The sequence below is a fragment of the Xenopus laevis genome, chromosome 3L, assembly GCF_017654675.1.
Source record: "Xenopus laevis strain J_2021 chromosome 3L, Xenopus_laevis_v10.1, whole genome shotgun sequence".
NCBI lineage: Eukaryota > Metazoa > Chordata > Amphibia > Anura > Pipidae > Xenopus > Xenopus laevis.
The window spans coordinates 63,158,953-63,219,900 of NC_054375.1; the positions used below are offsets into that span (position 1 = coordinate 63,158,953).

At 36.6% G+C, this 60,948-nt stretch overlaps 1 protein-coding gene across 4 annotated transcripts; it reads left to right on the plus strand.

Annotated features, from left to right (window-relative positions):
* Positions 1–7,211: 7,211 nt before the first annotated feature.
* On the plus strand, positions 7,212–45,831 carry socs2.L (suppressor of cytokine signaling 2 L homeolog). Of its 4 annotated transcripts, none has more exons than XM_041586302.1 (4): positions 7,212–7,884; positions 10,863–11,184; positions 30,423–30,524; positions 42,157–45,831. In XM_041586302.1, exons 2-4 carry the CDS (start codon positions 11,037–11,039, stop codon positions 42,612–42,614), a joined length of 708 nt encoding a protein of 235 aa, XP_041442236.1. In that variant the 5' UTR covers positions 7,212–7,884; positions 10,863–11,036; the 3' UTR covers positions 42,615–45,831. The 4 variants fall into 4 exon arrangements, with proteins under 4 accessions (XP_041442236.1, XP_018107882.1, XP_041442237.1 ...); XM_041586303.1 differs by lacking the exon at positions 7,212–7,884 and adding an exon at positions 7,896–8,601; XM_041586304.1 differs by lacking the exon at positions 7,212–7,884 and adding an exon at positions 8,610–9,996.
* The last annotated feature ends 15,117 nt before the right edge of the window (positions 45,832–60,948 follow it).

The following is a 60,948-nucleotide window of genomic DNA, read 5'->3' on the forward strand; positions in this document are numbered from 1 at the left end:
CTTTTGTTTGCCATGTTTAATTCAACAGCTAATAACTGGGTGGTTGTATAGCAAGTTATATAAAAACTCTACAGTAAAAGCTCTTTTCAGATGTACCAGAAAGGTTTCCTGTTTGCTTTGGGTAATACACTGAGGATTACCTATCACAATATTGCTTTCTCTTAGGATGCATACACTGACTCTGATATTAGGTCTCAAATATGTATGATTTTTGTTATTTCTTGCACTAAACAAGATAAAATCTGAAATTGAAGGTAAACAAGTCTACTTCCTGTTCTTAAGAGCAGAGTCAAAACAAATCACCAGTCCACTGAGAAGCCCACAGTATTAACAAACTACTCCCACTGCTGCCTTTCTGATAATGAGAAGCTTATTATATGGGCTTTTCAGTGGACTAAGGATTTGAATTGATTGTGCACATATGGACCTAAAATAGAATGTAACTTTACTTTGTTTTCATCTCATACCTGGATCAGTGACTTTTATAGTGTGTGTGGCATAGTGGCATTGTGCAGAATTACATTAAAATCTTAAAATGTATAAAAAATCTCAATAAACAGTGATTTCAGAAGAAAAAAATCTTAAAATTGACATCTGTGTATCATACCTCACAACATTTGAAAATCAGTAAGAGAGACAAAGGTTCTGACCACACCCATTTTATGGCCACACACCCTAAATACCATGTCCATATTACAAAATTTGGCAGGTTATGGAAACTTTGAGCACATTTCTGGGGGTTTTAGGGCCATGTTTTATGCTTTTTACAGTTATGTAATAAAGGTGAATTACCCTTTAAGCTGTAAGTCTCTGTTCTCCCAAGAGACCTGCTTATCTTAAACAGTTACAAGTGTATCTTTGCTCATCTTAAATTGTTACAAATATATGTAAGTGCACCTGTGAGTATTCTGGTCTCTCTGGCAAAAAGCCTCTTGTTTAATTAAGCTTTTGAAACATGTATCTTTTTCTGGTGTCAGTGCAGAAAATCAAACAGAAACATTTCAGTAACAATCCAGGACTGCAGGCTGAGCTGTCAAAATTGGGACTGTCCCACGAAAAATGGGACAGTTAGGCAGTATGGTGTATTTGAAGTTTTGCTTTGAAGTTTAAGTGCATCCCTTCTGAAAGATGTATACGTGGCCCGAGGATCATTGTAAGATTGACTCTGAATATAGATGTATGTTGTTTTTAATATGAAAAAGGACAATGTCATCAAATTCAAAGATAAAATATCTTTAATTATAAAAACTGACACCAAACCCCCACTGGTTTTAATTGTACATTACTAGTATTTTATAGTTTGGGTTATTTGTGTTTTTACCAGCAATTTCTTTATTTTCCACTACATTTATATTTGAAAATGCATTTTATTTAATTGTGGAACAACAGCTCCATAGACATTTATACATTTGCCAGTATATACACTTATTATATAATACATTACCTAATGTGTATATATATATATATATATATATATATATATATATATATATATATATATATATATATATATATATATATATATATATATATATATACACAAACATCATAACTCATGGTTTGTACCACAGAGGTGTTTCTGCTATGAACTATACCCATATATCGAATTTGAAAAAAATTTGAGAATTCGAACATAGAAATTTATCATGTACTGTCTCTTTAAAAATTCGACTTTGACCATCGCCATATAAAACCTGACAAATTGCTGTTTTAGCCTATGGGGGACCTCCTAGAACCTATTTGAAGTCAATTGTGGACTTTGAAAAATCAAAGGGTTTTTTTTTGGGAAAACTTTGAATCTAATTCGATTGAATGCGCTTTTCCTTTGATTCGAGGCTGAATACGGATCAAAAACTGACATATTCGACGCATAATTTCGGTTGGTCTTTTTGAATTTGAATTTCGAAGTTTTTTCAATTCAAAATTCGACCCTTGATAAATATGCCCCTAAATAGGTGTAGTGTACAATACACTAGAAATGACTTAAAACTAAGTGGAAGTGATGTAATACTAACTGGGTGTGACAAAGAGGAAATTATGTAACACTTAAAGAGAGTGTCATAACACTAACTGGTAATGATGTAACACTAACTCAAATTGAAGAAACACTAAGGGATAAAGAGCTAAATGGAAATGACATAACGCTACTGTAAGTGGTAGTGGTATACAGTAAGCTAGCAGTGGCCTAGCTGTAACTGGATGTGGTGTAGAGTGAACTAGGAGAGACGTAACAGTATACTAACTGGATTTAAAGTCATCTAACATTAATAGTATGTGGTATAAAATAAACTAGAATATTCCAAATATAACCTGGAAGTGATGTAAGAGTGTTACATGTGTTGTAATGATTAATTAAAGTGCCATAGAATTAACCTGAAGGAACACAGAGCCAACTGTAAGTGACACGGAGCCAGTTTGAAATAATGTAACGCTAACTGAAAATGATATAACACTAACAGAAAAGGATGTAACACAAATAGAATGTAATGAAACACTGACTGTAAATGCTGTAGAGAGTAATTTAACCCAACTGGAAGTGATGTGGAGCTAACTGGCAGTGACATAACACTAACTGGAAGTGATTCCCCCTAACTGGAACTTACATAGAACCAGGTGTATGTTATATATTGCCATGTGTGGTGTATGCAAACAATACCAGTTATTACTCAGTATAATATCTTTACACATCCTGCCCTTAAATCAGCTCTTGTCTCAATGAAAAGTAATTAAATGTAAGTTAGTTCCCTTTTACTCCATTAATAATACTTGCAAATGTTATTTGTGCTCAGCTGTCTGATACCTTGATGGCAATTTCTCCTCTCTTCCTTACATCTAGCACTCTATACTTCTTGAAATAACTTTTATATTTTCCATCCAAAAGAAATTATCTTTTGAGAAACAAATCTCATTGTATGGTGCTCTATATTCAATATATTTTCCTCCTATTATCCACTTCTAGGATGTAGTAATTTTGCATAGCTTACCTTCAGAGTGATAAAAGTCCCTATAATACTTTTATATTTTCAGACACATTTTGGTTGCCTTGCCTTGTGCTTTATTTTTGTGTATGCAGGGGGTTAAAAGTCAACCGTTATTCAGCAGACAGTATTGGCTTGATGACATGAAGAAGCTATCTTTAGTGAGCACATGAGCTAGCAGCACAGACACGGGAAGACGGCAGGCTTTCAGCAAGTAGTGCAGTAAAACCAAATTAGATCAGAACTAGAAACATTCAAGGATATAGTATTATGGTAGTATTATAGTTTAGTATTTATGCCAGTGAATTGGCCTATATAACAAGATAAACAAGGAAGACTTGCTACAAAATTTGATATGTATGGTCCAAGTGGTAGGTATGGATTTCGCCACAAAAAATTGCCCATAGACTTCAACATATTGCACTCTGTAAAAGTTGCTGCAAAAAAAAAGTCTTGTTTTTCCTAGCAAATTGATTGATATTTCCCCATTTTTAAGAAACTTTACAATTACACCTTAATGTTATCATTACTTATTAAGGGAGAATACTTGAAATCCAAGATACAGTTTATATAGAGTAATAAAATGTTGCACTGTACTGGGTGATTTTCACATTTTAGCCTGCTTCTCTGCATGAAAGTCGCCTTAAAGGGAATATGGGGATTAAAGAAATATAGGGACAACCCATCAGAAAGAAAATCATAGCAAGGTCAATGAAATAAATAGCTATATGATATGCTAAGAGCGAGTTCTTCTATCTATTGTTTGCAGTTACAAATACCAGAGGACAAACAGGAGTTTATCTTATTTTCAGGCTGCCGTGTAAGTTGTGATTTTGACTACAAAAAAAAAAGTTTATATGATAAAATCTCTGCAATTTAAAGAAGACCGGTTTTATTAAAACATCAATACCTGTTTTAGAGGTATGTAAAAATCTCAGCTGTCAAACATATATTTGCCTGCTCCGCCTATATGCCTCAGGTATAGAGGAGGGGCAGGTAATTACTATCACTTTCCATTCTGCATTTCCTAGATGTCTTTTCATTTTAGCCGGCGCAGTGAGGGAAGGCGTTTGGGGCGATTGGTCGCCGCAAAAACAAAGCGATTAGTCGCCAGGCGACCAAATCTCCCCAAAACGCCCAGTGTGGCCCTAAAGCAGCTCTGGGAGGGGTGTCACCGACCTTTTAAACTGTTCTAAATTGATACGTTTAGTTGATATATTTCTTATCTTTGTCCCTGCTGAGCAGAATCCCTGAGTTTCATTACAGGCAGATGTTAGAATTGATACAATAGTTGCTAATACTCACAGAGATGATGCTGAGAAATGTATCAACTAGATGTTGCAAAATTGTAACAGTTTAGAGTCTGCACCTGAATTACTGAGCTGCCAGACTCAAACACTAGAGACACGAACATTCAACTTTAAACTTAGATTTTGGAAAAACTGTAAAAAATAAACAATAGGAAGTAATTGAAAAAAGTCTTTATTTCTGGGGAACAATCTGAAAACAACTCAACTGAAAAAAGTGTTTGGAAGGTGAACAACCCCTTTAATAATAGTGTCTACAGCACATTGTTATTAAGATTGTGTACTGATATGAATGTCACTGTGGATAAATGTATAAATAAAAATATTTAAATGAATAGTGTCTACAAAATGGCACCTGCCTGCTTGCTGTGATTGTGAATTCCAAGACTGAAGGAAACAAAATCTAAATAATTAATATAGCATAAGTAGAGTTTATTCTGCTTGACAAAAACAATAGAAATAATTTGGAATTATTTCTTAGGGTATCAGGACCCCTTTAATGTCTGCAAATATGATCTGTCACCAAAATTTACATAAGGAACACATTTTTTAAAGATAGTGGAATAAATTAACCAGGGTGCTACTAAACTGGATTTTATAACTGCTTAAATGTTTTTAAATGTTGTGCAATTATTACAATGAATGTTAAAATGGCAAAGAGGTCCAAATCTCTGTGCCTGTCAGACCTTGGATTGGTTATCTGTGGATTCTGTGGAGTTATAAAATGCTGTAAGATATCATAGACAGTCCTTATTTACTGGGTCTGTGGGTGGCTGTTTGTGCCTCTGTATACTTTTTATGGTCTATTTGGAATCCCAGATCAAACCTACCAGCTATGGGCCCACATATGCAAATAAAATCAATAATGTTTGGTTGGTGCTACAAGGAGCATAGGCTGAAGCAGTGATCCCCAACCAGTAGCTTGTGAGCAACATGTTACTCTCCAACCCCTTGGATGTTGCTCCCAGTGGCTTCAAAGCAGGAGCTTATTTTTGAATTCCAGGCTTGGAGGCATGTTTGGTTGCTTAAAAACCAGGTGTATTGCCAAACGGAGTCTCGGTGTAGGTTGACAATCCACATAGGGGCAACCAAATAGCCAATCACAGCACTTATTTGGCACCCAAGAACATTTTTCTTGCTAGTGTTGCTCCCCAACTCCTTTTTCTTCTGAATGTTGCTCACGGGTGAAAAAGGTTGGGGATCCCTGGGCTAAAGCATGCTGTGTTTACCAATTCTAGTCTTTCTGGCCTATTAATATGACGTAAACGACCAGTGATTGCCAAAGCAAAGATTCACACATTTTGTAATGTGGATTAGGCTGCTGGCAGTAAACCAACAGGGCCTCATCATGGCTTATTTATTCGGTACTGTGCTTTACAATAATGCAGTGAGAATTTCCTTGTCAACACACGAGCCGCTATTACCTGTAGTTGGTTTAAGTGGCAATAATTCTCATTATAGCTTATATTACTTGGCCCTTACACAATGGCAGCAGTTACACCATTCCCTAGCCATCCTAAATACTTTGCTAATGTACATCAAATTTGGCTGACTTGGTCCTCCATGTTGCCCTGATTTTAGAACACAGTCATTCCTCACATTTTCAACTTTAGCAGGTTTTCCAGGTAAAAAATCATTGTGATAAAATGTAGGAAATAACCAGTGACTGCTTCTAGTTATAACCCATGGGAAATGCAGTCCCACAGTACTGTTGAATGTTAGGAGTTGTACCGTAGTTCTTTATCAAATGGAAGTGGACTCAATTGTAAGGAAATGATTGTACAAATATAATAGTTTTCTTTTTTTCAAAACTAATATTGTGTATTAATAATATTTACTTGACTGATATCTGTTTGTTACATTGTTTTTTTTTTACAGAAGAAAGATTGTCTTGAACCCTACTTCCATACTCAATAGTCTGCCCTGACTTGGTACTTATCTATGCTTTTATCCCAAGGTGCCCCCTTATGCTGTACTAATACTGTTTAACTGTTTATAAAGCCAAGGTGAGAAAATAATTGTTCCTTGTAGGAAAGGTTGTGTGCCAGTGAGCTATCTCCTCACACACACATATACATACACCCACACTTTTTTGCTGAAGTTTTCAACGTACTTTACCAAATAATAAAAAGAATAATTTTATGTTTGTTTTCCCTGTCCAGTCTTCTGCTGCATACCTTAATGAATAAAATAACTAAAAATAATCCCTTTGCTAAACCACTTAAAGAAAAAAATAATCCAAAACAACTGCAGTCAAAATATGCGTAAAGTACACACTTGGTAATACTGTGTACTGTGCTCAGCTACGTAAAAAGGGCGGAAACTTCCAGGAATTATTTGTATATAAATGCTTAACTCTCAGCCATTGCCTTGAATATAGGAAACATTTCTTTTTCTGCCAAACCATTGTAGCGATTTTATTTTTTTGTGCATAATGCTCATGAAAAGAAGTGTATATGAGACGGGGGATGATGTTGAAGAAGGAACCCACACAAGAGCAGAGAGGGGGGAGATGTATAGAAGCATTCAGTCTGTGGAGGTTTGTTTCTGCATGGAAAAACACCAAGAGCTGCTTTAGGCACCCAGCCAGCCAAGGTGCACAGAGAAGTTTATTACAGAGCAGGCAACTTCCTAGAAAGCCTGCAGTTGTTGGATAAAGTGCAGACAGGGCCTGTTTATTCCTGGCTCTATCTGATGGCTTGCTATGTGAGGCCACTAGAATGAAGTTTTAATCCAATAAAAGACATGCACTCTGAATTGTTTTGTTATGGCTTCTAGGCAAGAACAGAATGTGTAGGTCTCCTTGCCTGCTGCATGTGCCACTTGCCAGCTACAACAGCCATTTAGAAGTGGTGCAAATGTATAAAGGTTTCTGGGAGTTTTCATGAACAGCTGCATTTGTGTTCTTCTATGTCTATCAGGGGTCTTGAGATCTTTTCAAAAGCTTCTCCTGTAACTGGGGTGAAGCATTTTAAAGCAGGACAGGCCCATATTCGTGTAATATTATACACAAACCAAAACTATATGTTAATGGCAGATGTGGGGCTGGGAGTTGTAGTTAGTGTGTGACCTCGGCTATTGGCACAAAAACTGAATTCTGGGGCTGCAGAAATGGAGCTAAGGGACAGAATGATTAGATATGTTTCCCATAAACGCGGTCTTGTGGCAGCCACTGAACTGGCGCTTTTTATTATATGTGTCATTGGATCTTCAACGACATCCCTCACACTGGTAATACATCGATGAGGAATGAAACGGCAATATAAAGTCTGCACAGCGTAGTAAACAAAGATCCCCTGGCCAGTTAGAAATGTGACATGAAAACACTAGAACTAGTTCACAGTCCCTCTCTGGCAGAAGGCGGCAGGCAGCCCCGCCTCTGTGTGTGTGAGGAGAAGATGCACTTCCCAGAGATTTCCACTGGCGGCAGCAGAGAGCTGAGCGCGGAGACATTGGTCACGTGGGCCAATTCCTGGAAAGTTCCTGGAAAGCGGCCTTTGCATTTACCAGATATGGGGAGGGAGAGACAGGCGAGCAGATCACAAGCGAGGGAGGGGGAGAGGAGACACTCAAAGATTCGCACAGGAGGAGGAAACACGGTAATGGGGGGAAAAGCAGTCTGCGCTAGTCATAGGCATCGTAACCATCGGTCTGATTTGTTTTTCCATTTGCAAAAGGCACTTGTGAACATACAGTGTGTGGCAGCTGTGGGATGTTGCCTTCATTCACCTTGCTCGCTGCGTGTGTCCAGTGCAGTGAGTGTCTGTGTGTGTGTGTCAGTGTGTGTGTGTGTGTGTCAGTGTGTGTCCCTGCTTTCTATTCCTATACTGAGCAAACATCTGAAGATGAGCGCGCACACAAACACACACACTCAGACGCACCCACTAAATCCAGACTGGGTCTTTGAAAAAACGCAGACAGGAGAGAGTTGGGGGGCACTGCAGGCGCCACGGTGTCTCAACACCTCCACAGCACACAACACATCACAGCACACAACACAGCGCACATCACATCACACAGCCGCTGTACAACCCAATATCAGGCTCCTAATAGGAGGCGGATTTTTGGGGGGAGATGAAGGGCTAAGGGGGCGCTAAGAAACAACAATATCTTAGGTGGTGGTGGGGGGGGGAGCAATCCAATGAGATTAGAGGGAGGGGGTTGATCCAGGAATTGAACCCCCCCTCCTCCAGCTACATATTCAATGTTTAAGTCACATCCTTGGGATCTTTTGTACATTATTAGAATAAAAGGAAGTCAATGCAGAGCTGTGGAACCTCCTCAACCAGGAGGAACGTATCACACGAGAGCACAAGGTAAAATATGTTTAGAATCTAGAAATCTCTCTTTATACATACATACATACATACATACACACACACACACATATCGTGGCAGCCAATGTGCACACCGAATTGGTAACGGCAGGGAAAACAATTAGACAGCTTTCCTAGACAGCCCAAAGGTGTTCTGGATATACACTGCGTGGTGCACTTGATTCAGTATTTTACAGTTCTTGCTGCACTAGACTCTCAATATACAGTACTTGTTGCACTAGACTCTCACTATACAGTTCTTTCTGCACTAGATTCTCAATATACAGTTCTTTCTGCACTAGACTCTCAATATACTGTTCTTTCTGCACTAGACTCTCAATATACAGTTCTTGTTGCACTAGACGCTCAATATACAGTTCTTTCTGCACTAGACTCTCAATATACAGTTCTTGTTGCACTAGACGCTCAAAATACAGTTCTTTCCGCACTAGGCGCTCAATATACAGTTCTTTCTGCACTAGACTCTCAATATACAGTTCTTTCTGCACTAGACTCTCAATATACAGTACGTGTTGCACTAGACTCAATATACAGTTCTTTCTGCACTAGACTCTCAATATACAGTTATTTCTGCACTAGACGCTCAATATACAGTACTTGTTGCAATAGGCGCTCAATATACAGTTCTTGCTGCACTAGGCGCCGAATATACAGTGTTGAAGTGCTAGATACACTCTTGCTGCACTAGTTACAATGTTTATACATGACTTGCTCCACTAGCTACATTATTTCACACTTCAGGATAAAGAGGGTGGGTTTTTAGTGCACTTTGGAGATAGTAACCACACACACACAGGTGGGAATCAGTTGTACCTGACTGATGACATGTGAGGGGGATGCCCATCCAGCGACCCTCCTGTTGTATTAGATCGCTGCTTCAAAGAGACAGCTGGAGGGTTGCAGGCAGAAGAGCACTTCATTGGTCACCACCTGCAAAACTGTAAAACATTCCAAACACCTGGTGGAGGAGCACCATTTAGTAGGGCTTGACCTGCTAAATCATTTACAGACAGATTTGTTTACAATGATTGAATTCCCACTCCAGAGTAGGGTCGATGTTTCTTTACTCGCTAATGTTGGCGTTGTACGATACAATCTCTAGTATGTCCGGACAGAGCGGACTGATCAGGGCGCTGCGATTATTAAATTCTCCCAACAACAAACTGGGGCGCTTTCTAGAAACTCTGTGTGCGAGTCGGCGACTTTTCTCTCTCTTGCTTTTTTGGGAGAATTGAAGATCGGGGCGTGTGGGGAGCGAGAATGAAAAAGTCTAGCTTGATCCTCCTTTATTTCTTTCTTTGTGTTGCTTCTGAGCCCCCTCAATTGGCTGAACTTTCCAAAACGGCGGCGATAATACGCGGCACCGACGCGAAGGTAAACTGAATGCGATGTTATAAATAATGATTCCTGTATGTAAATAATTCGGTATTGTTGGCGGTTTATTCGATCTGTGTGCACTTGAGCACAGCCAATGAGCAAGTGTCCTTACAGCAAGGTGAGCAGCTGTTTGTGGTGCAGATGTGGTGTATTACATAAAGGTCACTGTAACCTACACATTTGTTATCTCCTCCGTTTCCAAATCCATGTTTCCGTTTGAAACAAAACGCTGGGGCTGGTTGGGAGCCTTAATAACGTTTTGGACTCATTCAGAGGAAGCTAGCGACCTTCCAGCCATTGGAAAACTATTCAATTGAACTGAACAAAGCGCCATAGATTATTTGAGTTGCCCCCAAAGCAGTACAACCTGAACATTGTTGCACATTTGCCTTAATATGACAACACAGGTTATGCTGTTAATATTGTTTATTGGTGTTATTACGCCGCCAGGCTGTGTCTAGACTGCAGAGGAACGATTAGACACAGGTTTGCTGTTGCTATATCTACAGCCCGCATAGTAACGCGTATTACTGCACAGGGTTATTTTTATTATCAGGCTGTCGAGCAATAGGGCTAAAGTTTGCTGTTGTTATTATTATTATTACTGTCATTATTGAGTAATAATGTACAGGTTAGGGCTCTGGTTTCATCAGACTGAAGTCGTAGAGTTGTCGCCCATTGTGCCATCGTCTCTATCATTTTCCTGCGATTCTTGGAAGGTAAAGTGCAGCTCTGGGAAGGTTATTTGTATAATCGGGTTCCTCACACCACGGATAATTAAATATAGGGCTAGTGAAATGGTGGCTATTTCCCAGCTCTCACACCTACTGTTCTCTAAAGCGTTTCTTTGCGTTTGGTTGCAGGTGAAGGCGGCGGGAGGATCCCAGATCAGAACCCGAACACACGCCAACTGAAAGAAACTGGACTTCCTGAAATGCACTCTGGCTGCTCATAGCGCTGCGCTTTGCACTGCGGCTGGAGGCCCTGTGTTTGCGTCTCAGAGAATAGTGGAGCTGCTGAGCGCAGCGGGCTGTCCAATGACCCTGAGATCGCCCGAAACGTCAGACAGCCCGAGTACCATAGAAAGCGGCTCCGGGGAGACCGGCTCACCGCCCGGGGGCATCAAGGAGGGTCGGGATCGGGAGGATCGCATCGCTGAGTCTATGGCAGAGCTCCGGAGATCAGGTAGGTCATATCTGAGCCTTCACTCTACTTGTAGTTACAGGCACACCAGCATTAACCGTTCTTGCGACACATAGCGTTGTTGTTTTATGTAGAATTTTGTGAGGAGCCCAGGTTATGCCTATGCCAGTCCTAAGTGCCAAGTTGTCTAGGTGCCTGTTTACACTAATTCTGAATGAGAAACATGAACTGGATTGATTTTTTTGAACTACGTAACGTTTACTATGTGAAAATAGGTCCTTGGGAAAAATATTCTCACATTTTGCCCCTCATTTGGATTGCACCAGTTTTACCCCCTGGTTACCAAATTGAAAGCAAAATGCCTTTAGAAGGAAATGGTATAATCACATAGCCTTTCATTACTGCTTGGAAAATCATTAAGCATCAGTAGACTGAAATCATCACATTCCCTGACATGATAAGCACTTATATTATTCAATTAACATCTAATTAATGCTACATAAAAGTCAGAGCAGTTATACAACTGTGAGACTACTGGTGCCAAGAAGGAAACTTTTTTTTTCTTTTTTAATGTTTTTATTTTCCTGCCCCTACAGTATTTGTGCCAGTGCAATCTGCATGCTGAGATTGAATACACAGTTTATAATTGTACTCCGTGCAAACAGGTGGTCAGTGCTTAGGCAGAGCTGAAAGCTCTCCAGTACTTATTTTCTTAGAAAGCATTCTTCTGATTATTGATATTTATAAGACACCAAGCAGATGTGAACTGCACACGTGGCCACAAAATCTGTATACTGGTTTAGGGCATAAAGTGTTGGAATTGGAAGTGTTCTCTAGGTTATACTGAGTTTTTATTTTAATGTAAGTGTTACAAGCCTTCCCTCCTGTATGCGCTTGTGTTGCTCACTGGCACAGCACCTGCTGTAAGTGAGGGTGGTCATGCTGGTGGTGGGTGGCGAGTAGACATATGTTTGGCATGGAGAAGCTCAGCAAGTTGGATTAAGTATGTGTATAGTTGGCGGTAGAACCCAGAATATTAGAGGAGTGGCTTATCACTGGCAAATACCTTTTATGCATTTATTATATTATGCACACAGTGATTGGGGCAAAGTTCTGGCCATCAATGTGATGTGCAAATAAAATAAACATAAAATAAAGTTAGTTATATTATACATTTGTGTTCAAGTGCCACAGTTCACAGATATCATCCGTTTTCACCCATTATTACCCAAAATGAAATGCAAGGTTCCTACTGCTAAAGTTGGTGCTTCTAATAAATATATATATATATATATATATATATATATATATATATACACATATATACACATATATACACACACACACACATATATATATATATATATATATATATATATATATATATATATATATATATGAAAGTGGAGATTTATTGGTGATCCAATGTTTCGGCTCCGCACAGAAGCCTTCGTCTTTCTCTGACGAAGGCTTCTGTGCAGAGCCGAAATGTTGGATCACCAATAAATCTCCACTTTCATTTGAATTATTGACTTGATGTATTTCCTTGGAGTGCTGTCAATCCCTGCATTTGGTCTACATACATCTCAGACTAGCACCCAGGTTTCTGCATACTAATGGTTGTGCATTCCATTCTGTTTGATATATATATATATATATATATATATATATATATATATATATATATATATATATATAAAAGCAATAGGGAGTCTAATAGGTGAACTACTCAGCACTGTTTTATGATTTTTGCACAATCCTGCAATTTTAATTTTAGCTGAGATGTAAACTGATGATTATACAAAGGTCAGAACACAAGTAATTGGCTCTTAACTGCAAGGCATTCTGACTCATTAAAAAATCTGTTACAGGTAGACAGAACACTTAACCTTTTCATGATTATAGCACTGAATAATCCTTACCAGGAGTTATTAGGGAAACCAAGGCTAAAGCTACATTTTGCCCCATGGCAGCATTCATAAGGATACATGTAAATGTTTGCCTTTGGAAACCTTTAGGATTTGAAATCCATGTGCTGTTTTTAAGGGGCAGAGTGATGATGGTTTTATTTAAGGGCTCTTACAGGTATTTTATGTGTGTGTTTGACTTACGTTTCAGATGCAGCTAAAGTGATGACCTAATTCATTCCAATTTATTCTAATATCTATGTTTTAGAGCAGCTGTCTTTACATTGTGGTTTTTAAATGCAACATGCTTCATTTTTATGCACCGAATGCACATTCATAATACAATAAATATAATGATGCACTTGCTAGCATTTAAAAAGATACATTTAAACACAATATATGTGCTTAGATGCACTCAGCACTTATTTTTGAATGTTCAAAAACTGCCCATGTGTAAAAACACTTTGCAGTTTTTCAAAACTGTATGATATTAAAGTTACCAGCTTTCAAGTGGATTGTGACCCCCCCTTTTTGCATAACAAAGTAATTGAAAGAAACGTCCCAATAAATGCTATTAAATAGTTTTTATAGTCTGACTATTTACAATGTCAGCATTTCTGGTTCTGACTCCTGACATAATGTAGCTGTAGCCTGATGATTAACATACATGACTGACTTTTGCTTTTTTACAAGGGTCAGACCCAGAGACCAGAAAGTTATAAACAGGCACTGCTTTCATGAGCAATTATATTTACACATGACTTTAAAACCATTGAACACTGTAATTAGTGGAAAGTTAAGGTTTTTAATTTCATTTTCTCTTATGCTAAAGAACTGTTTCTGGGTTGAGTTTCCCTTTAATGCTGGTAACTTGATTAACAAGCAGTCTTAAAATAGATCAGCAACAGCTGTATTTGTGACTGTGACAAAAAGGGGTTTGAAGCTGCTTGTGTATTAGCACAGTGCCGTTTTTGTGAGCTTGTAAACATGAACTTGGTACCACTGATTCTTGTTGTGGCAGTGAATTTCTCTTAGTTTTGTGGAGCATTTCCTTATGGTTGGTTTCTCCCATGGTTATTAGGAATGTGATGTCAATGTCATTTGACACATCTGTATTCCATGAAGTTGTTCTCAGATTAAATGTACGGTTTACCAGTGCTTGTATATCACTTTATTAAGTGTAGAATGGAACATCAACAACAAGGGGAAAAAAAATCATACTAAATACTGCATGTTTATTTATTTGTACAGTTGTGTTGCTATTATTGTCAGACGACAATTTTTATTTATGTGATTAAATATTTTATTTGAAAACATTATTTAAAGATCACTGCTGGAAAGCGTTGTGCATATTTCAGATGGCCTATACTGTAATCTGAGTGTACTGAAGAGAAATAGAGATGATACATACTGTGCTGTATATATGGAGTTCAAATAACATGCAAGGAAATAAATACAGTCTTAAAGTTTAAAATAATCCTCGACAGTTTTGTAAGCAAATCCAGATCCATGCAACAGAACACAAGATACTGTTTAACGAGGGACGGAGAATTGTGAATGGGATTTACTTTTGTGTACAGAATGTTACTGCTCGGGGGAATTACCTTGTGAGCATTTGCTTATTTAGTTTGCATTGAGGGGTGCTGTTTTCTATCTACACCCACTTCCCGGAACCTCAAGGGACAAGATCATCAAGAAATTTAGTTTGTATTTGGTGGTTGAAAACAATGAGGCATGTTTATAAAGGTGTGAGAAAAAATGGTGTTGAAATATGCTATACATCATGTTATACATCATAGCACACCGTGTAAAATTGCCCACATTTTACGTGAATATGTAGCCAAGTGCAAGGAATTGATTTGCTAAAATGCTTATTTTTTTAAAAACGTATGTATACAGTAATTTGAAAAAACAAAACATTTACATTGAGAACTGCAGTTTTTGATGCAGTTGATGTAAAAAGTTGCATAGTGGTAAGTATTAGTCAGGCTTCCAAAACCATCACGCCTTTATAAATATATTTTTAGCATATTCTGTATACTGTATCCATAGAATTTGTAGGGGCATGTTTATGAAATGGTAAAAACAGAGTTCCTTCTATTTTACCCTTTGAAAAATACACCCCATAAAAGCCTGTATAAGTGAATAGACAAATTTTCATCTGACAAACTGGTGAGCTCTAGTTTAACCGAAATATGTGTATAATATGTATAAATAAATATGCCCATAGTATTCATTCACATAAAAGCACATAATTGAAGCTTTACAAAGAACTATTTATTTGACACAAACTTTACACCTTTCTGGCATTGCATAGTTTACTCTATGTAAAGGAGAATATTTTATGTACATATTGAAAATGTCCCACTTGTTCCTGCCTAGTGAAGTGCAATCAAAATTTCAATGTTTTTATGTTTTTATTTGTAATATTCTAACATTTTGACCACAGTTGTCAAACTCCTACAAAAAAAAATCAATTTCTTACTTCAGTGTAGGATTTTGAGTCAGTAACAGTAACACCAAAAGTTGAAACTGTTTTAAAAATATAATGTACTGTTTCCCTGCATAAGTACAGTTGGTGTGTCTGCTTTAGAAACACTACTATACTTTATATAAACAAGCTTCTGTTTAGCCATGGGGGGCCACCATTCAAAGCACAGGTTTCATAACAGATAACAGATGCACTCTGCAGAATACCATTGTATTATATTACAGAGATGACTTAGCTGTTATCTGCTAAGTAATCTGTGCCTTTTCTCCTTTTTCAGTTTGAAGGGTTTACCCCGTGGCAACACAGCTGCCTATTTATATAAATTATGTAGTCTTTCTAATGCAAACACATACATTTTACCAATGCAGGGCAATAGTACATGATATTTTAATTACTTTAAAAAACTTTTATTTTTTGGTGTTACTGTTCCTTTAACAGAAAAAAATCAGTAGAGTGTAAGGAATAAACACAGCTGATTGAATATATCTAGTTACAGAAAATTATATGTGTATCAAAATCAGGCTGGAATAATTTTGGGACATTTTGGGATTATAGTATCCCTTACAGGTATGCCATCTCTGTCTCCCTAGCCTGTCGCCTGGCTCTTGGCTGACATGTGCCACCTCTTCTCCTGCACCAGAGCTGAAGCTCATATGAGTGCTGCACCAGTGGTGCAGGTGCCAGTGCAAAAGTGAAGTACAGCACATGTGTGTGTGTGTGCATTTATGTATACACAGAGACATGCACTAAATATTGTGCTTTTATTTGTGTTTTAATATTGTATTGCAGCTACTGTTTTGTAGGGCAGTGTTTTATTTTCAGGCAGTCTCTTAACACTTACAGTTACGTTGGATGGCTCTGTATCGAAGTACACACTGTTCCTCAAGGATTTTGGGCTAAAAAAAAGTGCAGCACACAGCATTTTACAGTAGATTGTTCCCAAGTCTGAGAAGTCTGTTTGGATTTCTAAATAAACAACTTGACTATTGTTAACACATGGGAAAATGCACATGCTTTTCTACATCTGCCCATAGTTAAATAAGCTGCCTCTGGTTTTAAACAGGCTCTCCATATCTTTTTGACCACTGGATGGTGCTGTTTCAGTATTTGTGGATAAATGCTCAGCCGAGGCAAGCAATACAACACCTAATTGCATATATGTAAAGAAGGAATGTGCACAAAATATGCTGTTTATAATGTTTAGACCGGCTATTCCTTCCCGGGCATTACTGCCCTAAACTCATTTCTATTATATTCACAGCATCTACAATGCCCTCACACTAAACTGGAAGATGAACAAAACTAAATATATAGGTTATATTTTCCTTTAAATCAGCATTGTCTATTGGCTATAGTATAATGGTTAATTGTCACGATAATGTTGCAGATGTGTTAACCACACAGGAAATGTTTAACAACCACATATACATCAATTGTCTAATTTTCTTTCATGTTCACATTATGCACAGTCGCCAGCTTATATTCACTTGTACAGATTAGCATTGAGCTACTGAGTGTCATCCACTAAAGCAAAGCCACATTTGTAGATCCCCCTAGTAAAATACAGTAGAAACAATGTACAAAACCAAATATTAATGTTCTCTAATCTAATGCAAGAAATACAAAATTTATTTGCTTGAAATAGATTCTGTGGGAGATGGCCTTACCATAACTAAAAGCTTTCTTGATAATGGGTTTCCGGATAAGAGACCCCATATTTATATCATAAAAACTAACCAGTGAAAAGTACACTGTAATTCTTCGTGCGTGCTCATTTGTTTTTCTGACTTCTAATTAGCAGCATTTTGGAATTACTTATGTTTGCAGGGATGTGTTTTGTGTTGGCAAACAATCCACTTTCATTTTCTAGGAACAGCAAAACTTAAGCACGGTGAGTTAAAGCACAGAAGTTACCCTCTTATGAACAGTGTCGTGTTGAAATTATGTTTTGTTACTGCAAAAGATTTATAGAATGTTACATTGTACACAAACACAAATATAGGAGAATCTGCACTGGCATGTAAAAGTCCCCCAGAAATCTGATAAACAAAGATCTAAAAATAAAAAAGGCCCTTGTCACAATGTAACCATCTAACATAGGAAATGTGAGAAGATCCTAACGACTTAATGAAAATGGATACATTTCTTGCAGAGGAACTATAAACAAGTATTGGGATCATCTTGGAATAAAATGAGCTAAATAGCTTGGGAATCAACAACATGTATCTTTAAAGGGTATGCAATATATTGTATAACCTCTGGATGTAATTTCCAAGGAGAGTCTTCTCCAGAAAGTTCTCTTACAAATTCATGGAAATCGCCAGGGTGGAAATGTTTTTTTCTAATAAAATGTAACAAAGCGAAAAATCACTAAATAGGCATTTCATTGGCAATGCCCTTGGCAACTGATGTTATTATTGTGAAGAACATTTTTTTTAATATTATTGAAATGCCTTAGTAACTTGTTGGCTCCATATAAATAAATTATAGTGTTGACAAAAAAAAAAGCTTGTTTAAAGAAAAGCAAGTGTTATGAATTCTTTAATAAACAGTCATATTTATTGTTTTCATCATAGCTACTTATTGCACTGTAATACATATTCCACATGTAGCTCGCTTTTTACAGTGATCTCCATCCAAAACAAGTCTGTAGTTCTGACTCTTGGAGTTTACCTCCAGGTCTTTTAATCAACTGGATTCTACTACTTTGTTTCAGGAGTCAAAACAACTAGTACATGATCCATCGTTTCGAAACCCATTATCCAGAAAGCTCCAAAACATGTGAAGGCCATCTCTCGTGAAGTCTTTTAATTAAGCAAATAATTCTTATTTTTTTATAATGGTTGTGTTGTTTTGTTGCTTAGTTGCCATTAAGTACAAGTTACCTTGTACTTGATGGTAGTAAAACTGGCATAAATGTGTTGGTGGCTAAGCAATTCAATTGGGTTTTTAATTTTAAGGGGTTGTCCACCTTTGAGTTTACTTTTAGTATGATGTAGAGAGTAATATTCTGAGGCAATTTGCAATTGGTTTTCATGTTTATTTTCATGTTTTATTATTTTGGTTATTTTGCTTTTATTCAGTAGCTCTCCGTTTGCAATTTCTGCAGTCTGGTTGCTAGGGTCCAAGTTACCTTAGCAACCATGCATTGATTTGAATTTGAGACTGGAATATGAATAGGAGAGGGCCTGAATAGAAAGATGAGTAATACAAATAGCAGTAACAATACATTTGTAGCCTTACAGAGTAGTTGTTTTTTTAAGATGAGGTCAGCGACCCCCATTTGAAAGCTGGAAAGAGTCAGAAAGAAAAGGCAAATAATTCAAAAACTGTAAATAATGAAGACCAATTGAAAAGTTGCTTAGAATTGGCCACTCTATAACATAACATAATAAGTTAACCTAAAGGTGAACCACCTCTTTAAATGTTTTTGTAGTTTTAAGACATGGTGATTTAAAAACACAAGTTAAAAAATGTAAAATAAACTAAAAGTAAAAATCTGTGTAATGGATCCCATACCCATAATGCATAAACTTCTCTGTAGAGATGAATATGGATGTGATCCAGCTAGCTGGATGTGACCAAAATTACAGAATTACAACAACCCTTGCCAGTAGGTGGTGCGTCTGAATGATGTTAGACCTATTTATCTTTGCTGGACTAGTTACTAAGTTACATAGGAATCACCTGCAAAATGGAGACTTACATTTGTTCTTAACTTACAAATTTATACTAAGTTTTTCTCAGTTTATCTTTACAGAGAGATACCATAAAACTTTTGCAACATATGACCCTCCCCCCTTTTACTTAGCACAGCCTTGCTGGGAACTGTGATGTTTCTTACTCTTGGGGGCAGATTTATCAAAAAAAAAAGCGGACAGAAAAAAAAAAAGGCGACAAAACCCGTGGAACTTTTTTCTAGCTTTTGCTAGCTTATTTATGAAAAAGAATTTGCTTGCTAGTGAGAATCACATTGTGCCGTTCATTTTCAATGAGGCACTGAGGCTGAAAATCTCATATGTTTTAATAAGCTGGAAAAATAAATAAAGTTGTTAGAGAACATTCCCATTGACTACTATACAACCTTGCCAGCTTGTACTTGCCGAGTTTTTTCTGGTGTCTTTTCGTGTTTTTTTTTCTTTAATAAATTCCGACTATTCAAGGTTTTGGAAAATACTTTTTTTCTTTGTTTTTGTTCGTCGTGGTTTTGTCGAATCAAGAAAAAAAAAAAACACAACTCGATTTTTGATAATTCAGCCCCTTTGTAACATGTAACAAGTAACAACATAAATCCATTTGGTTGTACAGGTATGGTATCTGTTATCTGGAAACCCATTATCCATTATCCATCTCTGTAATAATAAAATGGTACTTTGTACTTGATCCCAACTGAGCTATAATTAAACCTTACTGGTGGCAGAACAATAAAATTGCGTTTAATTATTGTTTAAATTATTTTTTAGTAGACTGAAAATATGGTGATCGAAATTACAGAAATACCCCTTATCCAGAAAACCCCAGGTCCTAAGCATTCTGGATAACAGGTCCCATGCCTTTAATGGTTTTTATTTTGAAATATTTGCAGCATTGCTGAATTGCTCCGCTATGTCCAATATTACACAGGAGTGTAAGGAAAAGAAAGGAATGCTGTTGTTTTGTTAAAAATCCAAAATAGTGTTTGCACAAAGGCTTAAAAGAACAGTAAAAAAAAAAACTTGGTAAATAGATAGGTTGTGCAAAATAAAGAATGTTTCTAATATTTATTGTAATGTATAAAGGCATGTCTAACATAATAGATCAAAACTTCCTGCTTTGCAGCTCTCTAACTCTTAGTTAAGGTCCCCATAGACGCAAAGATTTCTCTTGTCGAACGACCGATTTCAGCAAAGTCTGACCAATCCTACGAAATTATCGTGCGGTTAGTGGGATTCGAACGATCGTACATCTTACGATTTTTCGGCCGACAGTCAGATAATTGATCGGCCAGGTTAAAAAATCTATTTCGGCCCCAGTGCAATCTATCTATGTCTGCAGGGACAAGCAGGCAGCTACCCTTTGGAAGTGGCGAGAGCCATGAAACGCGTTGAGTGAACAGCCCAATATTCAGTGTGGGGCATGCTTTTTCCTACTATCATTTTAATATGCTGGAATAAAGGTTTATATTTTTAAATTTTTCTACTTCCTGGATTCCTTGGTGCTGCACCTACAAACTAATTTTTACTCATTGGAAGCAACCGTTGGGATCTTCGGTTTTGTGACATGTACAGGTGAATCCTAGTACCTGGTAAGTGCTCCCACTATTTTTTGCAAGTTTGTAGCTACCCTTTGTTTTCCTGGCAATATCGCCTTAAATGGTCTTTTTAGTTGATGGACAATTCGTACGATCGTTTTGAGATAATCGTGGTCTCACGATGACCATCGGATCTTTACATCTATGGCCAGCTTTAGTCAATGACTTTAAGGGGGGTTTGCTTTTGATTTTGATCCTCAGCATGCAGGTCACATTCAAAAGCAAATGATACCCATATTCCCCTTTTCAAGTCACTGATTTCTTACAGAATGGTGACCAATAAGAGAACTGCAAAGCAGTCAGTTTTATCCTGGTTATTATGTTAGACATCCGCTCACTCCAGCCTTTATACATTACATTTTTGGCTAACTAATTATATTAGGAACATTTTTTATTTTGTACAGCCTATTTACCCAGTTTTAATTTTACATTGAACAATTCCCTTAAGGGAATTCATCTTAAAATGTACGTTTAGTTGTAGGCAGTGGTAAATCTAACATAATGTACTCTATAATGTCATTGCTGTACAGAAGGGCACCATAACAACGACTAATGAATAGACAGACCTAGACAGTAGGCCTTAAGAGCTTTTACTGTGCAGTATTACAGTATAAAAGAAGTATGGGTAAACGTTACTGAAGATTTGTGTAGGCAGCTGTATAGGTACATTTTCTCTTTGTAGAAGGCTTCTTGCTTTCTTACTGTTTTTTATTTTAAAGTAATTTAGTTTGCTTCAGATTGCCTTTCATCTCTCTTCTACTTTTCTATATGAAAGTATTTCAATGCATGTATTTGTAATTCTATTTTATATCACTTTCTTTTTGTTTATTTGCAAAATTTTATAACTGCAGCTGTTTCCTGTCCTATGAAATTCTATAGGTTAGGGGCTAGCTATTTCTAAAAAGGCGATACATGAGCATGGAAGTTTTTGCTGTGTTTTAACCAATAAAAATTTAGCTTTTACCGATTGACTGCAGTTAAAACAGAAGAAATAAACATCTGTTTGGTTCTTTACTTATTAGAGTTTGACAGCTGTGTCCATGTTTATAGCTATATTTCAAAAATTGTTATGTTTTACATTAGACATGGCAAGATCATAAGGAGCTGATTCAGCCAAACCAAGGCCTCCATGATGTGGTTGTTACTGAGCCACTTCTTCTCTCAATGGTTACCCAGATTCTTTCAGATGCAAAAAAATAATTGCAGTCAGTGATAATTGGGAACCTTTGAATTTATTAAAAGATAGCTAGAGTTACCATTAAAATTGACATTGAAATTGTCCTAATCAGCAAAAGCAGTTCAAAATACAAGCTGCTTTTCAAAGTTCCTTTTTCAAAATCTAAGCATTGTCTCAAAATATAATATTGTTTTCAGGCACATATAAAACTATTTTGACAATTATGTCCATTTAAAATCGTGGCATAAATAATTGCACATTCCCCTACATGGCAAGGCACATTTGAAAGTGAAATGATTGGACATGTTTTTTTATTCTAGCAGTCACATTTTCCAAATGTGACACTCCCCACCACCAAAATGTTCTATTGTTTTTATTAAATTGAGTCTTTCTTTCACACTTACACTCCTGATAAATGGGCACGCCCAAAAACATTGTTTTTTCTTGTTTGACTTAATAAACACAAGGCTTGTCCCCTGTTTGCATTGCCTTGAGTGCTGGTGCCTAATTGCTTGCCAAATGTGACCATCCCCATCACCAAAACTTTCTATTGTTTTTATTAAATGGAGTCTTTATTTCACATTTCCATTGTAAATACAGATACATTTTACAGTAAAAGCTAAAAGGCCCACATACATAAAAACTGTTACCAAATAGAAAGAAATACTTCTCTGCTTTCTATTGGTTAGTCTATTGGTTAGTTAATTAATTTACTAAAATGCTCCTTTTAAAAGAATTGTTACCCATGTTTTCTATAGGCTTTGTCTGCTGTGGATTTTATCTGTATATAATATTGTACATGGAATAGCCATAGCCTCATAAACGTAATAATTTCTATAAAACCCAACCACAGAAAGCCTCTGTCTGCTTTTTGTTAGCAAGCCATTAGCAAAAGTTAAGCTAGGCTAGTTGCACTGCTGCATTCCAACTCTAACCAAAAGGTGAAGTTCATGTAAAGATATTATTACTGAAGAAAGGGAGGAACCGATCTTGTCCTTAGGAAATTCGAAGAAACACCAAGTAGTACTTGGTATTATGGGAACATTTTATGTAAGGTGATTTCTTTTCCCAGTACTGAGCCATTAAAAAACTTCCTGGAAATTTCATCCCACTCTCTTTTTACGTGACTAGTTTTTTTCAATGCTATACATGAATTTAAGCTAACCAGTTGCTGCATGAACATTAGTGTGGTGAATAAATGCTGTGACAAATGAGATGATGGCAGGCGTAGGCAAGGGAAAATACTGTACAGTGAGATGAGACATGGAGAAGGACATTTAGGTTTAGACATAAGCCAGGGGTTTTTGAGAATACAGAGTGTGGCTGTCGACTTGTAACTGAACTGCAACAGTCAGCAGTCTTTGCCAGATGTCCACAAATTACATGGAAAAAAAAATCATCAGAGATTCAAAAGATTTTCATAACAGGCAAGAAGCAAAGCAGGTTGTTCTGTCTGTAACTGCAGTTATTTATTAAAGGGGCAGTATACACTGTTATATACACCTTTGCATAAATAGGACTAGTGTTGTAAATGTATGCTGCCTATTCTTTTAATGAAAAATCCATATATCCCCATATATTTTTTTATAGAAATGAGAAAGCAATAATTAAAAAGTGTTTTTATTTTCCCATAAATCTCCTCATCCCTTATTATTTTTTTTTTGGTTTAAACAGATAATTTCTGTATTTAAAAAAAAATCTTATGTTCTGAAAGCTGCATACTTTTCCGGGTGTGAGAGAAGAAGCAGCTCATTGTACATAGAGTTTATTTGTTAATAGCTTTACTACCTTTTTTTCTCAAACAATGATTTTGTACAACCAGGAAGTTGGAAAAGAATTTGGAAAGGTTTCAGTTTCAGCCTTTGCCCCATTTAGTGCAAGAATTAACCACATGGATAGAATTAACCACATGGATATTTCTTGATTAAAACAATAGGCAAAAAAGTGTGTTCACTGAGTTAATGTTGGCACTTTATGTGGACTTTAATACAAGCATAAAAGCCTCGGTTCTCCAGCAGTTGGGCAAATGCTGGCTACAACAATACATAAGGGGGCCTTATGAAGCTGGGAGCAAATGTATTTGCCTTCCTCATCTGCCTAGTTATTGGTGGTCTTTTGTATATTCCTTGTTAGTCTTGAATCTCCCCTATATAAAAAAACACAGCTTGATCAGAGAGACCAATATACCAGTTGGGAGATAATGGGAGACATCATTACCAGAGATAGATAGTTAAGGCCAGTGTTTCCTCTAAGTTGCACTTGTGCTTGCACACACACATTTTAAGGCCAGTGCATTGCAACAACTTGTGTCTTAGTACTTATTCTGAGCCACTCACCACAGTACACACATAGAATGCTAAGGTTTGCACACCAACGTATGCACAATATGTATATGGGTTTTGCACAACAACCAAAAAATAATTAAAGAGAATTTTGGTTAGGAATAACATATGGGTATCTAGTTTAATATGGGTATGGTGATATAGCAATTAAATAATCCTAAAATATAAAATATATGCTCTGGCACAGAATAAATTAGAATCAAGATGCTAGGAAATATGCATTGATCAATGCATTATAATTGGAGCCATGGAATGCACTTGCAGACCCTGCTGTATTTTTGTAGTTTAGCTACCAGTGACATACTCAAAAAATCTTATGAATTTTTGTTTGTAAAATTGTGAACTGAATGCACTTATAGAACCAACATTGTGACAGGCCTTTGCTGTTCTGCTCATTTAAAATGACTATTGTATTCTGTATTTATAGTAGCTTTACTAGTGCTTCGCTGACACTCTAATGCTATGAGCTACCATTTTGTATTCTGTGTTTAGTTCACAGGTTATGGCTGTACCTTTCAAATGTTTACCAACTTTGTAAATAGTAATGAAGCAAGGGAATGGAGGACCTCCATGATCTTGCTTTATTTTAACGTTAAGAAAATATTGACAAATGTTTATCGAAATCATATTTTGTTTTAAAATGCAAAAGAAAATACAGATCTTATTTTTTTTCAAATTTGAATGGGCTTTAAGTGTAAGGCCACACAAGGAGATTCGGGAGGTTTTGTCACCTGGCGACTAATCGCCTCGTCTTTTGAGTGACTATCTCCCCGAACTGCCTCAGCGGTTTTTTCCCCATAGGCTAGAATGAAAAGTCGCCTGCGCTAATGCACATGCAGCGATGAGTTTTCTATAGTCGCCTGAAGATGCCTTACTGAGGCAACTTTGGACGACTATTGAAAACGCAATATGAATATATTGAAAATATGGAACACCACTCTTAAAATATACTAGAAAGGATTAAATATAAAAAAATATATTAGCATTGCTTTGTGATGAGAGCGTTTCTGCTGGGTTACTATTAGTTTAAAAACATTTCACTAATTTAACATTTTCCCTGATGTTACATGATTTTATTCTGGTCCTTCGAAAAATGTAAAATGAGGGTTCTACTGTGTTTGCACAGTACATCATAAAAAATGGCAGACTGTCTTCTGACCTTTCTGTACAGTATATATTGTCATACAGATTAATGTAAGCCTTATATGAACAAAGTGTTGAGTTATATTCTTGATGTATTTTTTTTTATTTGCTTCTATTTTTTCTTTCTCTTGTTTTTCTGGTTTTTAATTTTCTGTTGCCTATTTCCCTTTTCTATTTGCTATTTGTTGCTGTGCTGGCTTTCATTTCTTTATTCCAGCTGTTCTGCTGCTTCTTCATCTTTATTCTCTTAGCTATTTTTGATTCCCAATCTGTTTTTCAGTTGACTTTGTTCTTTACTTACAGTATTATTTGTCACCTTATGCTCAGTTTTCCACATCTGCTTTTTCATATCCCCTTATTGTGTACTTGCACATTATTTTTCCTATACGTTCTCGTGCTTTGTCAGCCAGTTGCTCTTTGGGCTAAGCTTAATCTTTGTCTGACCTTCTTTCTTTCTCTGTGTACAGTTGTATAAATATCTTCATATGTGTACAGTGCGAACATGCTAATTTTTAGGACGCTGCCATGTCTGCACACTTACATAAAAAGCAAAAGTGTTTTTTTATCTTTGTTCTCAGCCTCCCTAGCTTTAGATGTGTGCACACAAAAAAAAGGGACTTCAGCCTTAAGTGGACAAAGTAAAATTATTTGCTAATAATAATGCAGACATTTAAAACTACGTAATCAAGTCTACATGTATAGTCTGTTTCCAAAGAATAATAGTCTGTCAGTGGAAATATTCATGCAGAAGCAAATATAGAAGACAATATAGAAGAAAAGAACTTTCATTTGAAGTAGCGTAGGTGGTTCTTCACAGTGAGGACAGTGAGGTTGTGGAATGCACTGCCGGGTGACGTTGTGATGGCTGATTCAGTTAATGCCTTTAAGAATGGCTTAGATCAGTGATCCCCAACCAGTAGCTCGTGAGCAACAAGTTGCTCTCCAACCCCTTGGATGTTGCTCCATAGGGGCCTCAAAGCAGGTGCTTACTTTTTAATTCCAGGCTTGGAGGCAAGTTTTGGTTGCATAAAAATCAGGTGCACTGCCAAAGAGCCTGAGGGGCATGTTTACTAACATTGGAGATAAATATCTGGAGAGATTTCTGGAGATGTTGCCCATAGCAACCAATCAGATCTTTGCTTTTGTTTTCTAACTTGGCTGTGGCTGTTTAAATCTAATTGCTGATTGGTTGCCATGGGCAACATCTCCAGAAATCTCTCCAGATATTTATCTCCAATGTTAGTAAACATGCCCCTCAATGTAAATTGACAATCCACATATAGGCTACCAAATGTCCAATCACAGCACTTATATGGCAGCGCAAGAACATTTTTTAAACTTGTGTTGCTCCCCAACTCCTTTTACTCCTGAATGTTACTCACGGGTTCAAAAGGTTGGGGATCCCTGTAAGGCTTAGATGATTTCTTGGACAGACATAATATCAAAGTCTATTGTGATACTAAACTGTATAGTTAGCATAGATATGGGTATATAGAATTTGTGAAAGTATGAAAGGGTATATGTATGGATTCTGGGTTTTTATTTGGAGGGGTTGAACTTAATGGACTGTCTTTTTCAACCCAATTTAACTGTTATTATTGTAATTTAACTATATTATTATTATTATTAATAATAATGAATCCAAATAAACATTAAAGCAACGCCTCCTCCTGTATATCATATAATGAATCAGAAATTCCTCCCCCTGGATCTTATGTCCTAGGGATGACATGCCGCCCAAAAATACAGCAATGACTCTTCATGAAGCACCAGAAGTAAGGTTGCTTATATTAGGAATAATGAACAGCAACTGAAATTCAAGTGCTCTGTGTAAAATTGGGGCTGTGTTTTTGGGCTGCTGCAGAATGGCATCTCCCCTAGACATCAGGTCCTAAGGATGGCAGGAGGGTTTGCCATTATCATTTTAAAGACAAATAATGATGGAGTAATCTCTCAAACTTGGACTGAATTCATGTAGCAGTTTTGGACAGTTTAGGAATAAAGGCTGTTTTGGTCACTTTAAAATGCTATGTTAAATCTCCTGAAAAAAGTGCATGTAATGATTGCACAGAATCATTACAAAGACTGTTATTGATCAAATTTGAAACTAGGGTAAACATAGGTTTCTTCTCAATCTGTTTCTTAGAAAATGTTTTCAATTCTAAAGTTCTTTGTTTATATGAGCCTTTGTTCATGCTTGCTATGGCAACTAATTATTCTCAAATCTTATAAAAATAAACATAACAGCCAGGGTGGATTTCATCTCAAAGACATCCACTAGGAATCTTAGTCAGTCAGCACCAGGCAAATCATTTGGATGGTGTAACCATGTAATTGTGGTGGATTTGAATGCAAGCATCTTAATTATTTTGGCATCTAAATTGCTTTGCAGTATATACCATACTTTAATACACTTTGGGGCAGATTTATTAAAGGTCAAAGTGAATTTTCGAAGTAAATTGAAAAAACGTTGAAATTTGAAGGTCGAATTTTTTTGAAGTACTGTTTCTTTAAAACTTTGACTTCGACGATTCGCCACCTAAAGCCTGCCGAAGTGCTGTTTTAGCCTATGGGGAACCTCCTAGAACCTGTATGGAGGCAATTGGGGGAGTTTGGGAGATCGAAGGTCGAAGTTAAAAAAACATTGAATCAAAGTAGCACTACTTCGACCTCAAAAAACTTCGAGCACCATTCGATTGTTCTTTTTGAATTTGAAGGTCGAAGTTTTTTTTACCTTCGACCTTTGATAAATATACCCCTCAATGTAATTTTAAATAAATACGTTCAGTTTTTAATAAATGGCCCACCTTTCGTCAGTTGTGTTTGTCCTTGCCTGTTTGGTAAAGAATAATATGATTAAACAAACTAATATGCAGTACTCCCTTATCCCATGTCCCTGTGATGTCATTACCTGCCCTTTCAGGAAAGCATTTGACAGTTCATTTAAGTTTCCATGCTCAAATAAAGTAGATTTAGGCCAGGCAATGCTTCAATGCATCTTCTCTTGCATTACCAGGAAGAAAACAATTGTCATACACCATATGACTCACCAGTGGCAGCTCATGGGGTTTTTCCCCTGCTCCCTCCTCTTCCTCTTTTCTTGGAAACTTTTTTTTAGATAAGATAGAAACCAACTGTACAAGGTGAAATTATAATCACTAAAAGGCTGTTGCCACACATCTTTACAACAGCCTCATAAAATACAACAGCCTCAATACTCTCTAAACTGTGGGTTAAATTAAAGCACATTCAAAACCATTGGGCTCATTTACAAACGCAAGTGCAAAGCACATTTAATTCCTTTAAAATTTGGTTCATAACTTTTTTTTAACTCACTCTGCTATACTTATGCCTTTCACTAAAACTATGGAAACTCCTGCTATGCGGCATATGGTGCAAGGACACAGAGGAGCCCTGGAAATTATAGTGCTCCCTTACATATTGACCCTACTTTAAACTGACTTGCATTAAATGAATTGCATTCTAGTTCTCTTTCTGATTCCCCAAACATTGCCACTCTGGAAATTGCACTGACATTAACTGAAAAACATAAACATAACTTGTTCACCAATGCTAATTTTCATCCACAATCTTTATTGCAAAATAACCATTGTGGTTAAAAAATTTTTTTTTTTGTGCATTGTACTTGTATTCGTAAATCCCTTACATTTAAAAGACACATTTAAAAGAAAGGGCACACACTCAAGATATCTCCCTCTGGTGTCCCTCTTTATCTACATTTTGGAACCCAGGACGTAGATGCACATTGTTTCATAATTTGTGTGCCTTAATAATAGAAATTTGACAACCTCTGAAGAGAGACATTGAATTCCCAGCTCCTGAATTATAGATGGAGCAGACTTCAACTAGACATGGGGCTCAGATGACTGCATTTCAACAGGCTGTTGTTAAATATTTCGATTGAAATTAATGTTGTTCCATGATTCACTATGCAGGGTGTGTGATGTAATCGTTGTTTGGTACCGTTTTGAGGATGTTGGTAGTATTGTGTAGACATGGTTGAGCTCAACACACCTATTTTGAAGGTGAAGAATGCTGTCTTTTTTTTAGCCTCCTGCAAGAGTAGCAGTATATCTCAATATAATAAAAGACACCTCAGTAGTCCTACTTACAGTAACTATAGGTTTATAGAATACTCTCTACTTTACTGTTCTAACAATATGGAGTAAATATACGTTATTCTGCCCTGGGGAAACTAATTTACACAACTGTATTGAGCCTTATAAAAAAAAAAAACCATTCAGCTTCATTCATAGATAATAGTGAAACAGTGGTGCATTGTGGATAAGCTCTAGTAAATATACAATATTACTCTACGCTCTATCATTTTGTTAGTAGGGAAGAAACTATTTGCACCATATATTGAAAACAGCAGCTGCAACAAGCACACAGAGCTAGCAAACACCTATATAATAATTGTACCTCTTTATGTTCCTATTTGCAAAGAAAAGATAAAGACCTGGAAAAAAGTTGTGCCTATTAATATATTTATTTTTCCAGCTCATGCAAGGATTCTCTGGCACTGGGGGTTTGGGAGTAGGTGTGGGACAGACCATCATTTGAAAAATACCTGTGCATGTTTTATTGCTTTTTGCTCTTATTGCTCTTGCTGGAAAGTAGTCTTACATTTTGGTTTTATAATGTATAAATTAAAAAACAAGTATTCAAAATTCTATATTCTCGCATTGAGAAATTCTTTAGTTATTTTCAATTCATGTTTTCTACTCTTCTTAGCTTACAGGATCTGTCAGTGTCCAGAATAACTTCTTGGGCTATTGAATTTTATCTTTCTAGGAAATGTATTTCTTGGCATCAAATAAATGCCTGGCAAGGGAGTTATAAATAAACGAGCAGCGTAATCCACAGTCTACAGAACAATCTTCTTTCACTGGCTTCCTTCTCCCACCAGTTTCCTTGCAGCAGAGACAGCAGCATACCAAGCTAACTTCCTATATGGCACAGGGTGGTATTCCCAATCAGGATTCTCTTTCAAAAGACACAGTGATATGCAGTACGTTTTTACCCACAAACTTTCTACTTTTGAGTCTTAAAATATTCTTATCCAAGAACTATGGCTATTGAGAAGCAGCTAGGCAAACATAAAGAATTTGTCATACAGGTTTATAGTGTTAAAGTAGTTAACATTCTGCATATGTTTCAAAACAATTGTTTGTATACAGTACCTAGGGAACAAATATTTAATGAATTGCTGTACATATGGGTTAATAAAGACAAGATATTTCAACAAAGGCAATGGGAATATAACCTAACTCCTGCATTAATATTTCAATAAAAATTTAGAAACATATAAAAAATATATATTGTTGACGGTTGTTGTATAATATGCTCTAGCGTTCAAAGTTTGGAATCTCCCAGAAATTACCTTGCTTTTAAAAATGTCATGCTATACCTTGTGGTTAATGCTTGATTGATGCAAATTTTCATCATGCAGCATGACAGTGATCTAAAACATACTTCTAAGGTCTGCAAAGACTGGGAAAGAAAGATGAAACTAAAGGTTTCAGGCTTTGATGGATTAGCCGGCACAATCACTAGACTCCAACTTCACTTTAAAGTGGCCGTTCACTTTTAAATTAACTTTTAGTATGATGTAGAGAGAGATATTCTGAGATAATTTGCAATTGGTTTTGATTAGGGATGCACCGAATCCAGGATTCGGCTCGGTATGCTGCCTTTTTCAACAGGATTCGGATTCGGCTGAACCGAATCCGAATCTTAGTTTGCAAATGCAAATTATAGGAGGGGAGGGAAATCGCGTATGTTTTTGTCACAAAACAAGGAAGTAAAAAATGTTTTCCCCTTCCCACCCCTAATTTGCATATGCAAATTAGGATTCAGTTAGGTATTAGGCCAAATCTTTCAAGAAGGATTTGGGGGTTTGCCGAAGCAAAACAGTGGATTCGGTGCATCTCTAGTTTTTATTTATTATTATTTGTGGTTTTTGAGTTATTTAGCTTTTTATTCAGCAGCTCTACAGTTTGCAATCCGGTTGCTAGGATTCAAATTACCCTACCAACTAGGTATTCAGTTTGCAATCTGGTTGCTAGGATCCAAATTACCCTAGCAACTAGGTATTGATAGTAATAAGAGACTGGAATATGCATAGGAGAGGGTCTTGATAGAAAGATGAGTAATACAAATTAGCAATAAAAATAAGTTTGTAGCCTTGCAGAACATTTGTTTTTAGATGGGGTCAGTGACCCCCATTTCAAAGCTGGAAACATTTAGAACAAGAAGGTACATAATTAAAAAACTATAAACAAAAAAATGAAGGCCAATAGAAAAGTTGCTTAGAATTAGCCATTCTATAATATACTAAGGGGCACATTTACTAAGCTCGAGTAAAGGATTCGAAGTAAAAAAACTTAGAATTTCATAGTATTTTTTTGGGTACTTCGACCATCGAATAGGCTACTACGACCTTCGACTATGACTTCGCCTTCGATTCGAACTAAAAATCGGTTGACTATTCGACCATTCAATAGTCGAAGTACTGTCTCTTTAAAAAAATACTTTGACTACCTACTTCGGCAGTTTAAACCTACCAAGGTACAATGTAGAAGGTTTTTTTTGATCGAAGGAAAATCGTTCAATCGATCGATTGATATCCTTCGAATCGTTCGATTCGAAGGATTTCATCATTCGATCGAACGATTTTTCCTTCGATCATAGGATTTGCGGTAAATCCTTCAAATTCGATATTCGAATTCGTAGGATTTTACTTCGAGGGTTTATTAACCCTCGATATTCAACCCTTAGTAAATGTGCCCCTAAGAGTTAACTTAAACGTGAACCACCCCTTTGAGGCCATATAAAATGACATACAAACCAAACAAAGAAGAGCTATAGAAGATATGAAATAAAAACATGGTATAAAAGGATTGACTTTCATTTGATCTAAAAAGCGATCAATGTCTATCTTGGAGATTCCAAACTTGTAAACACTAGTGTATGTTCTTTAGATCCATTTTCCTGCTACAAATGGAAAAAAAGCCATCAGGTTCCCACGTGTTTCTACTGGACCTTCTTTAATGTATAGTATGCCAAATGACCACAACATATCCTAAATGAATGGCCATAAAAAATTACAATGGGTAGCTAAAGCACTAATTGACCTGATTATGTTTTTCTTTTCTTGGAAATTGTATGTCCTTATATCATAATGTAATTCAGCAGTAAGGGTTAAAAATAGCAAATTGACAAGCTCTAGCATTTTGGGAGCGTTAAGGTTGTAACTAAATTGTACTTGTGTGAATTAGGTTGGGTGCCTGATCCAGAAGGTGTTGGAGCACCCTGCAAAGACCATGAAAGTGACCCTTCCCCTTAATCGTTAATCTTTTTACATCTCCTGACCTTTGCTTCTTGGGTCACTGATTTATTTGGTTTAGAATTAGGTTTAGAAAATATAGCACCCTCCACATAAGAGTAGAAAGGATGTATTTTATATCCACATGTATCCACATGAAACAAAATCTGGTCTTGTAGCTATCAATTTGAAGCAGTGCAGAAAAATGATTAAACTAGGTGGCTCTAGAATAATTGAGTTTTGTTGCCAGAATGTCTTTATAAGTAATCTAATTTCTACCAATTCATCTTTCAGTCTGATACCATTTTTGTTTAATTCTTCTAAAGCTGAATTTATAGGCATGTTCTATTAAAATGAGGATACTGTGTTATGTCTCAGGGCCAGATTGTTCCAAGCTGGAATTAATCTGGCAATGAAGCAGGAAATAACATTGTGTTACATGCTGGTCTTACATAAGGGATTGCAAATCAAAAGAGAGCACGGTATGTGCGTTACCTGTCAGCTATCAGTCCTTTTCTATAAGTCAATAGGATGTTTTTCATGCAAAGTCCTTTACATTTGACCATTCTTTAAATGGTTGGTAAATCTAAATTACCCATTAGTGTGCACATTTTTGAGCGTACCTACAGGGCTATGGTAAATGGAGTATTTCAAATGCTTACATCTGTAGAATGATTTTATAAATTATCCTTTATTTATATTAGACTGATGTTTGCACAATGCTTTATCGAGATGTGGTGTAATTTATTAACGAAAACCAGCTTATTGAGGTAGAATTTAACTCTTATATCCCTCAGCACATGTGCCTAAAATTTACTTTATGACCATTTAACTCCCTTTGTAACTCTTGCTAAACTACCCACTGCCAACAATTTGTTTGCTGCTAATACACTGCTCTTGTCCAGCCTACACATCAATATTTTGTGTAGTAATTTATGGACAGTTATTTTCTCCTTTGTTTGTAAACAATTGGCAACCCATCTACAATTTTTGGTAGTCACTTACATTTATGCTCCCCAAGGGAGCATAAATATAATTGCTTGTGATACTTTAGTTCTGTAACACAATGGGAGTTGGAATTAGAACAGCTGCTTCTCACCACAGGTTTCTTCCCATGAATAGTGGATTTGTTACTGAACAAAAACAACAGCTCACATACACGGTCCATGTCTTCTGCTATATATATATATATATATATATATATATATATATATATATATATATATATATATATATATATATATATATATCCTGAAGACGGCTCCAGCGGTCGAGCCGAAACGTTGATCAATAAAAGTTTTTTTATTTTTGTATAAAGACCTGTTGGTGCGGTTTTTCTTTATGCTTATTACTATATATATATATATATATATATATATATATATATATATATATATATATATATATATAGTATCATATATATATCAAGGAAACACTTGTAAAAATAGGTACTTTGGTAAAAATGTAAGAGCATAATGTAAGAGCATAGAAGGGCTCCAGGTGCTCTCAGATTACTGGCATGGTTTTTACTGATGCCTTTGCCAACCATATTGATACATGAGCTTAATGAAAGATTTAAGATGGAGTCTCCAGTGAGAATCATGTGTGCTCTGTGTGTGTCTGGCTCCTGCACTTTAGCAGTTGCTGAAGGATTAAACCAATTAATGTTACTCACAGACGCAAAGCTATTTTTCTCTCCCTGATGGTTAAATTCTTTCTCACACATAACACTGAACTCTAACCTACAGTATATGATCACAATATGGTGAATTGTCATATTGGGGTGCTTACTACCATGGAGGTATGAGTAAGGCAGCAGCACCTAGTGCAACTATCCAGAATTGCAAAGAGTTCATATTAACAGTATGATTTTTAACATTTATTTATAAAGTGACAACTTGTTTTGCAGCACTGTACAATAAATAGAGGCTTGAAAAGAAAATACAGATCAAAAACCAATAACCGATAAAAGAAATAAAGAGGGCCCTGCCCATGTTGACAAAAATACATTTAATGAATGGGATTTTTATCACAACTTGCTGTGGGTAAATTTGCATGCCAGCGGCTGCAGTAAGTGGCCCCCATTACCTTAATCCCTAAAGTTTAGGGTGGCTATGAAAACATTTTGCTGTGGGGTTTTAACTTACAGGCACACCATTGAATGTAATGGATACAAAGGAAAATGTGAAGAGGAAGGCTAGCATCATTTTGTTTTGATGTTTGGTAAGAAAAATACAGACATGATTTTTACTGCAATATTCATTATGCATCTTTAATGAAGCTGGGGCCCACCTATAGGAGGAATGGCATAGAGCTGAGGCAGCATCTTGAAAAAAACGTATATTTTAAATAATTAAATTATTATAGTATATTACAAAAGTACTCAGTGGAGCACAATAAACATATTTTTATGTAAGCTATACCTGAACACTTATGTAATTATAGAGAAAACAGACTCCACAGCCACATGGGGGGCCCCAACTAGATCAGTGTTGTGTCAGTCAATGAAACCTCTGGAGCCAATATTCGTCATTGCAGCTTCTTCCCAGTTTAAGATGGGTTTAAAGGAACAGTAACATCAAAAATTGAAAGTGTTTTAAAGTAATACAAATATAATGCAGTGTTGCCATGCACTGGTAAAACTGGTGTGTTTGTGTCAGAAACACTACTATTGTTTATATAAATAAGCAGCTTTGTAGCCATAGGGACAGCCATTCAAAAGAGAAAAGGCTCAGGTTACACAGCAGATAGCAGATAAGCTCTGTAGAACATAATGATGTTATCTGTTATCCACTATTTAACCTGTGGCATATAGTCTATTTTCAATTTCTGCCATTGCTACACAGCACCTCGTTATATGAACTATAGTAGTGTTTCTGAAGCAGGCACATGAGTTTAACCAGTGCAGGGCAACATTACATGATATTTGAATTTTTGGTGTTACTGTTTCTTTAAGCTGCCCTGTTTTCAGAACTACTATAGCATATTTTGGGGGGCAAAGGTACACCCCAGAAAACCATATATTTTTGGGAAGTACACACTCCCTCGAATCCAAATTGGGTATGTATGTCTTTCTACTCCAAAGTACCAAGTCGCAAAGCTTTCCTAAATTTGGCGATTGTGGTGAAATTTCCAAAAATCACTCCAAAACTTCCATTTTGCAGCATCTTCTCTCACACATAGCATTAGGTACCAATATAAAACACCCTAAATATGAATGCCAGGGTTCCAGATGAACAGTACTTGAAGTACATGGCATGTAAAACCCCAAATTCTACATTGTGCATACTTGTTTGATGGTTTACAGTTACCCTAATTTATAAACACACTGCCAGTTTTATCTGTGGTAAAAGCAATAAAAAAGTATGGTGACCCCTCAAACCATATATTTTTGGTAAGTACACATTCTGACGAATCCAAAATGGGTAATTATATCTTTCTACTCCAAATTACCATACTTCAAAGCTACACTAAAGCCAGCAGTTTTTATGACATTTCTGAAAATTGCCTAAAAATATTGCAGTTTGCATTTATCTCACACAATTTCTTATATACAATTGGCAAACACCCTAAATATTGATGCCAAGGGTCTACTGAACAGGTTGATGCCAAATATGCATAGATATACCAAAGCAGTTGGCATTTGTCAACCCCAAGTAAAAATAGTGCATATGAATTTTCTCAGCTGCCAATTCGCCTTCTGTGAACAAAGGGCCCTGACTGCCTATTATTTGCCACAAGACCCCCTAACAGTACAAAGACCCCCCAAAAACCATATATTTGTGGGAAGTACATATTCTGATGGATAGAAGACTGTTAAAAATGTCTTTCTATGCCAAACTGCAAAGCAATGCTAAAAGAAACAAAATGAACAATGCAAGCATAAAACTGTTATAAAATCACAAAAATCAAATACAATTAAGCAAATCAATGAAATAATAAATAATCATCTGACAGTGTGGTGAGTGGTCCGAATACTTGATCCAATAATCAAGCTGGGAAATCAACAGTTTTTAGGGGAAAAACAAGAGGCAAAATGATAAAATGAAGAACTAAAAAAAGTATGTGTGTGCTTGTGTATGCATGTGTGTAAAGCTCTAAAAAGTGTGTAAATGTGTGTGTATGTGAGTGTAAATATGTGCAAGAGTGTGAAAAGGAAAAAAAAACGCATAAAAGCAAAAAAGAAAAATCTAACTTTAGTAAAATATATAGTGTTTGTGTAAATGCATGTACAGTATGTGTGTGTACATTAGTGATGTGCAAGCCAGGCTGAAACTCGCGGGACGGGCGGGTTTGGGCTGGCTCCTGCACAAAATCTTTGGGCAGGTCTGGGTTGAGCTCTTATTCTGCTCTCCGCGCTCGCGACCTAGCACTGCCTGCTTCTGGCATCTAGCTTCCGGGCCCTACATTTAAAGACTTACGCCCGCCCCTTTTGTGACATCACTGGGTATATATATATATATCTATATATATATATATATATCTATATATATATATATATCTATATATATATATATATATCTATCTATATATATATATATATATATATATATATATATATATATGGGGAACGGCAGACCGGGTGCGGATTGGGAGGGGGCGGGTTAGGGTCAGGTGCAGGTCAAGAATTTTGTTCTTGCTGCTTACAGCATCTTATAAATATCTTATTTTCACTTTTTTAACATTTGAAGCTCATGCCACAGGACAATAGAGAATCTCTGTCTTCACTTTGCTTCCTTGGACATTTTTAACAAAAAGTGGCCACTTCCAGCAATTTCACCAACATCACTAATAAATACATACATATGATCTTTATATACCCACTGAATTTAAATTGACGTAAGCGTAAATAAGTTAACAAAGTTTTGCTAGGAAGTACGCTAGAAAAAATTCATTACCGAGTGCTGCACGAAAATGACATCCTGTGCCTCGCCAGCTCGTATTTCAGTTTAGCTCACATGCCATCTATTTTTATAATTCACCTTTAGTTAACTGATGTCTGTGTTGCTGAATATTTTTGCAGCTTAGCTAACATGAGAAGTTCACTGGGATCTGCCATGGGAACATCTACTAATCACTTGCCGGATGAGCATGCTCTGTTTATTAAAAACAATTAAAAAAATGAATGGCTAGTATATAAAAGGACATTATTTTAAACATTGGTGCAATGAATATGACTTGTGCTGAATATACTTTTGCCTGTTCTTTCAATATGGAAACATCTATGGTTTTTGTTATTTTCTAAACAAGGCAACATTTCAATCTGAGGGTAAAGCCACATTCTACTTTCTGATTCCAAAGCCAAAAGTAAAACAAAAAAATAGTCTATTGGGAAACCCTCTGTATAAATAAATCCCTCCCTTCCCCCTGCAATAGCCTTTTATCTTCTAAGATAAGGAGCGGCTGTTTGACTTTGCTCTTTGGGATCAGGAGCTAGAATGTGGCTTTAAGTCCCCCAGTTTAAAACATAAATTAACAAAAACATATATTTTTCCTTATTAAAATAAAAAGTAAAAGTTTGTTCAGCACAAGCCCTATTCACTGAATATGTCTTGAAAAGAGGGTGGTTTATTCTTTATTTTAAATTTTAAATGAGAATGCAATTTATTCTGAACCCTGTAGCCCCTAGCCATCATCTCTAGCAGCTTTATGCTTAGACAATTTGTAGCAGGAACAAAAAGAGGGATTTGCGCATTTGACAATTACATGGACACTGCTTGTGCCTCTGTACATTTTACAGTAATAGTGCTTAGTTATCACACAACAGGTTCATATTTGCTTATTTTCTCCTTCCTGGTAAATGGAACGAGAGAGGCGCTACACTTTTTAAGCTAAAAAGCTGACTTCAACAAATGTTCTAATTTTAAGAGCATTCCTAGTAATATGAATGCTTGAGTCAACATGTTACATATTTTACCCCAGCAATAAAAGTTGTGTTGCCGTGCAATTGAACTATTTTGAAGTGCTATGTGGACTCATTGAGACTCTTCGTTACATAGGTGTTGTATATGTGCACTTTTGTGGCTAGACACTCAGCAATGTGTAAAACAAGTTCTGATATGGAACAGTAAAAAGAAGGATGAATCAACTGTTTCTTTCTTTATATATAAAGTTCAAATAAGAACCACACTCCCAGGTCTTAATATTTATTGCAGTGAGACTGACGTTTCGGCTGCTTCCACAGCCTTTCTTCGAGAAAGTCTGTTGAAGCAGCTGAAATGTCAGTCTTACTGCAATAAATTTTCTTTTCAAGATTATGACCCAGGAGTTTGGTTCTTATTTGAACTTTCTGCATATTTGCCTACACGGTTCTATATACATATGTATATTCTGGATACCAGGATATTTGCAGCATTTTCCATTGCTAAAAGAAAGTAAACTTTTGCAATCCACAGTGGTCTAAGTGCCCACAAGGGTTGCAATTTGATTTAAAGTTTTTCATAGGAAAAGGAATGCTCATCATATAGAAGTCTTTAGGAGTATCCAAGCAGATAGAACTACCAACAGGACTGTTATTGGTACTGTATATGAATGTATTAAGAGCAGACGATGCAGGGGATGATGATTACCTTGCGTGACATTTTTGTGCATTAAATAAGTGTTGCAGCTAATGCTATTTTTTAAATGAAAAGATTTCCAGACGTAGGGCTGGTTAATGTTGCCTCTGGGTGTATGCTCTTGCAGTCCTAAGCCAGTCATATGACAGATGTTTTTTTTACGTTGTGCTTCTTGAAAGTATTTATGTAAAAAAATGTACATACATAATAATGATTGCACAACTTCAGAGAAGGAACATTTTGTATCAGGTGATAAAAACACATCTTTCATTTTTAAAGAGATCAGATTTGTATAGCATTTTTAGGAATCGAAAACAAACATTGTAGTTTTTCTTCTAAACACATTTAAATCTTACTGCCCCCATCTGGCCACTAACAGGTATTTATTCAGATGCTTATGTTTTCCGTAGACAAAGACCAAGTTTACTTTATTTATTTTACCTCTCAAGGATTGATTATATCATCATTTATTAGATTAAGTACAAGGTACTGTTTTATTATTACATAGAAAAAGGTAAATTAAAAAAAAAATATTATTTGACTAAAATCTCTGTAGGAGATAGCCTTCCCCTAAAGGTGGCAACAGATGCAAAGATCCGCTCGTTTGGCCACATCGCCAAACGAGCAGATCTTTACCCGATATGCCATTAATATCGGGGGTAATCTGATTGTTCGGCCGTATGGCCGAACGATTCGATTACGATGTGCCACCTTTATTCTGAGCTTTCTAGATGAGGGGTTTCTGGATCTCATAACTGCACAGTGAAACCTTAAATTTAGCACTTGATTTTCAGTTTTCCCTCATTTTGCATGTTTTTTGTGGACCCACCTATATATTATGCATAACACATTTCTCTGGATTTACATTTTCCCAGATGTTACTCCATTTTTTTCTGGTCCCCTGAATAATATAAAATGAGGGTTCTACTGTATATTGGAAGATGGAAACCCATTGTTTGCTGAACCCTGTTGTAATATTGCTGTCACATTCCTTAGCCGAAGAAACATCTTTAAGCTTCCTGTTCTAGTTCCATTTTTTTTTTCAAGCTTACAGCTGCAGATCCTGTTTTGTACTGGCCTTACTTAACACAGTCTTTCTGCACACGTGCTCTCTTTGCCTAGCATTTGTTACTATGGGTTGAAACTAAGATTTTTTTTTTTTATTCAAAAAAACCTATGCCATGAACTTCATTTTATTTTTTTCCTGGCTATTTCCATTTGTCCTTTCTCTGTTTCCTGAAATCTGTAATGGAGAGCTTTATATGAATATTGTACTTTGTACAAGAAATACCTAAGCTGATATAGTTTAATCAGGTTATGCCTGTTCTTATCATTACAGTCTAGTCTACGTTGACTTCTGGTAAAACCACTTGTAGTTGGAGTTGATTAGGTGTTGCTTAAATTGTCTACTTTGTTAATATTCAAACGTTAGTCCGTATGGACTAAGAAATTCATAAATAAATTATTCTTTTGTTTTATTTCCCCAAACTTCTGATAGTATTGCTGGCTTAGCTTGTAGATGGGGGCCCGTTTATTTACGATAAAATTTTAGTGGTATTAGAGCTTTTTGAAACCATGATTAAACAAATTTCCTCTAAAACCACGAATGCCGTGTATGTTATTAAAAGATCCAATAACGGAAAAAAATGCTGAATGGTCTGAATAAAAGTCAGCAAAAACCTCAAAAATCTCAAAAAAAAGCAAGTTTTTCAGACAATTATTAGTGAAAAAAATATCCAAAAACCTCTAAAAGTTTAAATGGCTAAAAAAAGGTCCCATTTACTTCTTTGAAACCTCGACTGCTTTTACTTGGTAAAGTTTTGTATTAGAGTTTTTCTTATTGTTAGCACTTTATAAATCTCAACTTTTTAGTTTGAAAGGAATTTTAAAAACAAGTTTTTTAAATCCGAATGTTATTAAAGTGGCCTCTTAGTCTTGTCTAAGCAGTCTGCCTCTTTGGCAGGTTGTCCACAAGTTTTCTTATTACCCTAAGGACTTCAGTTATATTATGATCTTATTGCACAAATTTGAAGGGGTGTGACTTTACAATTCAGGGTGTGGCATGATATCATTGGCATTGGATCAGCTCAATGTAGCTGAAAAATGGAACTCTACACAGAAGGGGAAACATATTTTTTTAGTTTTTACAAAAACACACCATAAATCTATTGCAGCTATTGCAGTAAGCACTATTCTGCAAGAGATCAATCCAAATAGTACCTGCATAGATGAGGAGAGGATCTTAATTGTATAGGTATGGGACCTGTTATCCAGATAAGGGATCTTTCGGTAATTTGGATCTCCATACCATAAATCTACTTCAAAATCATGTAAACATTAGATAAACCCAATAGGATTGTCTTGCCTCCAATAAGGATTAATTATATCTTAGTTTGGATCAAGTACAAGGCACTGTTTTGCTATTACAGAGAAAAAGAAAATATTTTTTTGAAATTTTTAGTTATTTGATTATAATGGAGACTATGGGAGATGGCCATCCCATAATTAGTAGCTTTCTGGATAATGGGTTTCCAAATAAAGCATCCCATACCAGTATTACCTTTCCAAAAAAATCTGCATTGTGTGGTTTACATTTGTCAAACCTTGTGCTATAGCTAGTTTTGATGTTACAGATGGTTGAGTGCAAAATTCTGATGTATTGGCAGTTATATATTTATGATTTTTACCTATGTTGTACAGAATATAATCTTAATAGAATTCTCATAAATTGTAACATAATCTTTTCCTATTTTTAACAGGCTGGTACTGGGGTAATATGACTGTTGATGAGGCAAAGGAAAAGTTGCAAGATGCTCCAGAAGGAACATTTCTTGTTCGGGACAGCTCACATACAGACTATCTTTTAACTATCTCCGTGAAAACGTCAGCAGGGCCGACCAACTTACGTATTGAATACAGAGAAGGGAAATTCCGATTGGACTCGGTAGTCTGTGTAAGATCCAGACTCAAACAGTTTGACAGTGTTGTCCATCTTATCGAGTATTATGTTCTGTTGTCAAAAAATAAGAAGATCGAGTCGGAAACTCTTCCAAATAGAACAGTTCATCTTTGGCTGGTGAAGCCACTGTACACATCCGCTCCGTCCTTACAGCATCTCTGTAGAATGACTGTCAACAAATGTACCAACAAAATTGATGAATTGCCATTACCAATGAGACTGAAAGAATATATCACAGAATATCGTTACCATGTATAGATGTTTTGCTGGACATCAGTAAAGCATGGAGAAGATCTTCTTCCAAATCTAGAAAAGAACAATGTTAATTATCAGTTACCTGGACCGTTCTAAGTGGTTAAAATGATCAGTGTCGTTTCATTTCAGTAGGAGTATCATAGGACTGCATTTACTTGATGGCAATGAAAAACATTACAGAACACATCGGCTTTCGCAGCACTTCTTAAATCCACTTTATTTTCTACTTTTTCACTTCAGTAAAATGATGGGGATCAGCATGCTTTGATTTTTGAGTATTGGATGTTGATCAAATGCATTATCTGACAGGCCAAAAAGTATTTTTGCTTCAGCACTCTTTTTTTTTCCTGTGTTTCTGTGTGTATGCTGCCTGCTAATAATGGATTCATGTGGCCAAAGTTCACCTGGGTGCCAAAGAAACAGTGAATGCCATCTTTCAGCCAGTAATTTCAGACCCTGGGTCTCTATTGTTGCACTTAAATTGCCTCAGACAATTGAAATTTAATTAGCTGATGGGATCAAATACATAACTAATGGGATCAAGGTTTTTTTATTTGTCCGTCTACTGTGCAAAACTGAAATAATCAAAACATTTCTCTGCATGCTTTTGTGTTTATGTATATATGTGCTGCATATGCACAACAATATCATATTCTAACACAGAAACAACATATTTAATGGTGAGTGCCAAAAACAGGATGGCATACAATTATATTACCTGGTTGTGAACTGTACATTCTATCAACAGACAACAAGCCAACTAGAAAAGTACATGTATATGCACAATGGCACAGAAGCCTCACACAGCTTAATCTTGCATTTCTGTGCCTTGCCCTAATATTGGTGCTATTGTATCCTATAATCTAATAGTAGGAAATATGGATATGCATTGTGCTTCATAAGTGACAGACATAAGATGTCAGTGCCTCTCTCTCTAATGCACAGCAGATTGACACCAGCTGTAATGGTGTCCACTGATCCATATGTTGCAGTCTTTCATTTTTTTCATAAAGTCCATGTGTGTATATATATATATATATATATATATATATATATATATATATATATATATATATATATATATTTTTTTTTTTTTGCTCTCAGATTTACTGTCATAGTCAGGTAACAGAATTCATTTAATTTGATTTCACTAATGGCATCTGCAAGCTTTTGGAAAGTAGTCCTTGCATGCAATGGAGAAATACTGCCTTTAAAATTAAAGGGCAACAGAGCACCCAGCCCCACAGTCATACCATGCAGCCTACTTGTTTTAGCCTTTACCTGATAAATCCGGTTGAATTGCACACTAGTATGTGTCCGTAACTCCCAACGCTTAGCAATGGTGACTATTGTATACTAGCATTGCTTTTTTATCACAAGGCACCTTACACATCCATTGAGATGGGCACTGAGAAGTCTTCTGACTCCAGAAGGCATTGCATGGAACAGCAGCACTGTGTACAATGTCATGCCTACTAGTGTTTACCTTGCCAAGAACAGCAGTTTGCTACTACTAGGGAAGCTTGCTGTGCTTACTGATAATATGTATGGTTATGACAGTACAATCTTTCTATGTATCTTTGTGTAAAAAGACTTAATTCTCCATGTGAAGTTTATGTACAATGTTGAAACCGTGGGATTTTGATTGCTATTGAACAGTTTGCTACTTTCGGTGCCTCGTGTTTTAAGGCTCCAATAAACAGCCATTGAAAGTGGATCCTAATATTATTAAAATGCATACTGAAGCACCGGGAAGGTCTTTCCCTTGGGTAAAATGCTTTTCAGTAGCAAATATGACCTTTAGCCCTCAAGCAACAGTAACAGGCAAAAATATAATGTTTCTAAAGGAGAAGGGAAAAAACAGTTTTAACATAAACTCAGTCCGTTCTAATGTTATAAGGTGCTGAAGTTCTCTATCAGGTACAAATAATATTTACATATTTTTTTTACAGTGTAGTAAACAATGATGTTGCTCCCTACCAAAATTAATCGCATCAGCCTCCCTCAAATGCACTACCATTAACTTTTTAAATAACTAGGGATGCACAGAAGCCACTTTTTTTGAAATTCAGCTAAATAACCATCATCATCAATGAACGGCTTGACCAAATAAACCAGATCCAAGTCCTAATTCGCTATTTAAGGAAACTAATTCCATCACCTGTTAATAAAAATCGATAGTCCAGAGCTTTAAATCCCATAATGTTTAAGTGATTGGATTTGATTCTGCAGAACTGTAAAAATCATATGTGAATCCTTAAAAAGTGCTTAAACTGTACCAAAGTCTTGATTTGGTGCATCCCTACAAATAACTCCTGTGGATGACTACATTTAATGTATTGCTTCCTAGACTTGGTCACTGATATCTGTAATTAATCTTGTGCAACTCCTGCTTGCCTTCTCTGCGGAGGAAATGTGAAGTCCATGGCACACCTGCATCCTTTGAGCACCATTGAGGGGACCTGAGGCTGCTGGCTGATTTGGTTAAGGTTGGGAGGCAGCAGTTGTTGCAGATGAGGGGACGACATATACCATAATTATTTGCAAGCTTAAGCAGAAGTTTTGGAATGTGCTTGAACCTATCTGCTTGCCTGCCCTGGACTGGAAACAGTTTGCCCATGTTAGCGTTGGTCACTTCCCCTAAAGATGGAATGTTTGCCTTTAAATTAAAAAGAGGATTTTTTACATAAGCATTTATAGCACATTGTTAATATTAAACTCAACTGCAATGTATGCAGGCTTGCATAGACGTGAGATAACGTTATAATTTTGTCTGTTGCTGCATCTTGGAGGCTCAACTTGAGCACTATAGATCTACAAATTCTTGACGCTATATTCAATTTTTTATTTTACCTATTATTTTATTTTTTTCTATTTGGAAGAGTCCATGAATTTTCATGGATCTGCTCAAATGCAGCTATAAAGTTGCATTATTGTAGTGTAATCTGCTGGGGATATCAGCAGTTGCTTTTATTGTCTACAGTGTAGAACTTTCTTTTTTAATTTTTACAAACATGTTTATTTAAAAAGTGTGTATTCTCTGCTGTAACTATAAAACAATAAATTTCAACCTATTAAATAAAATGTGTTTTGTGAACTCTAATGTGTAAAAAAAAGCCTAAGAACTTTTTTCTTAGGGAGCAAAAGCCTGCCAATGTTCCAAATAAATGTCAGTTCAGAAAAGAGGTAATATGGTTGATACAACTGCCACATTGGGATAAAACATAGAAATCAATGCATTGCCTCTGAGCCCCTCAACTTCCCTGTGGGTTAATATACCATAACCTATATGTTAGTTACATGCCTCCCATAGATTGCAAGTTATTGCAGCTGAATGAATCTGACCTGCTTATAAGAGGACCAAGGGGACATACCGAGAATTTGGTGGTTCAGGTATGGGACCTATTATCTAGAATGCTCGGGACCTGGTGTTTTCCGGATAACAGATCTTTCTGTAATTTGAATGTTCATACCTTGAGTCTAATAGAAAACCATGTAAATATTAAATAAATCCAATAGACTGGTTTTGCTTCCAATCAGAGTTAATTTTATCTTAGTTTGGATGAAGTACAATGTACTATTTTATTATTGCTGAGAAAAAGGAAATCCTTTTTAAACATTTGGATTATTTGGATTAAATGTAGTCTATGGAAGATGGACTTTTCATAACTATGAGCTTTCTGGATAATTGGTTTCTGGATAACGGATGCTATACCTGTTTTGGTTTTGTTCACTTAATTTTTCCATCATTTCATTTTTTTCTAAGCAAGCTGAAGGAGCACTTAATATTCTTCTTCTTATTAATATTATTCTTCTTCCCTGCCATCACAGTATATTCATCTTCATCAGCCAATCAAAACTTGTTCTTGTAACTAGGATAAGTGGGGTTCTAGTACTAGTAACTTCCAGGACCTCTGTGGACTGGGTATCAAGGGCCAATACTAATATATTACTACATTAAAGCCTCAAGTGTCTGTTGACATGGGACACTTCATCTTTTTAATCTTAATAATATTCTTCTTCCCTGCCATCGCTGTAAAACTAACGACAAATTTCCATGTGGTTCCCTGTCAGCCCCCTTTGTTTACAATAATTGCAGTGTTCAGGTGAGTATTTTAATTAGGGTTTGCAATACTATTGAAGTTATAGCTGCTGCATTCTTATCAGCTGAATATATGGGAATGTCCATGACTTCTATTGTAGTATTAACTACTGAAAAGGAAATATTTTATTGGTTGCTATCAGTTACTAAATGCAGTCAAATGTTGTGCTTTTTACTACATTCTCCTTACCTTTTATTTTTGTTCCTAAATGTTCAGTTACTATTCCTAATTGCTAACCAATTTTTGTTTGGAACTGGCACTCAGAGGCAAGTACTTTTTTCCATGAAATATCAAGGGATCAAGAAACTGGTGGATAGAAGCAGGAGGACACGCAATGCACCCGTACAATATTGACAATGGAATAAGGTGATTCATAAAGTGTCAAGAATTTTCTCACATCTGTGCAATAGAGAAAAGGCGAGATGAGTTCAAAGGGACCATCCCGGTGGGATGGCACTCAGAGCTCTTCTTTTTCCGAAATCGCCCTGAAGTTTCCTTGTGAGATTTAAATTCTAACCAATGGGAAGGCAGGGGTGGCAGTTCAGGGAGATTAGTCGCCCCGAAGAAGAGGAGATTTGTTTCCGGGCTACTAATCTCCCGAAGCACAGCGTGTCTCTGCCTGTGTCCCACATGCATTAAATGGGATCCATCAATAAATTAAAGTTGCTCTTGATGCATTATTAGAGAAAGTTTATTAGCAATATATTGCATTTATACGCTATTCAGCAGCTGGACAGCTCAGTAAGCATGGCTTCCATCTGTTAAACTCATTATGAAGATTAGAGTACACCAGGGTCCAGGTATTTAACAGAGCTACTAATATTGCTTTGACTAATCCTATCTGTGTCCGCTACATGTGTTCTACGTCTTAATTAAAATCAAAGATTAAAATATAACATTCCTGGTTTCCCTGTGTAGCAGCAAACAAATGTAAAAACATATTATTCCAATTGATAATCAAATAAGCGTATTATTCAGCAATTACATGAGGCTTTCACCTTGTTGTTAGGGAAGGTATAAGGAATCCTCTTGAGTTCATATAAATGTTGACAGGAAATGTGAACTTCAAGTAACTATATTCTGTTATTTAAAAAAAAAAGTTACATATTATAACTGTGGAAACCCACAGAGCCTTTTTTTGTAAAGGAAAAAAAAAAATTCCTGGAATCAGCGTTTCTAGCATTCTGAGAAATCTGACCATACTACAGGAAAATGTTTCATACTATACAAGTATGTTGCAAGATGGTTAGCACCAAATATTTACATACACTTAACCCTACTGCCGACAGACTCCCTCGGCATGTCCCCTTATATAAGGGTGCAGTTTACCTTGTTAATGACGACGGCAGCTAAGATATTAGTTAGTTTATTGTTTCTTCTTCAAACATGTAAAAGGTTATGTTTAAAGAATTATGATTAAAAAGGATTTTCTACTGGGAATAAATGGGTGGTGCACCTTTAAGTTAACTTTTAGTATGCTATAGAATTGCTAATTCTAAGCAACTTTTCAACTGATCTTCATTATTTGTTTATTATAGTTTTCTAAATTATTTGCTGACTCTTTCAGCTTTCACTTTTCACTGACCCCATCTAAAAAACAAAAGCTCTGTAAGGCTACACATTTAGGGGCACATTTACTAAGCTCGAGTGAAGGATTCGAAGTAAAAAAAACTTTGAATTTCGAAGTTTTTTTTTTGGGTACTTCGACTTTCGAATAAGCTACTACGACCTTCGACTTCGATTCGAACTATTCGAACTAAAAATAGTTTGACTGTTCAACCATTCGATAGTCGAAGTACTGTCTCTTTAAAAAAAACGTCGACTACCTACTTCGGCACCTTAAACCTACCGAGCACCAATGTTAGCATATGGGGACCTTCCCCATAAGGTTTCTAAGCTTTTTTTGATCGAAGGAAAATCCTTTGATCGATGGATTAAAATCCTTCGAATTGTTCGGTTCGAAGGATTTAATCGTTTGATCGAACGTTTTTTCCTTCAATCAAAGTATTTGCGGTAAATCCTTCGACTTCGATATTCGAAGTCGAAGGATCTTACTTCGAGGGTTAATTAACCCTCGATATTCGACCCTTAGTAAATGTGCCCCTTATTGTCATTGCTACTTTTTATTGCTCATCTTTCTATTCAGGCCCTCTCCTAGTCATATTCCAGTCTCTTATTCAATGGTTGCTATGGTAATTTGGACCCTAGCAACCAGATGGCTGAAATTGCAATTTGGAGAGCTGCTGAATTAAATGCTAAATAACTAAAATGAATACCACTCAGAATATCACTCTCTACATCATACTAAAAGTTAATTTAAAGGTGAAAAAACCCTTTAATTGTATATGTTGTTCTTAAAGGAATGCTGCTTATTACATTGCTTTATTATATTGTTTTTTTCACAAAGTAATGTAGTTTTTTTGTAATGACCTAGCCTATATCTATATCATACCTATTAACTTGAAGTGAAAAGGCAATCATGTTTTTGAGTCAAAGTACCCCTCTGAAATATGTCAGATTTGTGCCACTGAGAAGACGTACATTTATTAATATATATAATAATTATTTTTTAATCTTACATGCTGCTCTTGATATGTTCAGTGAGTAAATGCATGAACACAATTAGAACTCTACTGGTAGTAAAATATACAATGTACTGCCTACTGTAAATTGAAATAAGGAAGTCACAGAATGGTTTGATGTTTACTATGTGGGCCTATCTGTGCATTAGTACTAGTTAGGGATCAAATTAGTGCTAGTCAAGTTTAGTTAGGAATAATTCTTTTCCCCACCAACACTCCTTCCCTTTCTAATACAAATCACTCCCTACTTTGAAATAATATTTCTTTTTCTTGGTCATCGACATAATGTAGTGTGTGCACTGACCCAGTATGTGGGGGCTGAGTAAGAGGAGGAAAGGTTGGATGGGGACATGGACCTGGTAGTGTTTGTCAAGTGGGAAGAGAAAATCAAAAACAAGCAACTGCATTTACAAAAAATTTGTTCATGTAAATAACAGGATTTTGGTAACAAGTCATTACTATCCAAGCATATCCTTGCTATATACCATTCAAACAAAACAATCCAGAATGGTATTATGGAACTGGAGAACTCAGAGAGCTCAACAGGGGCCTAGTGTAGGTTTTACTCTTTACCAAGGGAGTTTATATATTGAATCCAAGGGTACCAAATTTTCCAGTATCTTGGACTCGCATTATGAATTATATGTGTAAATTCCTTTATTCACCTTATCTCCTCTACTTTAGATAGCCATTCAATATCTGTAGGAGCTATAGGAGATTTCCACTTCATAGGAATCAAGGCTTTTTCAGCTTCAAGCAGATTGAGTCAGGGGATTGGAAATTACTTTGCCTGTCTCAGGGGTAAAATTCAACATCATTAAAGCTTGGTTTCCTGCTTGAAAATAATTTTTAGTTACTTTATTAAAAGTATTTATTATCTCTTTTGAAAAGAAAGTCATACCAGGACAAGTAAGCCAAATATGACAATGTGTTCCTTTATAGGTATTACATCTGCAACATGTGTTAAAGGTGCTCTGAAACATTCTACTAAGTATGGAGTATAATGCCATCTTGAGACCAGTTTATAGTTTGCCTCAGCTGTCTTTGAGGCTGTAGAGTCGAGAGGATTTGTGGATAGATTTAAATATAAGGCCCCACACACTTTCCGGTATAGTCATGTTAAATTCCAATTCCTCTTCCCAAGCAGAGCAGGGGTTGTTCAACTTCCAAACACTTTTTCAGTTTAGTTGCTTTCAGATTATTCACTATAAACAAAGACTTTTTTCAATTACTTTTCATCTTTTATTTTTTTTCGCTCAAAATGTAAGTTTAAAGTTCAATGTTCCTGGTGTTTCAGTCTGGTAGCTCAGTAATTCAGGAGCATTCTGAACTGTTACAATTTGCTACATTTAGTTCATACAATTAGTACATTCCTCGGCAGTGTCTTTGGAGTATTAGCAACTATTGTATCAATTGTAACAGCTGCTTGAAACTCGTGGATTCTGCTCAGCAAAGCCAAAGATAAGAAATGTATGACCTTTAATGTATCAATTTAAAACAGTTAGTTAACGATTAGGAGTCTGCGACCCCTCCGCCAGAGCTGCTTTAAAAAGTGAAAATAAAACTTTAAACTTCAATATTAGTAAAACAATCACAAATAGAAAATAGAAAGTAATTAGAAGAAGTATTTATTTCTGGTGAACAATCTGAAACCAACTGAACTTAAAAAAGTGTTTGAAGGTGAAAAACACCTTTAAGAAGAAATTTGTAGGATTTAGAAAACATTTTAACTTTGTCCGATAGAGACAATAAAATTTGCTCCCATGAAGTCAGTGGTCTATTCCAGTTTGTATGTATATCTGCTTGAATATAACAATATAGTTGGTTGTAACTCCAACTTTTTCTAGGGTTATATCTTTCTTGTAATTCGGCCAGGGAAACTATTTTGTATTTAACAAAATCTATTAATTTAGTGCTTGTGTTGTCCCATCTACTCCATCTTGTAAAATATCCTTTCTCCATACTTGGCAAAAACTCTGGGTGTTTATTAAAGGCCAGAGAGAGTCAGACCAAGCTTCCCAAGACCTGGAGCATGAGATGAACCTTGGTTCAGACACCCTGGATCTGACTGGGAGGAGCAATCAGGCGTGGGGGCCCCAAATGAGAGGGCAGCATGCTGGATGCAGATGCTGCTTGTGATGTAGGGTCTGATCCAGGGGAGGAGGATGATGATAACTGGGCAGACTATGGGTGCTATATAACTTCTACAGGGATAGGGAAAAGGGGGGGGGGAGGGGAAAAAAAGGGGGGGAAAGATCCAATGTAGCAAAAAATGTGAGTAGTAAGGTAAACTTACCAATACTAACAGAGGGTCCAGGTGCTCAAGCACTAGACCTTCAGCTTGGGGAGGCAATGTTAGACATGTAGATTTCAGTGGCAGACTGGCACAAAACTGGACTTCACTCCAAAAATAGATGCAAGTAAAAAAGTTTTATTTATACAAGAAGGAACATCTCAGGGAGAGGCCTACCCCATGTCTGGTTCCCTCTCTCCCCGTCTTCTTGCGCTTCTGTGCATGTACGAATGCAGATTTGCGCTTGTGTGTGTGACAATTTGCGCTTCTGCACATGTGTGCACGTTGATTCACGCATGCATGTGAGCGGCAACTCACACATGGGCACCAAGAGCACCAATTCGCGCATGCACACGCTCAGCCGCATTTTTCCCCTTTCACAGATGGATGAAGGACTTATTGGTTAGCCAAAGCTACAAGATCACCTCAAGTTCTAGACATTGTGTTTGTTTAGACTTTTGAAATAAGTACATTTAATATATAAAGGTTGAGTATTCTATTCAAATCCACCGCAACTCCTTGATTTACTTTATACTGCAATGGTGGTGCTGGTCATCCGTAGACCTGGCAAGGTCCCATAGCAAGACAATTGTAGTTCATGGATCCGCACACACACTATTTCTGCAGCGGGTGAAGTACCCCTTTCTATATTATATAACCCCATCCAGCCCTTTATCACAATATGGGTATGAAACATTTTTTATTATCTTTTCCTTTTGGTTGCTCAAGTGGCTTGTGTTCTGTAGCTTTATTAAATGGTTGTTTCAGCCAAGATATCTAACAAAGACACTGCTCATAAAATGAAACATATTCATAACTTCAGGGTCACTTTCTGTTAATACTGTGAGCTCCATTGTTCCACATGCTACTGCCGTACTCAATATCTCAGTCCTCTTAGTTTATGTGTTTCATTGTCCCACATAACGCTAATTCATAAGCTAAATGAAACTGGAAACAACATTACTTTTAAACTGTGACAAACTGTTTGTCAGTACATCCATCAATGTTTGTGCCCAACAGATAAACCCTTGTACTGTATATACTACTGAGCCATGTTGTTCCCAATCCAATCCACAGTTCCGTGTGTAACAATGGGGTTCAATGAAACTTAAATAACCACTTCACTGTTCCATGCATAAAAATGGGGAACTACAGAAGATTTACTGAGAAGCAAAATCCCTCCTGCCGTCCTCCCCCTAAATACCTATCGTCTCCCTCTTTCTCTCTCTCCTTCTTTATATCCTTCTCCCCCGCCTCTCCTCTTCCTTATGTTACAATCTTAATTTTGATTAACATACTGATTACTGTACTGTAATCTTGTTACAAAAAATAATAATAATGGGGAACTACATTTCCCAAATCAACTTTTTGTTATGGTCACTGAGGTCTATGTTTCCAGCTTCATAGATGAAATATCTGACATCTAGCCCTGTCCACAATTTTTAGATTTAAACCTAATCATGTAAGACTAGATATATATTGCTTCTTAAAGCCACAAATCACATTTTGGGACCATTTTACCAGTTTCCAATATTTGTCTCTCAATATGCAACATTTTTTTCCTGCAATTTATTAGGCGTTAACATATTTTTATCTGCATACAAAAATGACTTTGTTTCAAGTCTAAAACTGCAAAGAAATGGTGAGATAAATGGGTGAAACATGAATATATACAGGGAAAAACTATTTTACAACAAAGAGCTTTTCATTTTATCTGAAAAGAGTTAATAGGTTTCCTTCTGTACGCTATCAACATGGTGATAAGATTCTTATTTGAAAATGTGTTTAAAATTTGGCGTTATCAACAGACACGCTGATTGAAATCCTATCGGAAGCTTTCACAGTATTTCTTTGAATATGCTGGGTTTAATGACTTCATATACATACCCTTTATATTTTATTTAACTGATAACTATATGCGAATATTAACAGACTACTGCTTCTATCTTTCTCTAGTAAATTTAGGAGGACTAAGGCCTCATACCCTCTTTGGCAAAGGTAAGTGGATCCTTGTCTGAAGGGTTTAAATATGCCTACAGTAGGCAATTGGAACCCCCTTCCCCAACGATTCCCCTCAGTCAGTCCTTGGGTCTCAGTCTGGGCTGTTTTGCTATCCTATTTCTTAACTAATGTGTAAAGAATCTAATCTACATCTATCATTTTCTCTGGATAGGATTTTGTAGAAATTAGCATCCTCCTCATCCTCCAAGTAGGAACTTAAGTGTATATCATGTATCCCAAGTGGCCATGCAGCATAGTCATCTTTCGCATCAAATGATGATGAGTGAAAGCAAGATTTCCCGGTCAGTCTCAAAATGGATGATTCTTTTTGCCCTTCAGATAATTCTAAAATTTCCGACTGCTTAATGTCAGCTGTAACCCTGGTATTTAAGATTGAAGACCCTAAAAAGTCAAAAGGGTTCTTCCACAGAATGGCAGACACCCTTCAGACAACTTTGGTGCTCACAATCAACTCCAGGCTATTGTGGAAGTAGTATGGAACCTCACTGAACATAAACTTCAGCTAACGCATACATTTTTCAAACTCTACTCATTTCCAATTGGTGGATGCATGGGTGATCAAAGGCTACCATGATACCTGTCCATACCATCATACCTCCTGCTGCCCCATGGAATGCCATCCCTGAATTCCACTGGAGAGAATCTTCTCTCAGTCTCTTCAAGAGCAAACTCAAAGACTACCTCATGGGACACTTACATAATATTTGACACAGTTCTGGCACGTAAAGTGACAACCACTGTAAACTACATCACTTAATTTCTTTCTATTTGTGTCTGTAAGTTACCCACACACTTAGGATCCCATTTACTAGCATTCATATTTTTTTACTTTTCCACAAATTGTATTTTTTAGCTTTAGAACAGGGGTCCCCAACCTTTTTTACATGTGAGCCACATTCAAATGTAAAAAGAGTTGGGGAGCAATACAAGAATGAAAATGTCCCTTGGGGTATGATTGGCTATTTTGTAGCCCCTATGTGGATTGGCAGCCTACAGGAGGCTCTGCTTGGCACTATACTTAGTTTATATGCAATTAAAACTTTCTTCCAAGCGTGGAATTCAAAAAATAAGCACCTGATTTGAGGACACTGTGAGCAACATCCAAGGTGTTGGAGAGCAACATGTTGCTCACGAGCTACTGGTTGGAGATCACTGCTCTATCAGTGGCGTAACTAGATGTTGCTGGGCCCCACAGCAAATTAATTGTAGGGCCCCCAACATATCCAGTGTTTGTCCTGTTTTACCAATATTTGTTCAAATTGCTCATCAATAAGAGCCTCATGGGGCCCCCTGTACCTCCTGGGCCCCCCTGCAGCCGCAGGGTCTGCTTCCTCTGTAGTTACGCCCCTGCTTGGATTCTACTGATTACGCTAAACTGCCAACAAATTATTTATTGAGCGTTGAAACCACTAATACAAAAGTTCACCATCTAAAAGCTATCAAGGTCATGTAGAAGTCAGTGGGAATTAACCTTTCCAAATGTAAAATCTTTCTCTTTATGGTAGATTTGGATATCGATACACCTACCTCCTGGAGAGTGTTGTTCACTTGTTTGGCTGTTGTGAAGGGGTTTCTCTTCACCATGGAAATGATCATGGTGATCATCCACCACTGTTGTCTTCCGTGGACGTCCAGATCTTTTTGCGTTGCTGAGTTCACCAGTGCTTTCTTTCAGGATGTACCAAACTGTAGATTTTGCCACTTCTAATATTGTAGCAATTTCTCAGATGGGTTTTTTCTGTTTTTGCAGCTTGAGGATGGCTTGTTTCACCTGCATGGAGAGCTCCTTTGACCGCCTAATGTCTGTTCACAGAAAAATCTTCCACATACAAGCACCCCCCCTCAAATCCAACTCTGCCCATGAAATAGCCTTTGAGTCCATTGTCCAATTACTTTTGAGCCCCTGAGATTAAGGGGCCGATTCACTAAGCTCGAGTGAAGGATTCGAATGAAAAATACTTCGAATTTCGAAGTATTTTTTTGGTACTTCGACCATCGAATTGGTTAAATTCGTTCGAATTCGAACGAAATCGAACGAATCGAACGAAAAATCGTTCGACTATTCGACCATTCGATAGTCGAAGTACTTGCCCTTTAAAAAAAACTTCGACCCCCTACTTCGGCAGGTAAAACCTACCGAAGTCAATGTTAGCCTATGGGGAAGGTCCCCATAGGTTTGCTAATCTTTTTTTGATCGAAGGATTTTCCTTCGATCGTTGAATTAAAATCGTTCGAATCGTTCGATTCGAACGATTTAATCGTTCGATTCGAACGATTTAATCGTTCGATCGAACGAAAAATCCTTCGATCGATCGATCGCAGGATTAGCGCTAAATCCTTCGACTTCGATATTCGAAGTCGAAGGATTTCAATTCGAGGGTCGAATTTCGAAGTATTTTTAACTTCGAAATTCGACCCTTAGTGAATCTGCCCCTAAGTGATTGTGTTAAAAAAAGCTGTAGTTCCTCACATTTTTATGCAATATTTTTGTTCTACCAACTGAATTAAAGCTGAAAGTCTGCATCTGCGCACCTGCATCTGAGTTGTTTCATTTAAAATTCATTGTGATGATGTGCAGAACCAAAATTAGAAAAAAGTTGTCTCTGTCCAAAGATTTATGGACCTACCTGTACATACAGAACTACCCTCAGGAAACTGCAATACAGAAAAAGGCTTAAGATATTGATTGTAGCAGACCTATTATCTTTCTTAAATCTCTCATCTAGAAAAGAAAACTATGGCAGGAAAATACAAAGAGAGCGAGAGAGAGAGAAAGTTAGACACCTAAGCTGCTTTTAAGGGAACCATCATCCCCTCAATACAGAATAATAACAATATATAGAGATATACGCACACATTTGGCTTATACTTCTGTTTTGGATTAACTTAAATAGCATTTTAAAAAATGATGGCCTGCAGGATAAGATGAAAAGATGCTATATAGTTAAGAGTACATATTAAATCAACAAATACTGGTAATTACTATTTCTGGTGATGCAATGACCTTTTCCAGCACTTTACCCTTGTCCCTGGCACCAGCTTTCCTCTTTAATTTGCCTCAGTGTTTATCATTATCTTCATGAATCATTTTGACTCAGGCTGCGCCTTTACCTACAACTTATATATTTGCCATTATTTATAATGACAAATAAATCAGGAGGCGATTTTAGAATTCTGATATAAACCTGCATTTGACTACACTGAAAATGCAAATGCACTGGAATACTGCCTTGTACAAGTGACTTTCAACAATGTAGGTGTTATAAATTCAACCTATACATTTAAAAAAATTATGCTTGGGTTCCTGGGGTTTTCAGATAAGGTTTCTTTCTGTAATTTGGATCTCTGTTGGCTGCTTAAAAACATTCAAACATTAAAACCCAGTAGCATTGTTTTGCCACCAATATGATTTCATGCAGTTTAGTTACCATCAAGTACAAACTACTGGTTTATCATCACAAACAAAATAGGAAATCATTTTAAAAAATTTAAATTATTTGCTGAAAATGGATGACTGTCTGAAGGCTTTCTCATAATTTGGAGCTTTCAGGATAATGGATTTCTGGATATGGGATTCCATACCTGTATATAAAATGTATATATACTTTAATGTATTTACTCTCTTTAGAAAAAATGAGACAGACAGACATCCCTCTATGTATCACAAGACTAATATGTTTATTATGTCTTTTGTTATCCAATAATCTGTAATAATACATTTTTGAGCACACCCATTTTTTGGCCACATCCCCTAAATACCACGTCCATTTTACAAAATTTAGCAGGTTATGGAGAGTTTGAACACATTTTTGGGGGTTTTAGGGCAATGATTTATATATTATTACAGTTTTGCTAATGAAGGTAAAATTGCAAGTCAGTTTCCCCAAGAGACCTGCTTATCTTAAATAGTTTCAAATGTATCTAAGTGCAGCTGCTGGTTATTCTGAGCCCTCTGTCAAAAGCCTTTTTAGAAACACTATCTTTTTCTTGCTGTCCAGTGCAGGAGATCAAGAAGAAACTCGGGACATTGCAGTAACAATCCCAGACTGTGGGTGGAGCTAGCAAAACTGGGACTGTCCCTCAAAAAATGAGACAGTTGGGAGGTATGTTATCAGCTGCATATGTGAGTGAGACTTCTTCAACTCTGCTGCTGAATTAAAACTATAAGCATCCTCCAGTTTTGCACACAAAATAAAGAAAAAGATTGCCAGTACTTGGTCTAATCCAAGGGCATAACAAGAATGCGCATAGGTCCTGCAGTCCCTTCTTCCCTAACCACCCCTGCGACCCTGGGGTCTGCTTCTACTATAGTTACACTACTGGTCTAACCAATGCAGTGCCAACTGCTAGAAACAGCATTGTGCCAGCGCTTGGTCTGAAATACATTCTGGAGTTGACCAGCAGCTAGAAATGATGATGATCATTTTCCAGGTTTGGAAACTAAGTACAGTAGTTCAGCAAACCACATATGGCCGATCCTTCCACTAGATGAAGTGTTTCCTAACCTAACACTATTTAATCTTGTGCATATGCGACTGTTATGTACTAGACACACTGATAGAGTCAACAAATTGACCCCTGCACTAAATTGAAAAGGAGCAGATTCAGTGCTCCTGTAAAATCATTGGTTAATTCTCATATTCGGGATCACATACAGAAGCACTGTTTTTAACTTTTTTATGATATACTGGAGAATTCCACAATGAGGCAACATTATCATGGGATTATAATGTTGGTTTTTATGTACAGTATATTACATTTTGGGAAACTAGTTACACCAGCACTAAACATTTTTTGAAAGTTACTTTTCAGTAAACCCTTCCTGAGACCTTCTGGCTGGTTCTAAGTCAGTTTAGTATTTAATCATAATATGCCAGCTTATATTTGCTTCTTAGTAATTGTTATATAAAATTGGGTGCACATGATGTAATTTTAATAAAGCTGAAAAATATACTGTTACTGTATACCATTGATTTAAAACAGGGTTTTTGTTTTTAAACTTCTACATCCGTTCCTTTTTTCTCAGTAAACAGATAAAAATAAATATAGTTATTACAGAATATTCCCATAGACTTCTATACAACCTTGCCAATTTTTTTCTGATTCATTTCTGGGGTTTTTTTCCTGACTATTCGTGGTTTCACACATATTATTTGAATTCACTGTTTTTCACATAGTTTTTCTCTAATCACGAAAAAACACAAGCTTGGCTTTTTATAAATCTGTCCTAAGAGAAGAAATTGTATCATTGTGTGGCCAAACACAATCCCACAGACATATTTAAATGTTGTCCCTTTGCTACTTTACAACATTTGCAAGCTTTGAGTAGCGCAACCATCACTGTCTGGGGCCCTGGACTAATGGGGTTTTCTGCAGTACTCCCTGTATGTCCCCCTATTGTCTGTCCGGCATTAGATTTGCACAATATTACATTCTGATATGTGATCTGTGTGGGTAACACGTCTGAACAATGCATTTCAGTTACTTCCAGCTGTAAAGGAAACTGGAGATTGGTCTCTTATTCCCTAGTCCATTCCAAGTTATCATTGATCATTGCCTTATATACACTTTGGACAAGAACATTAACTTCACAGAATGAAAACAAACTCTATAACACAAGGAGTCAGCTTGGTAGTTTGGAGAAATGGGACTATCTTTCCTGGAATTTTATTTCTGCGTGCATGTGTGTGATTTGTATGGCATGCTTGTTAAATTACTATCGTATTTGTAGAATTATTTGGCTGAACCCGCCTGGTCTGCGACAGCTGCACGCACATGTCCCTCCCACGTTGTTTGATTCATGGACAAAAGCTCATTTAAGGTCAAATTAATAGACTATACTATGATATAAAAAACACAAAAACAGAAAAAAATACCAGACTCTTGTTGGACTAATAAACCAGGGCCTTCAAGCTATAGGTTTTCATTTTGTTATACAGTTTGCTCTTATATTGTGTTTTTCTACAGACTATGGCAAAGTGGCCTTGATCACTTTTGCTTCTTTCCCTTGAAAACAATATAATATATCTAGGAATGCTATGTGCCATAGACAGCTGAAGTGAAAGCAAAGTGACCATTGGGGGAAAATGTTTTGCTCTCCCTACTTATTACTGGGAGAACCACAATGATGGAAATGCCCTGTGTGTCAAAAAGTCTTGTCGCTCATATACCTCATCATAAATGCCTTGCTCACTGACATCAAATGAAACTTACCAGCTAGCCTTGGACTCATGATTACTCTCCCAAATAACTATAGCTTTATGGCTACCCCACAACCAGTGTAATAAACACTATCTACAGTATCTACTCTAATTTTGGATTCATTACTCAGGTTTTGCAGAGGGGACTCCATGCTTATTTTAGAAGATGTGAATCAATTAATTGAGAGTTTTTCTCTCTGTGTGGTCAGCTGGAAAGCTAATTTTCTTCCATGACCAGCACAATCTCCACATTTCCATTGAAACAAGAGATTATTCAAAAAATTGGAAGCTGTGTTGCTATTGAAATCCTAGTAATGTGTGTTGTATTGAGGACTATTGAATTTACTCATTAAGACTGGTGATTCCATTATATGTCCACCTTATATATCCGTGGATCGTTATAAAGTTAAGGGATGGGGGCTGCTTAAGTGAATACAAAGATGTGAAACACAGGCAAAGTTGTATTTATGGGAGGCCTGGACCTGCTTATGCTCCTCGGTCAATAATACCTTATATGTTCATATGCCTCATCAACTCCATCCATCTCCGCAGACATAAATGGAATACTTTGTTTACAAGGGCATTTTCTGTTAGGGATCAAACTCCCATGGACTATTTTAGCACAATGTTCAGCTAAATTTAATTTAGAATACAAAATGGAATGCAAATTATTTCGCTTAAAAGTCATATCTTAACTAAACACAACGGTTTCATTGAAAAACGTTTGGTACAGTATTTTGATGACATTAAACAGCTTATAACATGGTGCAATGTAACTAAACAAAAACACTATCTATATGGTGTCATACATAAAAAGTAGAAAAACCGTTTTTAGTTTTAGTTTTTATTTTGCATTTTAATTAGAAAAAATAAAAAGGGGGACATCCCCCTTAAGAAATAGAAGGGGAGAAGGGGAGTGACAGAGAAGAGGAGTTGAGCTAGGGGTAGATTACCAGTCTACGGACATTATACATAAATTCTTACAGCCTTAGTCATGTTTACATTACTAATTCCTGGGGCCTTGTTGGGGCGACACATTTACCTCAAGCCATGGTCCCCAAATGTCTTCAAATTTAGTAGGACATTCACGGGCCTGGCATACAAGTTTCTGTTCAGGTAAAGAGTCATTAATACGTT

What these genes read in the sequence shown, in the direction of transcription:
- socs2.L (XM_041586302.1), top strand. Translation starts at nt 11,037, where the DNA reads ATGACCCTGAGATCGCCCGAAACGTCAGACAGCCCGAGTACCATAGAA. An exon ending in GGCAGAGCTCCGGAGATCAG is followed by an intron (nt 11,185 to 30,422) that starts GTAGGTCATATC and finishes TTCTCCCACCAG; the next exon opens with TTTCCTTGCAGCAGAGACAG. An exon ending in AAAAGACACAGTGATATGCA is followed by an intron (nt 30,525 to 42,156) that starts GTACGTTTTTAC and finishes TATTTTTAACAG; the next exon opens with GCTGGTACTGGGGTAATATG.